Here is a 57,041-nt window from a genome sequence, read left to right on the forward strand (position 1 = left end):
CATTTCTGTCCCATCAAGCTCCGGATTGTAAAGATATGCACACATCTGAACTTCCTTCTGATTGAGCTCCATATCTGGAATTGGTCTGAATTTGCACTTAAAGACCTATGTTGATACAAACAATTTCATGTATTAATAAGTATATTTTTCATAAAAATTTTTAGTTTTACAGGATTGGGATATACCCTTGGAAGTGTGTAGCCATATGGTCTACCACTCTTAACGAATGGTGCAGCCCCACACGTTGTCTTGCGCTTTGTCACAGGTGCCCTGGGTGTGGTGACCTGCTTAGGACCACCACCGGTAGGTGGAGTTACATGACTTTCATGTATACTGGCTGACATGCTCAATACCCTTGGTGCTGGAGGAGAATGAAACAAAGCTTTCCCCGTCAATGGAGATCTGGGGTGGAAAACCTGTTCAGCTATTTGGATTCCCTATTTCCATAAAAATAACATCCAACAAAATTATAAGATTATACAATTTCTTGAGTAAAGACAACAACATTTGAATGTAAAGTGGTCGAAGGTATATATTTACCTTGTTTGTTTGGAATCCACAATAAACATTCTCAGATACCATCTTCCCTTTCCCTTTGTCTAGTTGAGGCATCTGGACTGATGGTTTCTCCACCATCTCAAAGTCGAATGTGCCTTTCAAATCAGTGTCATATCTGCCACCATCACTAAGGTTATAATCTTCATCGTCGTTCTCAGAATCAGACACTGTGAATACAATGTCTTTATACCCAGACAGAGCCATTTTGGATTTAAGTTTTTTGTTTGACCCAGTGATAGTAGATGGTGTTGTGTTCGCACACTGAGTTGCATCCTTGATGATGCTATCTGCGAACTCGGTTGCAGAAATCTTAGCACAGGGTTCCCCCACCTTGGGTTCTAATTTCCGTTGCAACTCGTGGGTCAACCACTTAAGCGTTGTAACCTGGGTCAAAACAGAAGTCGAAACTTTATCCACGTCATTAACTCTGGTAGTCAACGTCTGTAGAAAAGGAATATTCAACATGTAAGCACGTGCATTTATAATGGGTACGAAAAGCGTTGTTCACATGAAATTTTTTGAGAATTAGTTGGGGTGGGTTTAACTTCCAGACCATAGGAATGGAAAATTTTAAAAAAATTTGTTTTTTCCGTTTTTAGCTATTGGATTCCATCTATAGCAGTCAGATCTGGCCTGTTTGACCCAGTGTAACGAGGACAAGTTTCCCAAGTATGAACTAAGTTTGACAAAAACACATTTTTTAATAAATTTTACGGTGTGGGACACATATTTGTTAGAGAAACTACACACATGTTTGCTTCAACAACTCATTCCGTCAATAAAAAATACAAACCATTTAAGTCAATATTTTAACATATAGTGGTTCCAGATCCAAACATGTGGCGGTGTTAAAACATAAAGGTTTAAAAATACCACCACACTTATTTTTTGTTGTATCAAAACAACCTCTCAGTTCGCATGAATTGCATAAAATGTCAAGATGAGTAAACATACAACAAATTACCTGGATCATGTCCATCAGCGTCTTCAGACTAAAACTAACACTGTTCACCAAGCCCTTGACATCGTAGTAGTCACAACATGCTCTCTTTATGAAGAAACAAATTATGTGTTAGAAAACTAGACCTTGTGTAAATCCTTAACACTAGTCGAAACACTGTGTTAATAATCGAATCTCTACCTCAGGTGGTTGCAAGACAACATTGCCAAGTGATCGCGTGTCTTGATTTGGAGGATCGTCGTACAAATCTCTGTTCGAAAAATAAATGCATGTTGTTAGTTAGGTTCAGGCCGTGATAACACAATGTTAGAACGCAGATGAAACCAACTTTTACTGTAAATTACTTAACCGAGAGGCAGATATTGGGTGTGGTGATTGGATCCCGTTCAGGTCTCGCATCCCTTCCATCCCCGGTGTTGATTCCAGAACACAACTGATTCACACTTTGGTAAGATAATGTTAAAGGCACCCTAGGTTTACAATTAGGACTTATATGTTAAACCCACCTCCTTCGTCTATATATAACCAAGTGGGGATTATTGTTAACTACTGTTGATTAACTTTAAACATTACTGGATTGTGTGCTTTTGTCATGGCGGGGAACCCACTTTTTTCAATTATTATATTGCTGCATGCCGTTGTTTACCGCCGGTTACCCAAATCCCCCAAATCTTAATCATTAGATTTTTCCTAGAGCTCCTCAATTGGAAACATTGATTGATTAGTTAAGGTACCTCGAGTACAACACCAACGGGGTAAACGATTTATGGCCGATTTATGAGTTAATATCCAATAGGTGGAATTAGAATGGTACCATAATTAGAAGTATAAGACAATAAAAAAAAAATTTAAAGCCCCCTAAATCACACCATGCTTATGCTATGGGTTGAAGTTAGCATAGGACTGTTATTTAGCATAAGCCCCCTAAATCACACCATGATGTTCACACCTTAATAAATAGGAAATTGTATTATGACATACCTTCATGTTAATATGGGGGCCCATCGTGGGAATACTAAATAATTAGGGTATTGTATTATGACATACCATATATGCTTTAAAGAATTATATAGATAAAAAAATTTGTTGGTGGAACCACTATGTATATATTTATAAGGTTAAACCTAACCGGAATGCACAACATCTGAAATTCCACGTAATACCAAGGTTTTATTTTTTATAGCCACGTATTAAATCTAGTAAAGCGGAAAACCTTTCCTACGAGTCCCACTAGAGATTTGGTCGTAACAGTGTAAATTATTAGTGCATGTGTATTACTCGACATGTCTTCCTCCAGATTAAAATTTCATCTCCAACTACCAATTGTTTGGGACTTCATATGTCATAGTATAAGTTCTAAAAATGATTTTATGCATTATCTATATGCATGGTTAAACACAATTTATGAACGCGTGAGTAGATCATATAACAAATATATAAAATATTAAATGGACACACATTAGAACCGGGAAAGTTTAATACATTGCAGTACTAGGTAGGCATACAACAAAGGGTAAAAAACTAGTAACAAGACTCTAACCCATCACCTGGATAATATAAGGTAGACGATACATGCAAAGACAATGACAACAACAGTCAACAAAAGGAACCCGTCGCTTGATTCAATATTTACACCTACGGGTGCCTGTGTCGGGTTGGAACTTTGATGTTCATGCAGAATAGTGGGTTCAGAGCCTGTAAGGCAAGCTGGTGGTGCGGTGAGTTCAGGGGGGGGGGGGTGGGGCAGTAGAAAAAACAGAACTTGTTGTCTCCATTTCACCCAAACCATTTGATGGACCAGGGAGCTGCGCGGCGGTGTTTTCGACGACGAGACCGCCTCCACCACCCATACGAGCTTCGGTTCCTGCTGAAGTTCGATTCCAGTAGCGATTCCACTCAGCTAAGGCCGCCTCCCTGCTCGGAAACATGTTAAAAGAAGCACCGCTAAAACCATTCACTTGCTCTTGACACTCAAACCAGGTTGAATACAACCCAGGAACTCGTCCTACGAACACAACGTAGGTTTTACCGCAGTTCCCGGTTCCGGTAACACGAGATGAACCACGGCGAGACATTAACGACGACCAAGTACCTTCTATAAAAACCAGCCACAAACGTATTTTTCGTCTGATGCAGATGAGGACATATTTGTTGGATGTTTATATATAAAGACAACCCTCCTTCGAATTTGGGTGGTTCAACAAATTAAATATTTACATTCATTATTGCAACGCTGTGTAAGTCCAAGCCAGTACCCTTAGTAAAGAGCTCACTTAGTCAACAAAGCAATAGATACGTACACCGTAGTCAACAAATCTATGATACCAACCACGTGTTATGTCTTATCTGTATATTTTATCATGCAAGTCATCATTAATGCATTGACCAACACAAGACTATCCCCACATATCAAATTGTTTTTTAAAATTGAATAACAAGTTCGAATTAGAGGAACAGGACTAGAACTGTATATATAATGTCAATATACATTTATTTATATATTTAAAATATATAAATATATATATATAGCTGTAGACCCCACATTTATGTTCCCTAAACCCTTTTCCTAGCGCCCGTTGCATGCAATATGCAATTGCAAGTGACTAACAATGGTCCCACCAAGAACCATCTTTAAGCGTGAATTGATTGATTTGTCAGTATTATACTGAACACTGTCACGGGTTTCATCACGTGCTCCGGTCAGGGACCTCTTTCTGAGTGACTACTCGTTGATGTAGTTATCAGATGGAGTCCAACTTTAGTGCAGCATGGCTGCATTTTTTAGCCAACGTCATGTCACTTCTCAATGACAAACATCAACTCCGCAGTTAGACAGGAGCTCGACTTAGACCATTAACAATTGGTTGTCAACATTCAACACCATTTTATATGCTTCAAACACTCCACATCATCTTCTCTCTCCAATTCATCACTCATTCAACTTTTACCCACCCCAATAGTTTTTCATTAAACACCCTACCCCACCACTCACCCTACCCCACCACTTTTATATTTCATATTTTTATTTAATTTTATATTTTTGTTTTTATGATTATATCAAATTACAATTATCGATTTAAATTAAATTAAAACAATAAACATTTAAAAGGGTAGTTAGAAAAAATATGGGTGTTGAAATGGTAATTGTTGGAATCCATTTCAAAACAAAGGCTAATAAAAATATAATAAGATGTTGAGAAAGATAATAAGATGGTGAAAAACTTGGATTTTTTTTTCTGTCCAAATCTAACAAACAAAGTCTCTATTTATAGAGGAAAAAAATCATGAATTTTGGCAAAAACAAAAATTCCGGATATTTTTTTTTTCAATGAAATAATTTAGTTAAAAAGATTCAAAACATACAAATCCAGCAACCCAATCAAAAATCGTCACGTGTCACCCTCAACTTGTTGGGTTTTCTCAACAACTCTCTCCTCTCTCCTCAATCTCAACACACCACTAAACACCACTACACTACTCTCTCAACACTCAACACACCACTCAACTCACCCATTGCAGTTGGTCTTATAAGACTACAGCTGTATACAACAAGTGGAGACCTTCGTAACCAATTGTTTGTAACCAGCCCAAAGAGAAATCATATTTCATTCCATTCAAATTGAGCAAGGTTTATGAGGCACTAAACAAAGAAATATGACATAAGAAAAATACTATTTCATTAAGTGAGTCAAAAGATCCTTAATACAATGGAGGACCACCCTTTTATAGTGGGTGGATCGGCAGTCACGACCAATACCAGGATGTCCCCCAACAACTAGCCTTCCAAGCTACAGTGCTCTAAGCTAGACTTGGCCCATTAAGCTCGCCAACATGGCGTCATAAACAAATAACCCGCCAAAAAGGGTTAACTAATAGTAGAAAGTGCCAACAACGGCATAATAAACATACAACCCGCCAGAAAAGGCGACTAATAATCAGAAGCGACGTCCCACCGTCCACGTCTGAAGAGGTTGCCCGCCGGATGATGAAATCACGTATGGGGAGTATCTGACCAGCCCAATTAGTATAACAAAATTCAGAAATTATAAATCTAACCCCAAAGATTGTAGATCAGCTCTAGTTATGTACCGACAATGCTCTTTATATAACAGTTTCCATTGTAGCAGCTCTGATAATGCACTATCTTCCATAAGACGCGTAGTTATGAAGCCATATGGAATACATGCAATTTCATCACCCAACATTTCTCTTAGGTAGTCAAAAACTAAAAAAACAACATCTACTTTAAGTCCCTTCATTGTGTGATAGATCACAAATGCATCTCTATCAGTAACTTCAAGTAACCTGATTTGTCGAGGGCAAAATATTCTCACCATAAGGTGTTGAATTACTTGTGCTTCACGAACAAGGTTATAAACAGATAATGAGTGATCAAACGAGATTGGATCTATACCATATAAGGTACGGTTGATGTCATCTACAGGGAAGTTATGACTCCACATAGGGGAATATTTAAGACCTACACTTTCACACCTCATTCAACATCGCAATGGTTGCCATGTTGAATGAAAGTGTATAATTAAATATTTCCCCCATGAAAACTCCTTCTGTCAACCGCCCTTCTTTCCAATACTCATCTATGAACATGGGATAATAGATACATCTGCTTGCGAGACCAATGTAAATCAAATTTGAGAAATACATTTCTTCTCCTTCGGGCACTTGTCCTTCACGGAACTCATTGAAGTCAATCGTGAATGGAAGACAAATACTTATGTTAGACATATCAAAGATTGAAGATGAATCACAACAAACTGACCCTAAACCCTATTAGAGAGGGGGGGTTATTCAAAATAAAAAATTTTCTTAGGATGAGGGGAAGATACATTGTAGCATCTGTGGAATTCCTTTTATAGAACAACAAGATCAACGCATCATCTCTCTTTTTTGGGCAAGCGATAATTATTTCATAACAAAGGCCCAAAGACGGGCCCAAAAGACGACTATGAACAAGATTAGACTGACACGCAACAGATTCACGAAAACGAATCTAGCAAAAGACAAAGTGATTCCAACTGGGCTGCTTCGTGGGGCCTTTTTTACCTATTAACGTAACATCTTTCTGCAAATATCACACACACCTGCCCCTTTACAACCCACTCAATAATTCTCAAAAAAAAAAAATTACCCATTCAATATTTATCGACAACCCATTCATTCTAAGTTTAACCAGTTTTTCCATCATATGATCAACCGCCCAAAATACCTTCTATTGAATTATGCATGTATATATTCACACACCGTTTATATTTTTACGGTCTTTTTCTGTCTTTCTACAAATAATTTGTTCAAAGTCATATATCATACAGCACTTGAACTCAATTAATTACCAACATATTGGCTTTTGCATCTTCTCCTACAAAAACATGTAAGTACTGGAACAAATACAATTACGCCACAAGAGACCTAAACAAAAAAAAATCACACTGTACATAACTCCACTTGCAATTGCAAACTCAAATTTGGTCTCCTTCAATTGAAACACGTGCCCCCATCAGCCAGAACCCCACTAGATCAGTTCCATCTTCATATAATTCAATGCTCCACCTTAGACTCCAAAACATATGAACCATCATGGGAATTGGTTCGAGCAACTCTAGACGTGAGGCTTTTCCAAGAGATTCATGTCGTAAGTTCCACATTATAAGTTATAACAAATCAACTAGCAAGCTACCCACCAGCTCCACGGATGAATATTGATCCACTAATGAAGCGATATAATGCATTCCCTCAGATTCGACAGTCATTCAAAGAAAGATGGAGAAAAAATGCTCTCATAAACGATATCAACCAAAGCCATACCTTGTATTGCATCAGCTCCACAATGTCATCAACTTCCACACTCTCCCCCCTGAAGATTGAGCCATTCCTTTTCTGCCAAATAGAGCTAACAGTTGCAATCCATATGAAATTCGATATCTCTCCAGCCTTTTTGGTCCCCATCAAGAGATACTCAAACTAATTGAAATGAGACTCAGCCTCTTCTGCCATAGCTGTTTGACAGCCCAGCCACCTGCAAACTTTCATCCACACACCCCGTACCCCATGCAACTCTACAATTAAGAACAGGTGCATACTATTTTCTTCATCACTTGCACATATGCTACACAGCACAGAAGCATAAGAGGGAATTGCGTTCCTTTTTGTCAAATCACATCTAGTTTGAACCCTGTTCATAAGGACCCTCCAAGCGAGTGCTTTCTGGCTTGAAGGAGCTTTTGCGATCCTTCAACCAGCAATTTTATAGATGGAATGTAATCGAATGGTTCCGCTTACAACTACATTTTACAAACCTGTCAGCAACGTGTAGTGTGTAAATGAAATATAATAATTTGGATGGGCTTCATAGCAATTTTTTATAAACCTGCCCTCACCGGTTTTCTGTGTACAGTACCATTCTGAATCTCGTGCGTCCAATATTATATGGTTATATCCAATGAATTAGTTTGATGGAGCACGCGTACACCACCTAATCACGTGGTGTACGTTAAACGCAGCCGTCTTTTATCATTGGACTCAACTCCTCTCTAAACACACACAAAATGTGGTAGACATGAAAAAAAAGTTGGAAACCCCTTTTCACTTGATAACCGTGAAAATAGTTTATTTTTTCCTCCTTAGTCCTTACAAACAAGCATTACAAATACTAGCTTCTAAACACATTTTCAACCCATTTCATCTTGTTTATTTATCTTTTTAAAATCACCACAATTATGAATAATGAAAGAAATATATTAACATATAATAAAATAAACCAATCATTTTTTTAATAATTTGAAATGCTAAGCTCAGAACCAATTATATTTTAAAATGGACATGTCTTTCCTATACTTCTCCCTAAATAAAATTATACACAAAAACTTGTCACCCGAATGATAGATCAAATAGTAAGAATTAAGAGACATGAGTTGGGGTGAGGAGGTCATAAGATCAATCCCTGAATAATGCAATTTATATTTTCAATGTACCAAATAACTATACACAATTTTTGAAGATAAGAAAACATGAGAAATATTTAAAATGAGATATACATTCTATAAAATTGATGTCCATCTAGAACTTTTTCACATTTATCATGAGTTGGAAAGTTTTGTCTTTTGGGGCCAACTTGGGGGGACTCAAGATTTCATAATCATGACCCATAAATTTTATATATCCTTCACTTCCTTCACTTGCGGGAATTGAGTTTGGTGCCCCACCCCTTAGGCTTTGCACCCCACTTTATTAAATACGGAATTTAAAGTTCCGTATCAATACGGAAAATAAAATTCCGTATCTGTTTTAGTATATAATGAGTGGTTGAAAATGTGACACGCATGCTTAAATACAGTACGGAATTTTAAGTTCCGTATTCAATAGGGAGCGTATTTGATAAAGTGGGGTGCCAAGCCCCATAGGTGGGGTGCCAAACCCAACTCCCTTCACTTGCGTAGATGAGTAGGAAACTTTTGGACTTAGAAGATTGAATCTCTATCGGTTCATTTGGTGTTGATCGGAAACAAGCTTGATTCTTTCTACTTCATAGTTGATATAGTAGAAAACTGTGTTCCAAAATGGGATCTTTGAACGCTGAGCAAGATTTGAAGGTGTCGAACGAGGCTTTCTTGTATGTCAATGGAGTTCGCAGAGGGTTGCCTGATGGATTGGCTCATCTCACTCTTCTTGAGTATCTCAGAGGTTGATTTGAAATTCAAGTTCAATCTGTTGTTTACATTTGACTTCATTGTTCTTAGTTGTTGTTGTTGATTGACACTTGGAGAAAATAAGGTCTGAGAAAAAATGGAACTTGTTTTGATGTGTTGGTTTTATGACTTTTTGTTCTCATTTTCTATTCATATGCTTAATTTTGGTTAGTTAGTTTTGAAGTTTTCTTTTTTTTGAAGCTAGACTAATTGTAGTTTTCCACCTTTTTTTGGTACAAAAGATACAATAGGTCTTACTGGGACAAAACTAGGCTGTGGTGAAGGTGGTTGTGGAGCTTGTACTGTTATGGTTTCTCATTATGATACCAAGTTCAGGAAATGCTTGTAAGTGTTTCATTCTCATGCCCCATTGATATAATGGTACTACTTGTGAAACGCTAGGCTACGTTCAGGGACGGACCCAGAAAAATTTGTTAGGGATGAAAATTTAACTCGTTAAGAAAAAATCAACAAGAACTAATTAGAGGAGGTAATGTAGAAGTTCATAGGGGAGTGAATATTACATGCAAATGCTATTTTGATAAGGAAAATTTTATATTGGGGGGTGACTGTTCCATTTTCTATCTAACCTGGTTCCGTCCCTGGCTACGTTCTTGTATTTGCCATTAATCTTACCATTTTAGGTTGAAAATATTCTTTCAGACACTATGCTATCAATGCTTGCCTAGCCCCATTGTACTCTGTAGAAGGGATGCATGTGATTACAGTGGAGGGAGTGGGAAGCTACAAGCATGGGTTGCACCCTATCCAGGTGACACATGCTCACACTAGTTGCTTGCTATTATATTTAGTACCCTTTATTTGTTTGGTTCTCATGTTTTGTGAGATTTGGTTTAGCTGTGAGCTTTCTCATTATTTTGAATTTATATTTACGTATCAATACTTTGAACTTATCCTTGTAATCTCTCCAGGAATCTCTGGCTCGTGCTCATGGTTCGCAATGTGGATTTTGTACACCTGGGTTTGTTATGTCCATGTATGCGTTATTGCGGTCAAGTCAAACACCACCTAGTGAAGAACAAATTGAAGAATGCCTTGCAGGCAATTTATGCCGATGCACTGGTTACAGATCAATACTTGATGCATTCCGGGTCTTTGCCAAAACTAGCGATATCTTATATACTGGTGTTTCTTCATTGGGCCTTCAAGAAGGTCAGTCTGTTTGCCCATCAACTGGAAAACCCTGTTTGTGTAATGCCAATGATAAATGTGTAGTCAGTGATGATAGAAATAAACCTGCTTCCTACGATGAAGTAGATGGAAACAGATATACAGAAAAGGAACTTATTTTTCCTCCTGAACTGTTGTTAAGGAAACCAACCTCCTTAACTTTGACTGGATTTGGGGGGCTAACATGGTATCGGCCTTTAACACTTCAGCATGTATTGGATTTGAAGGCCAAATATCCAGATGCAAAGTTGCTGGTCGGTAATACTGAGGTAGGAATTGAGATGAGACTAAAGAGAATGCAGTATCGAGTTCTGATTTCTGTAATGCATGTGCCAGAACTAAATGTTTTGGATGCTAAGGATGGTGGCTTGGAGATAGGTGCTGCAGTGAGACTATCAGATCTCTTGAAACTTTTCAGAAAGGTTGTAACTGAGCAAGCTGCTCATGAAACTTCGTCTTGTAAGGCCTTTATTGAGCAATTGAAATGGTTCGCTGGAACACAGATAAGAAATGTTGCATCTGTTGGTGGAAATATATGTACTGCCAGCCCAATATCGGACTTGAATCCTCTCTGGATGGCAGCTAGAGCGAAGTTTCAAATTATTAACTCGAAAGGAAACATTAGGACAGTACTGGCAGAAAATTTCTTCCTGGGTTATCGTAAGGTAGATTTGGCATGTGATGAAATCTTGCTGTCGGTATTCTTGCCATGGAATAGGACCTTTGAGTTTGTGAGAGAATTTAAACAGTCCCATAGAAGGGATGATGATATTGCAATTGTAAATGCAGGAATTCGTGTTCATCTTCAGGAACTAAGTCAAAACTGGGTGGTTGCTGATGCATCAATTTTTTATGGTGGGGTGGCTCCATATTCACTTTCTGCAACAAAAACTAAAGAATTTCTCATAGGGAAGAATTGGGACCAAGATCTATTGCGAAATGCATTGGAAGTCCTACAAAAGGATATATTACTTAAGGAAGATGCTCCTGGCGGAATGGTAGAGTTCAGGAAATCTCTGACTCTAAGTTTCTTTTTTAAATTTTTTCTGTGGGTGTCTCATCATATGAATGGCATCAAAGAGTCTATACCATTATCCCATCTATCTGCTGTGCACTGTGTCCACCGCCCATCAATTACAGGATCTCAGGACTATGAAATCATGAAACATGGGACATCTGTGGGTTCTCCTGAGATTCATCTATCTTCAAGACTTCAGGTTCGTTGAACCTATATATATTCTTCCCTAAAATTTTAATAAAGTGTTATATTCATTCAAGCTTGCTTACACCTTCTTATTTCCTTCTTCTCTCTGTTTAACTTGCTAAAATATGATATTATGAAGGGAAAAATCCTCTTACTCATGTCTATATTGTAGTAGTTTAAAACTATGGTAGGAATTTGATAATCTATAATTCTGTGAAGAAGTCAGATGTTTAACCGAAGCTGAGATGCATCCTGAAGAAGCCTATATTGTGTACTGTCCCCACAAATCATATGCACACTGCACAGTGCAACTTCTGTGTTGTTTATATCTAGCTTTTCCCATTATTATTCTTGAAAGGCATGTTACTGACATTTATGCCTTCAGGGGCCACTCAGTAATGGACAATGACAAAGTTTCTTATACAAAAATAATAAACTACGATATGAAATTTCGTTCTGTTGGCTACATAATGTATGGGACCCTTATTTTTAGTTTATTGAGAAAATTATGATTGTATCAATTTAGTCACTCTTTCCTAGGGTTGTTACTTTTATCTATGAATTTCTTGTGTCTTCTGTTACTCGCACATTCTCTCTTTATTTAAATCTCACATTTTCAGTTGTTATTCTGTATCTTACTATTATTTTGGTGTGTGTGAGAGCTTGGCTACATGATTAATATAACTTAACATTTAGGTTACAGGAGAAGCAGTATATACAGATGATACACCAATGCCTCCAAATGGTTTGCATGCTGCCTTAGTTTTGAGTAGAAAACCCCATGGCAGAATACTTTCAATTGATGATTCAGGGGCCAGGTCTTCACCTGGATTTGTGGGCTTATTTCTGGCAAAAGATGTACCAGGCGATAATAAAATCGGAGCAGTTGTTCCTGATGAGGACCTTTTTGCTGTAGAATATATCACTTGTGTGGGTCAGGTATTTAACACTGAATAATATCTCACTTGGGATTTATTTTTGCGTCGGTTAACAAATGGAATTGTGGTATGAAATGAAGATGTGCAAAAGAAAAATAAATATTGTTGAAAATCTTCAACTGAATTTCATTGATTGAAAAGGTAAAGATTACAATGAGTGATCTCAGTATTTATAGAGAATACAAGGCTTGCTAAGCAAGCTACCAACTCTAACAGAATCAGTTATGTGACAGCTGTATTGACAGCTCATTCTAACAGAATGTAACTAACTCAAATATTAACTATACTACTAACAGTAACTAACTTCTTAATCAGAGTAATGTGTACTCTACTCTAATAAATATTATGTGACACTTGAGTTGTCAGTGTATGTTGTGCTATACGTGAAATAGACTTGTCCTGCATACTGGAGCTAGTAATGAGACTTCAATTATTTTGGTATATAACACACTGCAACCTACACATTGCAATTTTAATTCAGCATTATCTCAGCCCGCTACTACCACTTCTCATTGAGTTGGTCACAGCTATGTTCTTCAAACTTCAATATTGACACACTTCACTCTTCTTTATGCCCTACGTACCTTGCCTACCCTTCTTTTCTCACAAGATATTGTATACATAGTTATGTCTAAATCTAAGGTTGGTTGCTAAACCAAATTAGATTCTCTATAATAGTCTACATTATTAGCTTATAGTCGAGTCATACCTTAAATTTCATTTCATGATCTCATTTAATACTATGATGAATTGTCCAATTCACTGCACCTACCCATTCCCAATCACTATGAAACACTCACGACCTCCTACTCATTGTTACCTTACTTTCTGAATATAGTTGACCAAACCTCGAAGTTTGTGAATGACCTTTACAGTGTTAGTGATGAATTCTTTTCGAATATCTGCTCTTGCACTAGCCTTTTGTCATTATTAATCAATGGGATATGTATGCATGTTTCCAGGTTATAGGAATAGTTGTGGCCGATACACATGAAAATGCAAAGATAGCGGCAAGAAAAGTTCATGTGGAGTATGAAGAGCTCCCAGCCATCCTATCAATACAGGATGCCATCGATGCTCAAAGTTTTCATCCCAACACAGAAAAGTGGTTGAGTAAAGGTGATGTTGATCACTGTTTTCAGTCAGGTCAGTGTGATAGAATAATTGAAGGAGAAGTTCAGATAGGAGGTCAGGAACACTTTTATCTGGAGCCACATGGCAGTTTGGTATGGACAGTGGATGGTGGAAATGAAGTTCACATGATATCATCTACTCAAGTAAGCTGTACATTTTCATAGTGAATATCTAAAATTTATAATGTACATATCTTTTGTAAACAGAAGTTGTCTGCATTTTCTTGTTTTATCATATCATTTGCTTTATGGAAAGATTCAGCCATGTCTGACTGAACCGCTGAAGTATTCATATACAATTAAGTGTTGATAACTGCAGAGTGCAGATCAGTATAATGGTGATAACAGAGTCAAACAATAGACAAAAAGTAAAAAAGAAGGTGTTTAAGAATAAGAATATGAATTATTCCACTTTGGCAGAGTTATTTCATATGTTGTACAACCCTAATGGATACAGAGTGAAGCATAACTGATATAGGAGTTGAATAAAAGGGGTTGTTTTTACTTCAGTTGTTTTATCTAATTCTTTCGACAGGGAAATCGAAATTTCCTTTGAAAAACTGTCTTAAGAGCTGGTATTCATATGGACATTTTGAGAACTGTATTTTATTAGTGTTACTCTGTTGCAAAATATGAGAAATGTTAGTAACACACTCTTTAACACTATTCTTTCTTATTCGCTGGAATTTATGTGGGGTCCACTAAGTTGTACGGGTCCCATTCCCACTACCAATTTTATGAATCCCACCCTCAATATGGTGGGACTCACATGAATTTCAACCAATATGAGTGTGTTGGAAATAGTGTGTTAGAGAGTGTGTTGCTAGCGCTTCTCGTCAAATGATTGTGGGAGCTGGCATTTTCTTCATTCTTAGTCTATTGTTATTGTTGTTATAATTTTACTATTATGTTGGAAAGAAGCTTCAGCAAGGTCTTGGGATTGTGAGGTGGTGGATGGTGCTGGCTTGTATGAACTGTAATTTGTGGCTTTAAAGAAATAACTGCACTGTGAAAATAATATTGTGTTATTGCAGGCCCCTCAGAAGCACCAGAAAGATGTTTCTCGTGTTCTTGGTCTTCCCATGTCAAAGGTAGTTTGCAAAACAAAGCGAATTGGTGGTGGATTTGGGGGGAAGGAGACAAGATCATCCTTTATTGCTGCTGCAGCTTCAGTTCCATCATATCTGTTAAATCGACCAGTGAAAATCACACTGGACCGAGATGTAGACATGATGATAACTGGGCAAAGACATAGTTTTCTTGGAAAGTATAAGGTATTGCCGAAGTTGTTTACATAGATTTAACTGGTGTTTTTCTGTTATGTTGTTTATAAAACGAAACCCTATAAAATTACCGCTTTCTTTAAAATGTCTTCCAGGTTTGTACCAGAATATGAACTTGAGACTATCTTCTCTTGAAATTTCTTAGTGATGTTTGATATGCCGGAACATAATATATCGTCCAACACCCTATTTTTTGCATATTATGATGTTCATCTAGCCCTTGACTCATTTTCTTACAATAACAACAACCAGCTTGATGGGGGTGAGCTACATGGTTTCTTCAATACAATTGACCTATTTCAAAAACCAAAGTTTCAATAAGCCATTTAAACCGATGTCTTTCTTTAGTGGTTTCTCTCAATGTTTTTTCAAATCTGCTTCATGCCTTTTAAATGGACTATCATCCATTTCATCCATTTTAATGACCAAACCACCTTTTGGCAAATCTTAACTAGTGCTATTCCAAATTTCTTTACCTGTTTTTGTTTATTGACTTGTCTAATCAAATGCTGTAGAAAATCTGATGGAGGAGAGATAATCAACCTAACCTCTCTTTGCTTCTTGCTCACCCTTTATCATACAGCCTAATGTTCTTGCCAATTGTTTTAAGTTGAGTAACGGCATTGTTTTCTTCATTTTTCACGTGGTTGAGTAATTAATGTTGGACATAATTTGATTCAGGTTGGATTTACAAATGAAGGGAGGGTGCTTGCACTGGATCTTGAACTTTATAACAATGCTGGAAATTCATTGGATCTGTCGCTTGCTATTCTTGAACGTGCTATGTTTCATTCAGATAATGTGTATGAAATACCAAATATGAGGGTAATGGGAAGGGTTTGCTCCACTAATTTCCCTAGCAACACTGCTTTCCGTGGATTTGGTGGTCCTCAAGGCATGCTCATTACGGAAAACTGGATCCAGAGGATTGCTGTGGAACTCAAAATGAGCCCAGAAGAGATAAGAGTAAGATATATTTTAGTTCATTCTCTCTTTTGAGTTATTGATTAGATTATTCATGTAGCCAACCCACCTAGTGGGAATAGGATTAGATGATAATGATCACTTCTGAATGAAATTTTACTGTCATCCCACTTGATGTTGGATTTTCTTGTTTATCATCCTAATCCAATTATCTTTCTAGGAAATTAATTTTCAAGGGGAAGGATCCATTTTGCACTATGGCCAGGTAGTTCAGCACAGCACACTAGCCCCGCTATGGAATGAACTTAAATTATCCTGTAACTTTGAGAAGGCACGTGAAGAAGTTGTCCAATTCAATAGTCATAACCGCTGGAGAAAGCGTGGCATTGCTATGGTTCCTACTAAGTTTGGTATATCCTTTACAACAAAAATGATGAACCAGGTAAAATCTGAGTTCTTTCTTGTTATTTTAATTTTAATAAAAAAATAAAAAAAGTGGTTTCAACTGTTCATGGAAATCTACGGAAGAATAAAAGGAAGCTTGTCAAGCTTGTTGTATATGTTCTAGCGGTCACAAAATTTCTAGTGTATGATTGGGTAGCTGCTGTTGGGGATGTGTCCAAAACTTAATTGTAATATATATATATATGTGTGTGTGTGTGTGTGTGTGTGTGTGTGTGTCTGTCTGTCTTCTTATTCGGTTTTGTTGAAATGATAGGATTTACTCTTTTAGTTTATGAAGAGAGAAATTGGAAGTATTCTAAATAACTATTGATACTTGATTGATAATACTTGATTCAGAAGTACAATATTTATAGACTAGATATCTAGAGGTTTCCTAGTAAACTACTAACCCTAAAACAATAAAATCTAAATAATAGTATCTTATCTTATTCTAATCTATCATAACAAAATAAAATTTATTCCTGACAAACCATATCCTAACAAATCTATCTCAACAAGATATATCCTAATAGATATCTCAACACTCCCTCTCAATCTAAAGCTTACTTGGCTTTAAGCTTGTAACAAATGTATCCCTTAGAGAAAAGAAAACTAATGAGGGTCTTGACGAATAATTGAATTGAATAGGTCGACCTTTTGAACTCCTGCTAAATCGACGGGCAGACAAAAGGCAACTTATCATACTTGATCTGGCTGAGATTGATGCAAGTCAAAACTAAGTGTTCTGGAGTGTCTTAGGGTCAGAAGAGTCGGCGAATTAGGGCGAAAAACCAGCAACAATACGCGCAAAAGCAAAACAAGGCTGAAAGAACAGCTAACCAGCAGCAACCACATAGAAAAAAAAAACACTTGAGGTCGATCGATTGTTGGCTTCCGAGATGGACAATTGTGTCAACTTTGACACCGATAACTCTTGAAATCTATAGAGTGAGCCAGCGCTAACAGCAACTGAAGCCCTAATATTGGAAATGTTGAACTGAATTTTATTGATTGTAAAACTTAAGAGTACAATTGATGATCTCTCTATTTATAGAGAGTTACAAGCTTGCATAAGAAGCTAACTAATTCTGTTATGCCAGCTCAGCTTTGACAGCTAAGATAACTAACTACTAGAGTAACTAACTCCATAGCATATACTCTAATATACCCCCTCAAACTCAAGGTGGGTGAGAAACAAGTTTCTCAGCCACATTGAGTTTGGTTCTAAGTGCTTCAAACCGAGTAGGAGAGAGGGCTTTGGTGAATATATCTGCAAGCTGATCAACAGAAGGTACATGATGAACAAAAAGAGACTGATTCAGAACCTTTTCCCTAACAAAGAAAATGTCTAGTTCAATGTGCTTTGTCCTAGTGTGAAGCACTGGATTATGGGTCAAAGCAACTGCCCCCATATTATCACATAAGATTCTTGGAGTCATGAATGGAACATGAAGCTCATGAAGCAGTGATTGAATCCATAGCAACTCAGCAGAAGTATTGGCCAGACTTCTGTACTCAGCTTCAGTACTGGATCTGGCAACCAGTGTTTGCTTTTTAGATGTCCAGGAGACAAGATTTGGGCCAAAGAAAATACAGGAACCTGAGGTTGACCTTCTGTCATCAGGGTCAGAGCCCCAATCTGCATCACAATATGCAGTCAATGGCACTGGAGTATGCAAAGAACAAGGCTTAATTAGCAGGCCATAATGAATAGTTCCCTTTAGATACCTAAGTATCCTTTTGACAGCCTTCCAATGATCTTGTAGAGGTTGGCTAAGAAATTGGCACACTTTATTGACAGCAAAACTAATTTCAGGTCTAGTGAGAGTTGCATATTGCAAAGCCCCCACAATGGACCTGTAGAGTGTAGGATCTTCAAAGTAGTCTCCCCCATGTTTGCTCAATTTTGAATTACTAACCATAGGTGTAGAAATTCCCTTAGCCTCAGCCATATCAGCCCTCTCAAGTAGATCTCCTATGTATTTGGACTGAGTTAAGAGGAGTGATCTGTCTTGCAAGTGGTGTACTTGAACCCCTAGAAAATAGTCCAATTGTCCCAACTGCTTCAAAGCAAACTCGGAATTAAGTTTCTGAACTACCTCTTGAATAAAAGGCAAGAATTTTCCTGTGATGATTATGTCATCAACATAGACAAGAATATAGATCACATTGGACTTGTTGTGAAAGGTAAATAAGGAAGGATCACAGCAACTAGCCTTAAAACCATACTTAACCAAAGCTGCCTTCAATCTATCAAACCAAGCTCGAGGAGCCTGCTTGAGTCCATATAAAGCTTTATTAAGCTTGCACACAAGAGACTTGTCTGAATTCTGAAAACCAGTGGGCTGTTGCATGTACACCTCTTCTTGCAAAGCACCATGAAGAAATGCATTGTTCACATCTAGCTGATGTATATGCCACTGTTTAGAGACAGCCAAACTAAGGATCAACCTAATAGTGATTGGTTTTACCACAGGGGAAAAAGTTTCAGCATAATCAAACCCCTTTACTTGATGATATCCTTTAGCCACAAGGCGAGCTTTGTATCTATTGACTGATCCATCAGGATTTTCCTTAATCCTAAACACCCATTTACACCCTATATGATGTCTCCCTTTTGGAAGAGAAACCAGAGTCCAAGTATTGTTGGCCATGAGTGCTTCATATTCTGACTTCATTGCTGCTAACCACTTAGGATCCTTTAAAGCATTCCTTGTAGTTGTAGGCTCAGTTTGTGCAAGTAATAGAGTTGGAAAAAGTCTTGGCATAACAATACCAGACTTAGACCTAGTCTGCATTGGATGAACATTAATTACTGGAGGCACAGCAGAGGAATCAGATGCTGGAGGAGAAGCATTAGGTGTAACTGCTTCATTGGGAGAATGAGGAACTGAAGATCCTTCATGCTCAAGAGAAGATCCAGTAGCTGCAACTGCTTCTGCAGAAGCCTCTTGTAGAGGGTGAGAAGAACCAGTAGCTGCAGGAGATGCAGGAGCTGCTGCAAAGAGGGGTTGCTGCTCAAGAGGAACTGAAGCAATAACAGGAATAGTAGAAGAGATTCCTGAACAGCTAGACATCACAGCATCAGAACTAAACAAAGTGGAATATGGAAATTTAAACTCATTAAACCTCACATCTTTGGAGATGTAGATTTTTCCATCACTAGATAGACACTTGTAACCTTGATGAGAGGAAGAATAGCCAAGAAAAACACACTCTCTAGACCTGAAGGACAATTTAGATGAATTGTAAGGTCTGAGATGGGGATAGCATGCACTTCCAAACACCCTAAGGATACTATAATCTGCTGGAACTTTGAAGAGTTTGTGATAAGGACTAATGTTATCAAGAACTGGAGTGGGAAGCCTGTTTATGAGAAAAACAGCAGTAAGAAAAGCATGGTCCCAATAAGAATTAGGCATGTTAGCATAGGCCAAGAGAGACAAACCAATTTCAACTATATGGCGATGTTTCCTCTCAACACTACCATTTTGATGGTGTGTGTGAGGACAAGTCAGTCTATGGTCTATACCTAGCTTAGTAAAATAAGGAACTAGAGGTTTGAATTCTGTGCCACCATCAGTTTGAACTGATTTTATTTTAAGTCCAAATTTCAATTCAGCCATTGCTTGAAATTGAAGAAACACAGAACAAGTATCAGATTTTCTTTTAATAGGATAAATCCAGGTGAACCTGGAGAAGGCATCAACACAAGTAAGAAAATAAAAATAACCAGCAGAAGATTCAATGGAGGCAGGACCCCATAAATCTGCAAATATTAATTCTAAAGGAGAAGTATAAACTGTAGTAGAAGAAGAGGAAGGTAATCTATGAGATTTAGCAACACAACAAGCCTGACAAACTGAAAACTTTGATTTATGTGGTATTGGTATCTTACATATGGAAAGAGCAGATTGCCGAGCCTCATGATGAGGATGCCCTAGTCTAGAATGCCACAATTCATATGATGTGTGGCTAGGTACATTAGGTACATTATTTAAAACAGAAACTGTATTATTAACATCAGCAAGAGAGGACTTGGTCACTGAAAAGGTGGAGGGAACAGAAGCAGAAGAAAGTCCCTTGAGGAATGTTGAGGAGTGCATGCCATCAAAGGTGTATAAGCCATCTTGACCAAGAGAGCCACGAAGGAGAGTCCTAGAATTGTCCTGAGATTTAACAGTGCAATGGTAAGGATGAAACTCAAAGAAAACACCATTATCCCTGGCAAATTTACTAACACTGACAAGATTTTTAGTAATATTAGGAACTAACAAAAGATTGTGAAGTTTCAGAGTGGTGTGTGTGTGTAATGGAGAAGAAAAAGAGGCTGAACCAATAGATTTGATAGGCAAACCTTGTCCATTACCCATGAACACTTGATCATTGCCAGTAACTGACATGCTATCTGAAAGAACTGAGGCATCATGAGTAACATGATGTGTAGCTCCTGAGTCAGGGAACCAACTGCCAAGGGTGGAAGGAGCAGAAGCTACCATAGCCTGTGGTGCAGAAGCAATCATAGCCTGAGGTGCACGAGGATGTTGTGCTGGAGCTCGAGGAAATAAACCAAATCCAAAACCAGAAGGTGCAGGAGCAGTGTAACCATAGCCAGGAGACGCAAACATAGCACCTTGTTGAAAAGGAAGGTTAGGACCATAGCCTGATCCAGCAAAAGGCACACCAAATTGTGCAGGAGAACCAAAAGGCTGAAATCCACGAAATGGCGTGTAACCAAACTGTGGAAGCAAGCCAAGAAGAGAAGAAACAGCAGCTTGTGATGGCATAGTAGGTTGACTCTGAGAACCAGAGGAAGAAGAATTTCCTCGATGATAGCAGATGCTAGCATCATGACCAAATTTGTGACAGATTTCGCACTGAACAGAGCCACGACCACCGCGATTCGACCTACCACCGCGTGCACCATAATTGTTGTAGCCACCGCGATCACCAGAGCCGCGAGAATCGCCAGATCTACCACGATCATCAGATGCTGATGAGGAGTCAACGTTGCTCGAGGCATAGTTGACTTCAGTGTGTACCGGTAACGGAGGCGCGACGGTCACCGGAGACGGTGCAGTAGGTGTCGCCGGAGACGGAGAAACCACCGGCGACGGCGGTGGTGCAGTCGCATGAGCGAGAAGTGCCGCCGGTGCAGAAACTTGAAGTTGTCGAGCGCGCGATCGATCCAAACGCGCTTCATGCGCGATGATCATCGCCTCAACATGCGAGATCGAGCACTGCTCACTACGATTGTAAACAATCGTCATCAGAGAACTATAGTCATCAGGAAGACCATCGAAGATCGCTTCCAGATGTTCACGATAAGAGATCGGATCACCAATCATGATGAGTGCATTCACGATCGACTTCACACGCTTGAGAAAATCCGAAGTACTCTTCGATCCTTTGGTGATGGTTCGAAGCTCAGATCGCAATTGTGTAGATTGCGCGAGCGACTGAGCTTGAAAGAAATCAAGAACAGCTTGCCAAACCTCCCACGCGTACTTGCAATTCACGACGGTAGGAAGCACAGAAGGCGATAGAGAAGAAAGAAGCCATGTGAACAAGGCAGAATCCTGTTGCTCCCAGAGTTGATATGCAGGATTCTCAATAGCATTGATACGATCCTGTTCACTGAGAAAACGCAGTGGAATCTCTGGATCTACAAGAAAACTCTGCAAGCGATGAGTCCTGACAATTCCTTCAACATGTTGCTTCCATGAGAGGAAATTGGAATCATCAAGCTTCAGCGTGAGCTTGTGAACCAGTGTAGATGCACTCGATTGTGACAGAGCCACTGAAACTGGTGCTGGAGTAGGTATAGGAGTTGCAGGAGCAGAAGCTTCATCAGCCATGGTGATGAAGAAGAAGAAGAAAAACCTAAGAAAAATCTAAGAGAGAAAGGCCTCAAGGACCGTACCCTGCTCTTGATACCATATTGGAAATGTTGAACTGAATTTTATTGATTGTAAAACTTAAGAGTACAATTGATGATCTCTCTATTTATAGAGAGTTACAAGCTTGCATAAGAAGCTAACTAATTCTGTTATGCCAGCTCAGCTTTGACAGCTAAGCTTGACAGCTAAGATAACTAACTACTAGAGTAACTAACTCCATAGCATATACTCTAATACCTAAAACCAACAACAACAACAACAACAGCAATAAAAGCCTTATCCCACTAAGTGAGGTCGGCTATATGGATTACATTACGCCTTTGAGCTTGATAAAAAAGCTGAAGCCCTAAAAATACATAACCAAAAATCAAGAATGAAACTTACGGAGATGACGTAACAAGGTTTGACAAGGGTGTGTCATCTTCAAAACCTGACAGCATAAAGTTGGCCGAGATCAGTGTAATAAGAGCATCTCGAACCACAAGACGCAAACTGAGAACCCAACCCATGATGAACAGACTGGCGGGAGACGTCAAAACAGGGTAAGAACCCTAAACCAAACAGCCTGAAACGCGGAAGACCCGCTGACCTAAATGGGCTGAAGCAAAACGAGGAGACCTCTTACACAGAAATGGGCCACAGAAATGAAATCCTGGCTGAAAAACAAGCAAAACTGGATAAGGCGTTGGTGGCTGGTGGCGTCAGAGGTAGCTGGTGGGTTTTGGTTGCCTGAAGTAGACGAGGCCAGTGGTGGTGGCAGTTGAGAACTCACTCTCACTGTAGAGTCATATATCTGACAAAGAAGAGAAGAATCACCAAACTTTGTGGTAGTTCGTGGATGCTCAGGTGGCCGTGAGACTGGCGGCACTGGAATGGTGAGCAAGAGGTGAACACGGCTGTGGCAGTGGCAAACTATGACAGCGGCGGTCGGCGGTGTCCGGTGGTGGTTGCTTTTAGTGAGTAAATTAGAAACATAAGGGGTTCCAAATTTTGAGGAACTCAACAGCGGAATAGTGACGGCACAGGTCACAGGGGATGATAATACCAGCCTGGGCGTGAGGGTGTGTTGAGAAGTCCCACATTGACTAGAGATATGATCAAGATAGCCCTTATATATGGGAAGACGATCCTCACCTCTTGAGCTAGCTTTTGGGGTAGAGTTAGGCCTTCCAAATTCTGATAGTGTTTTTCACTGTATACTTTTGGTGATCAAGCTTTCTCAAAAGTAGAGTTCCATAAAAAATCCGCTGCACTCTTGAGCTCTAGTTAATGACACTTGAATTTGATGAAAATATTACTTGTATATTTCATTGATTAATACTTGACTAGACTACAATATATATAGACTAACAAAGCGATAAAAAGAAATTAAATCTATCTAAACCTGAGGGTGTGTTGAGAAGTCCCACATTGACTAGAGATATGATCAAGATAGCCCTTATATATGGGAAGACGATCCTCACCTCTTGAGCTAGCTTTTGGGGTAGAGTTAGGCCTTCCAAATTCTGATAGTGTTTTTCACTGTATACTTTTGGTGATCAAGCTTTCTCAAAAGTAGAGTTCCATAAAAAATCCGCTGCACTCTTGAGCTCTAGTTAATGACACTTGAATTTGATGAAAATATTACTTGTATATTTCATTGATTAATACTTGACTAGACTACAATATATATAGACTAACAAAGAGATAAAAAGAAATTAAATCTATCTAAACCTATCTCTATTTAAATAGATATCATCTCTATTTAAATAGATACTAATCTAAGATATACTAATCTAAGATAGAGAAACAAATCTAAACTATATCTCAATGAGATAAGACTAATAATAAACTAGATCTTAACAGATATTCAACAATGACTATACCTGTATAGGTTAAACTACTACCATTTAATGAAGGATATTCCTTTAAGAACTAGTATACTTTATTACTTCAAACCAAAAGATAAAGAACTTAGTGAACTAAGTGCCACATATTGTAGTATACGGTCTTTTGTTTTGTTTCAGAAGTTCATTTGAGTTCTTGGATATTCATCTGTTAACTTGGTTAGTAATTGTTCTTTATTATTTTTATGGTGCTTTTCATTCAAATTTTTCTCTCTTTGTATTCCTATTTGTACTTTTGAATTAATTGCATTATTACTTATTAGAATAGTACAACAATGTGCTCTCATATTTTCTTGATAACTGTAGGCAGGTGCTCTCGTTCATGTCTATACGGATGGAACTGTTTTAGTTACCCATGGGGGTGTAGAGATGGGGCAAGGTTTACATACAAAAGTTGCACAGGTTGCTGCATCAGCTTTCAATATCCCCCTTAGTTCGGTCTTTATATCAGATACAAGTACTGACAAGGTACTAAGTTACTCTGTTTCGTTAAAACTTTACATGACATTGTCTTGTAAGAACCATGTCTATCAGTCTTTTCATAAACATTCACAAATTGATAGGGTTCTGTCCATTTAATCTTCAAGATAAGAGAAATAGACACAAGAATTTTGCACAGCCATGTCATGCAAAAAAATTGACATCCATTCTGTGTTTGTTATATTTCTTCTTGGAAATTTTTATCTGCTGGATCATGTCAGGTAAATAAGTAATATATTGCTTTATTTCTCTCCTTCCAAATATTTCTCTCTTTCTTTTGGATGAGTTTTTCCTGGACCTCCTTCCAAAAGAAAATTAGCAAAGTCAAATTCATAGTTGAGGAAAGCAAACTCCAGTTGGTAATTTTAAAAAGTTGCATGGGTTTGGCAAAATATGGGGAAAAACAAATAGTGTCATTTTTCAAATATAAAATCCAGATTAATTTCAGAGAAGAACACATAAAGCTCCCAAGCAAAGATAAGAAAGAGAGAGGGTCTTTTGCAACCTTGCTGCTTACCTTTTTAATATAATAATATCCTACAATGCTTTTCTGGTTCATTTGAATTCTCTTTTTCTTTTCATTTTCCCTTTTTACACTTCATTGGATCTGAGCTATTGTTTTTTATGCTAAATTTCTATGATTTGCTTGTGGCAAAATTAGGTTCCTAATTCTTCTCCAACAGCAGCTTCTGCAAGTTCTGATATGTATGGAGCAGCTGTGTTAGACGCATGTGAGAAAATAATGGCACGAATGAAACCTATTGCTTCGCAAAATAACTTCAACACGTTTGCTGAGGTACTCTTGTATTTGATGTTTATACTTCTCAGCCTGAAAATGATGGAATAAATGACTATATAGAACATACTTCTATTGTATTTTATGGAAGTTATATGTTTACATAAAGTCTATATAAATGCTAAGTAGTTGGACAGATGAGATGGAGTTGTGAAAATTTAGACTAGTTAGAATTTCTGATAAAAGGAAAAAATATTTTACTAGATCTATTTCATATGGAATATCTTGGGTTTGAGGATTGTATAAGAAATCACATCCACTGTCTTCAGAATCCTAATTAGGTATTTGCTTTGGCGGAAAAAAATGAAGAATTATTATAGCAATGTACAATTATAATTATAGAAATATTTCAATCTCAGATGTTACAATGTTCTAATTAATGACTATAACCCTTTATTTTTCCATCTGAAGTGATTACTTCACTTATAGAAACCGAATTGCAACTGTAGCAATATGTTGTGCAGGTTTGTCCACAATTCTTCTTAGTACAAGTAGCTTTTATGATTGTCTGCTGTTACAAGGAACCTTTGTGATTGAAACTACTTAACATGTTTTGTTATGCTTTTTATTGTTTTCAGCTAGTTAGTGCATGCTATGCACAACGAATAGACCTTTCTGCCCATGGATTTTATATTACACCTGATATTGGTTTTGATTGGACGACGGGTAAAGGAGCACCTTTTAGGTATTTTACTTATGGGGCTGCATTTGCTGAGGTTGAAATTGACACCTTGACTGGAGATTTCCACACCAGGGTGGCAAACATATTTTTGGATCTAGGTTATTCTCTGAACCCAGCAATAGATGTTGGACAGGTGATTTTCTTCTATAGTGGTTTATTATTATTATTATTATTATTAGTATTAATATCAGATTAGGCAAGAAAGTTCATTGAAGATTGTTAGAACCAGATGTTTTATTGAGGATAAACCCTAATTCCCCAACTGAGAATCATGGCAGAGTACAAGAGAAAGAGTCCACACTCAATCTCAAGAGAGTCCACACCCTCTTCCTAGGCCCCAAAACCCAAAATGAACTAAAAGATACCCCTAACTCTCTAATGTCTGTTATTTATAGGCTACATGCCTCAATAACATTCTAACTAACTAACTAACTAACCCCTAACCTTGAGTTCCTATCAAAACTCCCCCCCTGAAAATTCACCTTGTCCTCAAGGTGAGGAACAAAAAGCAAACTAAAACATTGAACAAGGATGCCTACTATGCAAAAGTGACAATAATCACAGCTTCCACCTGGATCCCACTGCATGTAACATAACATCCAAGTTGTGCATGAACCATTAAGCAGCTCCTCTGTCCTCCAAGTCAGAATATGGAACTCAGCACCTAGGAAGCCCCAATTTTGAAATTCAGCATCTAATTCAACAAAAGCATGAGGTTGAAATGGCGCAGCACTTAGCTGCCAGTGAAGCAAAAATGCTGGAACTGAATACCACTCTATCCTATAGCTTTGGTCCCTTTGGAAAAGTAAAGGCTTGTGTGGTTTGGTGGTCCAAACCCCAGAATCACTGAAATAGATGCTGCCGTTGTCAATTGACCTTTGAAGTAGCAAGCCAGGAAATTCTTCAAAACCTAGCAATTCCAAGCTAATATTCCTCACCCTATGTTCATACGCAGAACTAGCTTCAACCTGAAAAGCATGAAGACACTCAAGGAGTTCAACCACTGTCATTACCATGGCTATGTCATGAATCCAAATAGCGTTATTCACCCCAATTGCATGTCCAGAACCAATTTCATGCCTAATCTTAACCAATTTCCACCTCAGCCAATTGATCTCAGTACCTATGAAATCCCAGATACCGAATCTCAGTGCATGAGGAACAACAACTGAATACTTTGTAAAGTCTGGAACTTGGTACAATTCCAAGCTATTAGCAACAAGCAGTAATTGGGAAAACAATTCCTGGGTTGAATGAGACCCTCCACTAATTTGGGCCCAATCATCAGTATGGCCCAATTTCTCCAATCTGAGATTTGGGCTTGGCCCCTTTGCCTTGCAAGTCCAAACCTTGATCTCTGCCCTCTCCGTCCTTGCACTGTGCCCGCGAGTGCCGATCCCCTCACAGCTTGACAGATACAGCGGCGCCACGTTACAGCCGCCATCACGCCACAACTCCGGCGGTTTCGCCGGTGGTGGAAGTGGTTGCGCCACCCTCCTACAACTCCAAAGGGGACACAACTCTGCCTCTTCCAGTTTTGCAATGTCCAGCGCACAACCAGGTGGATTCGGTGGTTTCGCCGGCGGACGAATCGACCTCTCCGACAACGAGAGATTCAAGACTAATGTCTTGGCCTCCGGAGAACCTCGCTCTTCCTTCAATATCGTTGGTTCACCCTCTGTTTCCGGATCGAATCTCTGAATTGCCACCGCCGCTACTCGCTCTTCCTCCGCCACCATCTCCGATTCATCCTCTGTTTCAAGATTTAGGTTCTGAATCGACTCCGCCACTGCTGAATTTGTCTCCGTCGCGGTTTCCAAATTCGCTGGCGATACCTCCGCCAACACTCGCTCCTCCTCCGCCGCTTCAGGATTCTCCGGCGACGCCTCTGCTTCAAAGGTTCGTTTTTCCTCTGGTGCTGAATCCACCTTCGATCCTGTCCCTTCTTGTGCGACAAGAATGGTTTTCTGAATAATCTCAGAAAGAGAATGAAATTCACAAAGTTGTACCTCTATCCGGATTTCTTCCTTCAATCCCTTCAAGAAAGTGCCTATCACAAATTCTGGATCAATTTCTCTGAGAGCACCCACGTACCTCTCAAAATCTTTCACATAATCCTCCACCGTATCATCTTGCTTTAGAGAAAGAAGCAACTCAAATGGATTCTGAATCTTTGAGGGCTGAAACCTCCTCACCACTGCAATCTTGAACCCTTCCCATGACGGATTCGGATTACAACGTTTCCACCATTGAAACCAAGTAAGAACTCTTCCTTCTAAAGCCTCCATTGAAGCCTGCAACTTCTCTTCTTCTGAAACTCCTCGCAGCACAACCTCCAAACGCTGTATCCATTCCAGAGCTTCATCTCCACCAAAAATTGGAATTTCCTCTGAAATTCTCAGCTTGCTCTTTGTCTCTTCCATGCGCAGATTTGTGGTTCAGGCACCAAGATCGGTGCTCTGATACCAGTGTTAGAACCAGATGTTTTATTGAGGATAAACCCTAATTCCCCAACTGAGAATCATGGCAGAGTACAAGAGAAAGAGTCCACACTCAATCTCAAGAGAGTCCACACCCTCTTCCTAGGCCCCAAAACCCAAAATGAACTAAAAGATACCCCTAACTCTCTAATGTCTGTTATTTATAGGCTACATGCCTCAATAACATTGTTAGGGCCCAGAAAAATGGAAGAAATAGACTGAAATAAACTGGTATTATTTACTGAGATTCTGGTGAAATCACCAAGAATCAGTGTAGCAGTTACAAATAGAAGAATAAATGAAAAGACAGCAGAGGCAAATTAGAGAGTGCCTCTATTCTCTCCCAAGTCCCAAGCCTAAACCCAATTCAAGCCTACCTCTCTCTCACACAATACATGCTTATATAATCTCCAATCTCTCTCTCTCTCTTCCTGCACAGCTCATGCCACCTCAGCAGGCGGTTACTCCTCTCAAGGGAAATGATTTGGTGCATTGCACCTCTTCCTCTTACTTTCATGGACTCTAGTAGTATTGGGCCTATTCCTAATAATTGGGTTCCTATCATCACTCCCCCCCTCAAAACATCCTTGTCCTCAAGGATGGATGTAGAGAATCCTCCTTGAATGTATGTTGCTGCCCCCAAAGAATCCACCACCTGGATCCCATTGTTGAAAAGATGTGGACCAAGTTGTTGCATGAGGTTCATTTGGATCAGCAGCATTTGCATCTCTTAGGTGAGGTATGTTCTGCCTATGTGGGCTAAGAGATGTTTCCACAACCTCTGGCAGGACAGTGTAGTTCCTAACATTATAATGCAGCCAACCTTGAATGTTGCTACTACCCACTTGGAAAGAGAATTGGTTTTGCTGTGGAATTTCCAAAACCTTCTCCAGCTCATACTCCTCCACTCCCATGCTCAATATCTCCTTAAGATTTCCATGAGAATCAACCTTGAATCCCTGATAGGGTTCCACAGCTAGTAATCTTGATTTATGAAGTTGTGACAGAGAATTTAGCCAATTTCTAGTCAGCAAGTCAAGTTGTCTTTGCAGCTTTTTGTCTTGAGCACTGAGTAGATCTTGAGCTTTCAACAAATTACTCAGCAATTCAGGTACTTTCTCACCTTCTAACCATGATGCAAATAGCATGCAATAGTATCCCCTTTGACTATCCATATAATGAGCCCACAAGTCCTTGACTCGACCAACAGTAGAGTCACCACAAACAATCACCCCTCTACTTCCATGTGAACAAAAGTGGCAAGAATTCAAAGTGCTCCCAGAAGGTTGATGCCACGCAGTATGTTCTTGTCTTCCCCTTAATTTGTTGAAGTCAGTAACTTGTGAATCCCTGTTGTGAAATCCAAATTCTAATCCAGCAGAGACAATGAACCAACATGAGGCAACGCTTGCTGACCCGTAGATTAGAAGTCTTGGAATTGGGAAGAACTGCAATCTACAGCTTGACTCCCGATGTGTGTATATGACAAGGAAATGCATCCAATTCAGTTCATATTGCCACCTTGGCCAATTGATCTTGGTATCATTGAAATCCCACCTTCTTAACTCAAATGCATTAGGAACAGCAGGTTGAGACCATAATATAATTCCCAGCTTCACACTTCTAAGTGTGATTAGTAGTTTTCTCAGTAGCAGCACAAGAATTAAGTTCCCATTCTCTTTCTGGGACGACCTGATATCTTCATGAACAACTTTCAGATTCTGGTGGGTTTTCCCAAAGGTGCATGAGAAATTCTTATGAATTACCCACATACATTTATCAACGAATTCAATTTCCCTCACAGAAGAATTTAGTTGTGCATGTCTCCACTTCAGAGTATAGAACTCAAGCTTTTGGTGCCTCAAGTTATGAAATTGAGCATCTAATTCATTGGAAGAACTAAGCCAGTTCGATATACTACCTGTTTGCTCTTGTGCCAGATGTTCCAGAACCTGATAAAGTTTCAAACTCCTACTCGGGTCCCATCGCTTGGAGCTTAGAGTTCCCATTATTTCTGAGGATAAGATATTCGAAGATTGTCTTCTTTTGAACACTGCTGAAAACATTTTACTAGAACCGCGTGCACTCCCTGCACCCAGATCAGGGTGCCTTTGAACTTGGGTCTCTCCTTGTGCAAATCCAGCGTTTACTCCTCCAGTAACATGGGTCCAACTTGGCTGGTTGAAAACTTTGGGTTCCTGAGAAAAGACCCGACCCATGTCTAGATTCTGAACTATTGGGCCCATGAAATTTTTAGTGAGGCCCGTTAGAAGAAAATACTGGTGTGTTTCTTGTAGTTCCACACGTGGCTTGTTTGCTTTCTTCACATGTCCCACTTCAGAAAATAGAGCTTTAAAACTAGTATTATTCCCAAAGACTAACACGTTTCTCCCTTTACTTCCAACCGCAGGTAAAAATTGGGTAAATAATTTTTGGGTTTTAAGCCAGCCACTTACCTCTTGGGCTTGGCCCATTAGGCTGAGAGAAGGACCCAATTCGTTTGGTCTCCATTTTGCCCATACACTTGCCTTCAGACGTCTAGAGACTTCTGCTACCTCCTCTCTCATTCTCGTTGCCGGTGTAGCTTGATTCTCTGACCCCAACGCCGCCGTCGGTGGGGTGAGCGCCGCCGGACAAACACCACTGTCCATGGATTCTAGTGGCTTAGGTGGTGGCCGCCGCTTAACCATCTCGTTTTTCACCAACGCTGTAGTAGCTCCGAACTTTCCGCCGGCTCCGTCTCGGATGTAACAATGACTGCCATAGTACGGCGGTTTTGGAGGTGGTCGCTCAATCACCAGCGCTCTCGTTTGCACATTCGGTGCTTGGTCCACCGTCTTCTCCGCTGCCGTCGGCAAAGTTTGCGTCGCTGTAGCAGCGCCACAATCCGTTTGCGCCGGTAGCATCAGCTCTATCTTCCCTTCTGGATTCGTCTTCCCCAACGTTACCTGCTTTGTTAATACTGCTGCCGCTCTTCTTGATTCCTCAGGAGCGTCACCGATTTGAAGTTGTGCATCCATCGGTTTCTCTTCTGCTGCAGTTTCGCCGTTCTCCGTTGGAACGACTTCGCACTGATCACCCCCGTAGCCATTGGAGTGGATCCATTCTGCACACCAGTTTCTTCTGATTTCCAAGTTTGCTTCCTTGGCATTTCTGGCTTCATCCTTCTGCTCTGTCGCTTCTTGGATTGGTTCTGGTAGGTACGTTTCCGAGTTTGGTTCAAATTCTCTCAGCAAAGCAATCACAAAATCCCACCACGTTGCTCTCGGATTTCGTTTTTTCCAGAGGTACCACCAAAAGAAAGCATCACGCGTCAAAGCCTTCTCAGCCTCTGAGAATTTCTTCTCTTCAGATACTCCTTTGAGCTCACAGTGTTGCTCCACTGTGATGATCCATCCATAAGCCCATCTACCATCGAATTCTGGAAACATCATCTGGAATCAATGGCTACCACAGCACCTAGATCGGTGCTCTGATACCAATGTTAGGGCCCAGAAAAATGGAAGAAATAGACTGAAATAAACTGGTATTATTTACTGAGATTCTGGTGAAATCACCAAGAATTAGTGTAGCAGTTACAAATAGAAGAATAAATGAAAAGACAGCAGAGGCAAATTAGAGAGTGCCTCTATTCTCTCCCAAGTCCCAAGCCTAAACCCAATTCAAGCCTACCTCTCTCTCACACAATACATGCTTATATAATCTCCAATCTCTCTCTCTCTCTTCCTGCACAGCTCATGCCACCTCAGCAGGCGGTTACTCCTCTCAAGGGAAATGATTTGGTGCATTGCACCTCTTCCTCTTACTTTCATGGACTCTAGTAGTATTGGGCCTATTCCTAATAATTGGGTTCCTATCAAACATTCTAATTAACTAACTAACTAACCCCTAACCTTGAGTTCCTATCAAAGATTGAGAAAAAATACTAGAGGACAGGAATTCTTCTGAATGAAAATGAGGAAAATTGACAGAAAAGAACTAGTCAGTTTAGTTATGTTCTATAATGGGGAATAAATTTTCGCTTTCATAAATAATTTGAACATATGTATTCATCTTTTTAAATAAAAAATGCCTGTGTTGACTTTTTGGTTGATCAGAGATACAGCAAAACATTATTTGATCAGGATAACATGATCTTTGTTATTCAGAAAGTCTTTGTTAACCTGTTTGGCTTCACTTTGTGGTTGTATAATTGTCCGGGGGAAAAGATGAAAGTTGTTTTCCTTGTGCGATATAAATTACTTTGAATTACAGCTTCCAAAATTTTCTCTCTATTCTTCAGCATCTTGTTTGATATAGGCTTAAATCCAGTTTGGGTCCCTGATGTTTTAGAAATGGGCGATTTGCACCCTCCATGTCTAAAAGTTGCGGTCAAGGTCCCTTTTGTATCCCAACTGTGCTAACGAAGCCCTTCCGTTAGCTTCCGTCTGTTGACCAAACGGAAATGGCTTACGTGTAATTTTATTTCCTTTAAACATTTTTTTTTTGTCCAAAATCATTCCCCCCCAATTCATCAAACCCGATTCCCCCCAAATTTTTCCCAAATTGAACCCTATATTTCCAATTGAACCCTAATTTGCAATTGCAATTTACAACATCATAGCATAGCATCAGAGAATTTGCAATTGCAAATCAAATTGATTCTAGTTTCTAACACAAAAAGTAGCTGCTAAAGTGGGAAATATATTTCATTTTTATTCTTATCCTTTGATTCTAGTTTCACTTTGTCTGTATCCTTATCTGTTAATTCTTCTATCAATCTTCTTCATTCATAAGAGGTACAAAATCAAATAATTTCATGAGGAGTGGAGTGTAGCACACCAGAAAAAGGGTGGGACAAAGAGAAAAAAAAAAAAAAAAACTGTGCCCAAAAGCAAACTCATGAACCTTCGTGCAATTGCCCCATGTAGTGAAGATCACCATCGCCATATCAATAAGGGCCATAACCTTGATGCCCTTATCCATAAACAGGTGCCAAATCCACCATCTTGTTCTGCTTCTGATGCTCCAGTTTCCCCTTGTCGCCGCCGCCCTCCTCCTCCTCCTTGTCGTCATCACCTCCACCGCCGCCGCCACCACCCTTCTGTTTCTTCTTATTGCCACCACTGCCACCATCTCCTTTTTCCCACCTTCCTTCTCCTTCTTTGGAGGAACCACCTCCACCTTCCTCTTAAGCTTCTGCATCAAGGTCGCCACCACTGCCTTCGCGTCCATGGCTCCCTTCACAGTCACTGTCTCCTTCTCCTTATCAATCGCCACCTCGTAAACCCTGTCCCCACCACCCAAAAATAACGTCAACAAAAAAAACAGAGAGAAACAAAATCAGTGAACAGAAGCTGAAATGACCTTGATGAAATTAGGGTTCAATTTGGGAAAAATTTGGGGGGAATCAGGTTTGATGAATTGAGGGGAAGGATTTTGGACAAAAAAAAAATGTTTAAAGAAAATAAAATTACACGTAAGCCATTTCCGTTTGGTCAACAGACGGAAGCTAACGGAAGGGCTTCGTTGGCACAGTTTGGATACAAAAGGGACCTTGACTGCAACTTTTAGACATGGAGGGTGCAGATCGCCCATTTCTGAAACATCAGGGACCTAAACTAGAATTAAGCCTTTGATATATATCAAATATTCATATTTTTCCTTGTCGCTTCGATTCGTCAAAAAAAAAATATTCATATTTTGTTCTTGTTTTTTATTTTCACAGATCGAAGGAGCTTTTATTCAAGGTTTGGGCTGGGCAGCGTTAGAGGAGCTTAAATGGGGAGATAGAGCACATAAATGGGTCCCACCTGGCCACCTTTACACTAATGGTCCTGGAGCTTATAAAATTCCTTCTGTAAATGATGTTCCCCTGAAATTTAATGTCTCACTTCTGAAGGTTTGTTCCTGAACCCTGAACATTTTTTTCAGTTCTTTTCTTATGGGAGAGTAGATGGTGCAAATTGAAGTAATTTCATTGTGCTACATTTCTTGGTGGCACAGTGGAGTAATGTGTAACCCATGTATAAGAATATTTGGCAGGTGTAAAATGGGAAAATGAATAAAAAAAGATTTTAAATGTAAATAACAAATAACAAATGAGCAAGTACAAGTACTGCCACTCCTGGATTTGGCTCCTCTAAAGTGAGGAGTCACTTTAAAATGTTAAGTAAGCTATCATAACCCTTGATTAAGAAATCAATGGTTGAGAATTGAGATTTAAAGAACATCATAGTTTGTTATATTTGTGTAAGTATGTTATCACAATCATAACTGTTGATATGTTGGATAGCATTTTAATAGTAGTATATGTCACCATCAGCTCACAGATTCCATAAAGATTTGATGCTGTTTTCTAATAACAAAATCATACCTTAGTTACTAACTTTTTGGGTGTTTGGCCATTCCCTATCTATACTACATATTAGTTCATTTAATTGAAGACATCGACATGATAACTGACCTTGTTTCTTGTTGTGTGTGCTAAATGGTAGGGTCATCCAAATGTTAAGGCCATCCATTCATCAAAAGCAGTTGGCGAGCCTCCATTTTTCCTAGCATCATCTGTGTTTTTTGCCATCAAGGATGCAATCAGAGCTGCAAGAGCTGAAATGGGGTGTGATGACTGGTTTCCTCTTGACAGTCCAGCAACTCCTGAGAGAATTCGGATGGCTTGTTTAGATGAATTTACATCTTTTGTTAACTCCAATTTCCATCCCAAACTTAGTGTCTGATACTCTCTTTATTCTCTTGTTAATTTTCTTGTCATGTCAACAAGTAAATACTCACAAAGGATGCATCGCCTGTATATACACTTAATAGAAAATATAATTTAAATAGGGGCTTGAAAGCGCCCAATCATGGTACCTCTTGATATGGTGCAACAATTGCTACTTACTGAAATATACTCATGGTAAAGTTGTCAAAACAATGGCTACTTATTGAAATCCACTCATGCTAGTCAACTTGTCAACACAGCATTTGAAATTCACTATTGAACATAGGGGATAGGAGGGTAGGGATTTTATCAAGAGAAAAAGTTTGATGCACCGACGGTGTAAAGTTTTTTTACACCGTCAACCAATAAGATTTCAAGGATGTGAGAAAATCTCTCTTTTCATTTAATTTCTTTAATTGACATGTCACATCCTTGAAATCTGATTGGTTGACGGTGTAAAAAAACTTTACACCGTCGGTGCATCAAAATTAAACTCTTTTATCAATGAGTTTTAACTAGTCGTAGGAAATTAAAAATGTGTGTCATTCTCACTTGGATAAGTACTTGGTCGTTGATGGCATTTGAATTTGTGTAACAGTGTAACCTTGCAGGAGACATTGAGCAAACTTAAGTGCATCAGATATTAAAAGTACGTAGACATGTTAAATCTAAATAAATCTTCATGTTCATTTGCTCAAGGCCATCTTTACAAGTCTTTCTCCCAGAGTATTTTACAATCCGTTTTCAGTGGATGACTAGAGAGTCAAAGAAATATTACAAGTGAGATATAATTAGTGATGTGATAAGAAAAGAAGAGAGATAGACAGAAAAATGATGATTGAAAATAAGATAAAAGAGTAAAATGATGTGAATGTATAATTACTCGTTTGTGACGGGCACATCCAGGGTAGGTTGCTTTCAACTTCAAACTTTTGATCTTTTTTATCAGCAAGGATTTTCCATGTTGAACCTGTTTTTGCCTTCATATTGGAAAATAGCATAAATAAATGTTTTATTTTTATAACCTCACCATCTTCGTTTAACAGACAAGCAGGGGCAGAGTTAGGACTTTCACACCGGGTGACTATAGATCAAATAAAATATTTATATGTGCATGTTTGGCAATCCTTTAAAAAATTCTAGTGGGAAAAAACAAAGTGAAGTTACTTGTGTCGACTATAATGTTAGCTCCGCGTGATTTCTATTATGTATCCAAGTATTCACTATTATTTAAAAGATTTTTTTTCCCTAAGCTTCAAAGTAATATATTGCAATTTCTGCTATATATACACATAACACACACACATCGACCATAAGAAAATATTTTTCAGTAGTATTTTAGGTGTTGTTATTTTGCTTTCTGAAGCACCTAGAAAAAATACACATCGACCAAACCTTCTAAACTCTATATTTTCTTTCTAAATTGCAAAGTTTATCATACAATCATGACTTATTCAAGAGTAGTGAAGAGAAAAAAAGCCGAGACGTCCTCACATTTATAATAATGGTCGACCCTCCCCCACCACTTCTGTAAAATCTCTTCCAAGAGATTTTTTAGTGAAGGTGGTTGGAAATGTGGCCTCAAATTCTATTATCGATCTACACAACAACTAAGAACGTTGCAATGATTTCCGCAATGCTGCAGAAGATAGCTACATTTGGCGAACCGTTTCTTTGGACACATTTCCGCTCTTCCGATGGTCTCCTGATGGCAAGAAATCGTGGTTCTTGAGCCGCTGTAGAAAATGTGAAAACCCGGATAGCATCTACAAAGAAGGGGTTGCTTGCATATTTTAATTATCCAAATCTAAAGATTGATGGTCTTGAGATGTTGAAGGTGACAACTCAAAAGGGTCACAAGGAAGTAAAGTATATATATATGGTATGATTTTATTGTGCTATAATAAGTTGAAAAAACAAGGACTAGAGTACATGTATTTTTCGAGGAAGTTCAAGTGTGTTGTGAGCTCTAGAAATAAAGTGAAACAATTAGCCCTCTATGCAACTTTAAGAGCACAAAGGGTGGAGAGTGAACAAGGACAAATGGATATTACTAGATGATGATGATGATGGTAGTGACGACATTAGCTTGTGTGAATATTTCTGATGGGACGATGAATTGGATTTTTTCAGCCATGGTTTAATGCTCATTAGTTATATGGTTTCTTTAAAATGTAAGAGTTAGTTTTTACTTTTTATAGTTTGGATGATCAGTTTTATTCTTAGCCAAAAAGAGAATGAATCAAATAAAAAATCATTGTGTTATCTTATTTTGTTTAGCTTCTTATGATTTTTTTTGAAAACAAATGCATACTTTATTTGATAATATAAACTCATGGGATTAGCTTATTATGATTGATATCATATATAACCTTTATTATTTTTGTTATACATACATGAGAATGATGTATTTTGAAACATTCAATGGAATAATACAATATTCTTCTCTTTAAAAAAAAACACACATGAGAATGATCATTGTCCATACGTGCACAACATTTCGTATTTATATTCATCATGTATTTTATACATTTGTACATATATTATTGATAAGATATAATGTTGTTGATATATAAACAATTTGTCCAAGTGAAAATCCTATTCATGAAACTGATACATATTTTAGCTAGTATTTTAGTCAGTGCAATTTACCCCATGAATCCAACGGACCAGGGACTGCTGTTTGGCGGAGTTTGCAGTTGCTCAATTGACCTTACTTGCTTTGTTGTTCCCTCAGATATAGTAGTTCCTTTGCTATCCCGGATGTTTTAGCCTTGTAGCCTGTTTGTTTATTTTTCTCATTCACCAAAAAAATTAAACTAAGTAAATATTTTTTTATGTAGATACTAAATTATAATTAAAGACAATATTTTTTAATTTATAATACAAATATAAAACATTATTAGTTTTGATTAGAGATTTATTGATATGTTATGAATTTGATTTAGTAAATTTTTAAAAATAAACATTGAAACTTAAAATTTAAATAGTATTTAAATTTGAATTTAAATATTTTTTTTACTTAATAGAATCTCAAGCCTATTAGCTCAATTTTTTTTATGCAAAACAGCTTGTAAATAAAATCTTTTATAAGAACATGGTTGTTTTTGTAGCTGATCAAAATCAAACATAATGTCTTGGCCGGCCAAAAACTTATACTTGACATGAAATAAATAATTAAGCAGGAGAAGGAACAAATGACAATACTATGTTGATGAGAAAAACATAGAGTAAAACAAAGAAAAGAAACAGTGTACTTTAAAAAAAGTGATTATTATTTTTCGCATACACCAAAAAAAAAGTGATTATTATGGTTCAATCACAGAAAAGTAAAAGGTGAAAGTTTTGTAAATGATGAGTACTGTTTGTATTGTTTATGATTCATAGTAATATGCTGTCATTGTTTACTTTGAGTGGTTTTTAACCGTTGTCCAATAAAGTAAAAGTAAACACTCATAGGAAAAAAATTTGCCCCTCCCGTAGAAAGAAGTGTCCAGTGTTCATTCCATTCAAATCATATTCTGTACAGGGAGTGTAGTGAGTGTTAAGTACTCAAAATTTTCTCCACTCAGAAAGCATGATCTTCTTTCATGCCATTAAGGATTCAGTATCTAAAGTATCAACCATTCCTTGTTATATCATTACTAAAGTACACTAGATTTAGATCCTCTCAAGCATGCCCAAATCTAGGAACCAAAACAAATTTGAAGTAAATTGACATAGCTCCACAACTATATAAGGCAATCAAAGTCTAAATCACCCCAAGTTATTATGTAAAATCACCATAGCCTTATGTGGTCCAGTAATGCTTTGACACATCATGAGGTTGAATTTCTTAAAACGTAAAGTCAAAATTTTAAAGGGTCATCACCTAAGCTAAAGTGATTTTACTCCATATTTATTTAGAGTGATTTAGACAAACCTCAATCAAAATTACAATAACTAAACTTCAAAAAGGAGCAAAGGCTAAAAGGCAAGATACAGAATGTAAACTGCTATATGCAGATATGGAATAATTGACAGAAACAAATATCTAACTAGAGAATGTAGGACTAATTTTTATCTATTCAATTTTTCATCATTATCTTTGGCTGATAACGCACACTTGAATCTTGAAATTTCATAACCATATTCTTTGGGTATAAAGTCAATGATTAAGCGCCACCAGAACCCTGCTTGTTTCCCAGCATGAGAACCTGAAGTTTGTCATAACCAGATAGCACACCAGCACCTGCAACTGCTCTAAGGATGTTTGCACCAGCACCCTTGAAGAGAGATTTTGGACCTTCTTTCTTCACAATTTGTGAGAACGCGTCGAAAGAGCTCTTGTACTTGACAGCTTCACCTGATGTCATCATCATTCTTCTTCTAACAGTGTCTAAAGGGTAGGAGGAAACACTAGCACCAATAGTAACCATCCATCCCAGAGCAAAACTTGCAAGGAAACTATCCTGAGATTTTGTAAAACACAGAGAGAATGTAAGATTCTTAAAAAGGTGAAACATGTAATGTAACCAACCAAGTTGAGTAAAGATGATCTTAGTGCGTTTCTTTGGATACATTTATGAGAAATGTGATTTCTGAAGAGTATTGTTGTTAAATCCTATGGAATCCCACAATTGATCATGTCCACCGGCCACAGCATAAGCTAGAAATTGTAGTTTTGTTCAATTGATCATGTTGTAAAATTCAATTTTGGTGCAAGAATCAGTTGTGAAAGGAAATATTATAATACCCAAAAGGCAAAAATTTATTCTCACAGTAGAGAATCAATTCTAACACTTGCAAATGTGGAACAAAACATGTTAGAAGTGTTATAATGTAACCAAGTTGAGGAAAAGTTGACCCTTGTGTGATTGTTTGGATATATTTATAAAAAGGTGAATTATGTATGGTAATGTCGTGAAACCCAATTAAGGAAACCAGCAATTGATCTTGACCACCACATAACTAATGATTTGTTGCTTTATTTGATAATTGAGTTTGGAACTAGAATCAGTTGTGAAATGAAACATCAAGACACCCATAAATTGATTTTTAAGAAAAATAAACATGTAATGAATCCAAGTTGAGGAAAGGTAAACTTAGAAGTGTAATAGAGTAACTAAATTGAGGAAAGGTGAACTTAGAAGTGTTATAGTGTAACCAAGTTGAGGAAAGTTGAACTTCAAAGTGTTATAATGTAACCAAGTTGAGGAAATGTGAACTTAGAAGTGTTAGAATGTAACAAAGTTGAAGAAATCTGATGTTAAAAGTCTGTGTATAGCAATAATGCCTCACCTGCAACTTCCCAACTAAGACCACTGGCTTCAGAGAATCATACATTCCAAAGTATAAACCACGGTAGACGATGATTCCGGCCAAAGAAACATTGAATCCACGGTAGAGGCCAGCGATGCCATCAGATTGAAGAGTCTTCTTGTAGACATCGATCAAACCATTGAATTGCCTCTCTCCACCTTTATTTACAGCCTTGGCATCACTGGCAAGGCGGGTTCGAGCGAAATCCAATGAATAAACAAAGACAGATGAGAAAGCTCCTGCTGCAGCACCAGATGCCACATTACCTGCAAGCCATTTCCAGTAGCCATCCCTGTCTTTCTTGAAGTTAAACAGGCTCTTGAAGTAGTCTTTAAATGCAAAGTTCAGGGCCTGCAAAAAGAATTACACATACATAGTGTTAAGAAAATGGATTGTGGAATTCTGAAAGATGGAAAAATATTTCTGCTGATTAATCATATCAATTCATAGAAGACCGACTTCACTCCTTCATGCATGCTCCATCTGGCTTAGGGGATATAGCTCAGTTAGCAGAGCTCCTTTACTAGAGCATTTATGGTAGTAGAGTTTAGCAGAGCATTTAATTAAACTTGAGTCATCTTTTTCAAGAGTTGTATTATTTTAAAGTATACCCATAGTATCAAGATATGTTTAATGCATCTATAAATATCCATGTACTAGTCCATATGCTATTAGAGTAAGAAATCCAAATCAAGAGAGTTTCTTAGATTGTTTGAGTGTTCTTCTTTCTCTTTTTATCTCCCTTACTTAATTCCTTCACATAGGTAGGACTAAAAAAACACACAAATAGGAATCACAGTGCAAAGTAGAAGAGCAATGGAAAACCTGTGTTGGGAAGTAACGGATAACATTGACAGTGTTCCCTCTCCACAGTGAAAGAACTCCCTCATCTTTGATTGTTCTTCCAAAGCAATCTACAATTCCCTTGTAAGGTCCAGAGAGCCTCCCAGACTTGATCATCTCATCTTGATTTTGAATAAGAAGCTTCACGCGCTCGATAGGAGCAGCCGCAGACTTGGACACTGCAGCAGAAACTCCACCCATGAGAAAATCAGTTGCAAATCCTGCAAAGCTCTTCTCAGATGGGGATGAGACAAACACAGCAGCTGAACCTACAGAATGTAAAGATTCTGTTGTAGCAGCATTGGGAGGGAACTTCAACCCTGCATTTGAATAATTTTCAAATGAAAATTGTTGCTGAAACATTGCTGGCCTTTTCAAACCTCCATGAGTAATTGCAGCATGTGGGGAAAGGCTTGATCTCAGATGAAGCTGTGTAGCAAACTTTTGTGCTAGTGTTGGATTCTGGTGCCTATCTGCCATCACTATTTGGTGCTTAATATTATTCTTAGCCGACTATAAACTGCAGCAAAGAAAATAATGTTGAGCTATTCATGGACTTGAAGATATTTGACAAATATGAGAGTGATCGAACACCAAACATTGAATTCCAATTATAGGAGAATCTGGGTATAAGAGAAATTATATTGCTACTCAGATTAGGAAATATATCTGACATGCATTTAGGATACTATATTAAGAGAAATTATTCAGTGTTGATTACTCTGGAATGAAGCAAACACAAGATTGAAGCAAAGATGCAGCTTGGTCCATGTTAAACCAGCTAAACCAAAGAGCAAACCCAGTGGTGTTATAAATCTCCCGCAATACCAAGGTCTAGGGAAGGGGCCGGACCCATTTTGTGGATCTAGGGTTGCCGGTCTTATCTTACATATATTTAAAAGGCTGATTCCATGGCTCTAAAATCACATTGCAACAACTTTACTGTTGTACCGAGGCTCGCCCTCTAGCATAGCATCCAATACTTAATGGCTTAGGAATTCTAGCCATGATGCATAGCATAGTAACATAACTATGCAGTATGCACTGTCAGCAGTAATTACTTTACGATATCTTAACCGCCACGTTATTATAGAAATCCATCCATATAAATATAATTTTATGAAACTTAAATGTCAACATTAATGCAGATAAAGCCACACTTCAAAGGAAAACTCAGCCAAAAACGAATCAGCAACAGGGCCAAGTAGATATATATTGGATCTTGCTTAAACACAAACGTATCCACCTAGACAAACTAGATCATCAAAAGGAAAAAACAAGGCTAAGAAACAAGCATGTAATAATCAACACATGAACGTAGTTATAAAGAGAAACAGAAAAGTAGAAGCCAAACCAGAACCAGTTGTATCTTTGGTCTTAGCTTGAGAGAAGTGTTTGATGAAAATGTCTGATGATTACGAACTCAACAAGGCGTGGAACTATTTATTATTACGAGGCAAGCTTTTTTTTTTGATAAGCACGAAGCAAGCTTATGTTGTTTATATAGCAGGGTGGTGAATTAACATCTTAGAATCGAATCCTAAATGCTGCAAACTGCAAAGTCAGACTGAGTCTCCTTACAAAATGGAAAGGAAAGTTCCATGAAAATTTATGAAATTCCTTGTTCACACTACTTTCTTAATATAAATTAAGCTTAATCCAGTTTTTGGTTCCCAACCTTTGCCATAAATGTGGCTTTAGTCCCTCGCCGGAGTAAAGGTGGGGATTGGTCCCAAATTTTTGGCAAAATGATTGGCTTTGGTCCTTCCGGCCGGTTGGGTCAACGCCGGAGCTCCGGGAGCTGATGTGGCATTGGCATTTCAATTAATGAGTCCAGTTGGCTTCTTTTTTTCTTTTTCATTTAAAAAAATTAAGAAACCCATAACAACATTAATTCTTAATCCCTAATTAACAAAATCTAATCCCTAATTATCAATTCCCTAAATTGCTACTAAATCTAAACCATACAAAATCTCTAATTTAAATCCATATTTAATCACTTTATTAAACCCTTTCATCTTCTTCATCATTCTCACCTTGTTCATATGTGTTTTGTCACAACAAACCTAAGCACTGGCTCATGATAAGTTATTGGCAGGCAAACTGATTCAAAATTCATTTACAGCCTTGATTCAGAATTCTTCAAGTACATACAAGGAGAAAGTAGTTACACCTTGATGCAGATCTGAGGAACTCACCACCACTCCCAAAATCAACAACCCAGAAAACTCACCACCACCCCCAAAATGCAGATATGAGGAAGAAGCCACCAGTAGCCACCACATCACGATTTCCCCATTCATTCCCTTGCTTGCCCCTGTAACCTCGTCGCCACACCAACCCAACAAGACTGCAATGACAGAGAAGGGTCGTGCTAGGATCTTTGCTAAAAAAAACCAACCTTCCTCTCGCTCGAGATGCTACGACGACGAGAAGGAGAGTATGTGTGGAGGTGGAAGGAGGGCAGGGATTGCAGAATACCATTTGATATTAGAGATTAGGGACCAATTAAATTCATTAAGAGTTTTTGTAATATTAATATTTTTAATTAAATTAAATTGTTAATTACACATGTGGAATTTTAAATATAATTAGAAATTAAATTTAAAAAGCCAATTGAACGAATTAAATGACGTGGCCGCGCCACATGGGCATTCCGGAGCTCCCGCGTTGACCCAACCGGTCGGAAGGACCAAAGCCAATCATTTTACAAAATTTGAGGACCAATCCCCACCTTTACTCCGACGAGGGACTAAAACCATATTTATGACAAAGGTTGGGGACAAAAAACTGGATTAAGGCTATAAATTATATCATGGGACTTTGGAACAGAGTCTTGCTTGTGCTGAATTTTCCAACGTTGAATTCATTTACAAAAAGACTTTCGCAATTCAATATGTTTCTTTCTTACTATTCTTCTCTATGATATGGTTGCTTTTGACACGACTCTTACCTTGAAATTTATCAAAAAAAAAAAAAATTAAATAAATTTTTAGTCCCTTATTTTTAAAGAGAAATTGTCCCTATATGATAGCTCAAGTGGTAGGAGCTAAGGATTGGGTAGCGGGAAGTCCAGGTATTAGAAATTGGTAGGCCTATACTCAACCACAAAAGCTAGCTCAAGAGTTGAGGTTTGCACTACCCTTATAAAGCTTATCTTGGCTCTATCTCTAGCCAATGTGGGACTTCTAACACACCCTCTCACGTCCAGGATTGAACAGACTGGAACGTGGGATCAACAACGGGTGACCCAAATATGGGTGATCTCCACAACAAATGGATCTAGGATAGGCTCTGATACCATATTAGAAATTGGTAGGTCTATACTCAACCACAAAAGCTAGCTCAAGAGTTGAGGTTTGCACTACCCTTATAAAGCTTATCTTGCCTCTATCTCTAGCCAATGTGGGACTTCTAACACAGGGTTTAATCCCCGGCAGATGCAATTTTCCAATGTACAAAAATAAAACGAATTAAATTGAGCTCCCGTAAAAAAATCATTTGCAATAAATTCCTAATTTTTTTCAATCAATTTAACTCCAAAAATTACCTAAGTGTCCATTTGTCATCAATTTTGGTACAATCATCTTCCTAACTGTCACTCACTTATCCACGTGTTATTTTTAATACCCTGTGAATCTTATGTGCAAAATTTGATGGAGATAATTTATTGACAACAAAATGAAACTCTAAATTAATGTAATTATGTAACCAAACATAAGTTAATGTAATCTACCCAAATTGAACCCAAAGACTCATTGTTCTGTTGGAAATATTAGGAAGATAGCTGCGCCGTAGACGAACCACTACCTTGAAAGCAAAAATTCCGGCAGATCTCCGGTGCAATCTATTGCCGGGTTTGCTCCCCAAGGTTAACACAACCACATGCAAGGTACTGTGCACTCAGAACCTACACATGTTGGAGTCTCTACAACAATGCTCAGAATTCTCAAAGAGAGGAAGAACTATTCTATTTTCTACCGTCCTTTGTTCTCATCCATTTTCTTCTATATCAGACACAAGTTGTGCTTCCCTTTTAAATAGTCTAACTCCACTATTCTCAAATTAAAAGATAATAAAGTTTGTTATAAAATTGTGCATATTACAAAAGAAACCGAAAGAAACCTTTAAACCTTAATTAATGTGTTGAACTAGAATAGTGTAACGGAAAATGAATCAAAATAATTTTCTTGGTGTCATTATTCTAACAATCCCCCACTAATGACAACCTAGAAATATTTTTTTTTTCCTGAGCAAAGAAAGTTAATTTTGTGCTTAAGTGTTAATGTCCAGAGGATTGAATTAACACGTAGTGAAGTGAGGTGACAACTTTTGTCAAAAGAGTGAACGAATCTTGAACTAGTTTGACTTGGTTGGAACCCCCACTACACACACCATAACTTTAAAATGTAGAGACTCCGCGATAGAATATTAAAGCCATTTCCCGAGCCTTAGGATACATGTGAGCGTTTTAGAAAAATTGCCCAAGTCTTTCATAGATGACGGCTTTTACCATCTCACTCACATATTTATTCACAAATTTTAAATGCGTCTCATAAGCATTTAAGTGCGTCTCACAAAGCACTTTCACACATGTCTACTTTGAATAAATGCGTCTCATAAGCATTTAAGTGCGTCTCACAAAGCACTTTCACACATGTCAATTGTGAATAAACTTTATTTTATAATCTTATTTGAAAGTAAGTCAAGTGCGTCTCAAAAGCACTTTATCATAGATACATCAAGTGCGTCTCAATAGCACCACCACAAATGGTTATGTATCTCTTTCAAAAACAACATTACCTCGCGCCATAGGGATGAGAATGTAATGCATAAGAGTAATCATACGGCTTAGTTTGACCAACAAATGGGTATCCACCATATTTTCCTCTTTCTCAAGACTTAAGGCTCATCCCCCTCGACGTATCCAAGACAACTTTTGTAAGGCCCGAGTTTTTAAGTTCATGCTAAGTGAATAAACTTCTTATTCACGATTAGGGTTGATGTAATGTGAAGGGAAACCTGAACGAAAGTTTATTAAATGAAATATATTTATGAAGGAGAAAGTTCAGGAAAAGTTCAAGGATTTCATTATGATCGATAAAAGTTATAGCACGATCGTTACACGCTTAAACCTAGGTCAGAAACCCTAGTATATAGCTAATTTTCACTTTTAGGCACGATGGCAGTTAATTCCAAAAATCTTCAGAGAAATGTTAGAATTTCTCTTCTTCCATATATAACAATCGTTTCGAGGCGAAACTCTAGGATCTACGAACGTCCGATTCCAATCATCGGAAGTTTGCCGAAACCGAATCCCTGGTATTTCAAAACCCTAGAATCACCCGACTATGGGGACTTTATCTATTCAGAGCTTCAAATGGATATTCTACACGCGTACACCCATTTCTCTTGATGATTTCAATCTTTCTTCAGAAGGAAGTTTTCCATTCCGACATTCGAGGCAAAAAGCAACTTATCGGGTAAAATAGTTTTACACCGACTTTGCACCGACTTTGCATTAGTTGCCAAAAATACAAGGAGACATCTTCTTAGCTTAGGAATTCCTTTGCCAAAACCTATCTTAGAATTCATGGAGAATGTCGCCGGAAAAATCAGATTCGCGAAACTTTCATTTTCCCGCGAATTTCCAACCTTTATATATAGCAAAGAAAGGAAGAAAAACTCAAATTTTCCTCCATTTTCTCTCCTCAAATCCGCGAGCTCATCCAAGGAAGAAGGAAGAAGAGTTTTTGTTCAAACCTTGCTTGATCGTTGATTAATCAGTTGCTGCTTCAAGGTTTCGAGGTATAGTCGCTAATCCTTACCTCTGATCGCTTTTTCCATAGCTTTTCTGTAGAGTTTTCTGAGTGGATAGTTTATGGGTTTTTGCAAAACTATCCTGAATCTTTCATTTCTGATTCTAAACCTCTTCTATATGTGCCCAAGATCACTTCTGCCGGATTAGATTTTCCGTTATGTCGCCGGAATTCCGCCGGAATCAATTCTAGCCTAAAATACCCATTTATGTAGTTTTTGAGTAAAGTTCCAACCTTTAGGCTGTAAACTATCGCCTTAGCTTAGTGTTAGTAGGATTAGTTGTCATAAACATCGTTAGTAACGTCCCTGCAAAATTTTATTTTTGGGATTTCAGTTTTGAAAATCCTAAGTTAAAAATCATGACCAAAATACCCCTGCGACAGTTTTTGATCCGATAATTTTTCCGAGTTCAGAATACCCTTAGTTACGGCTTATGAAAGCATAGGAACCAAGTTTGATCGAAGAAAAATCGAGCCCCATAATTAGCCAAAGTGGCCGAGCCCTATTAAGGGGGAGGAAGAAATTTCCTTTTTCCGAAAACTTGTCTTTCGCGCTAGATTATCGTACCTTAGAGTATAGATTACTTCGAGTAACCTTAGTACGTATCGATAACTTAGTTTTCGATAGATTCTGATAGTATTTCTGTGATTTTGTTTTAAAGGAACTTTTGAGGAATTTCCCGAGGAGCAACACTTTGAGTGCGAGGAAGCACTAGTTGATCATTCTGGAGATCTTTCAGGTGAGGGCTTCTCACTGAATCTCTAGTTAATGCTTAGGGTCGATATTTCGACATTGTTTACTGTTTATGCACTGAGATTGTGTGTGATTGAAAATGTTTTCTGAGGCTTCGGCTGACAATGTAGATGATTCATCTACTGAATGTTTTTGAAGATTGACTTACATGCTATGTGCTATGTGGGTAATCTAGGATGTGTGGTGCATGCTGTATATGCTAAGTGCTAAGTGTTTATGATGCGATTTATTGATATATGACATGTTGTTGATTGTGATGATTTAAATATACTTTACACTGGAAATCTGAGATTCTGAACGGTGAGAATAGCGGGCAGGTCATGCCGATTTTATGTTGAGAGTTTTGAGAAAGTTTGATAGGACGAACGAGGTTCGGGCCTTGTATAGGGTTTATGGATCGAGACATTCTCTGGAGTCATTTGGGGATTCGAAGATCCCGAGAACTTATAGGAATTGCGATCAGACTAAAAAGGATATTATTTTGAAAAGAAAATTCATAAGACATTAAACAACCTCTAAATCTTTAAGTAAGGGTAATAATCTCGAAAGGAGGCTTTGGATGAAAATCATAGTTTTGGAAAACGAGAAGTGTCGTCGGATCCAAGTGTTGAGTCTGTTGTTGTTGTGCTGTTGGAGCAGCGTTGGTTGTTGTGCTGTTGGAGCAGCTATGTTGTGGGGCTATCCTGGGGATAAGTCCGGGGAACCGTTAGTTCCCGAGTATGTGATACTCTTGTGCTGTTGGAGCAGCGATGTGTGTTGTGAAGTGTGTCTTTTGTCGCAGAATCGACTTTGCCTTAGGGTAAGATTTTAGAGACTTTAATTTACCTAGAACACGTGGCGACGTGTCGAGTGAGGACGGAGACGTTGTTTGACTAATCATCCTGCATTCATGCAACATTAATGGGGTATTAACACAGGACGTACTCTGGACCTCGTCGGATTCCAAAATGGTCATAAGACCCGGATTTCCGTGATAGAGCGTCTGTAGACGTCTCTTGTAGCAGACCGAAATGGCAGACCTACGGGTTACGGCTGATCTGACTACCGTTGTTGTTGGTGTAAGAGGCACGCGGGCCGAAATGGCACCACCGTGGCTGGTGAAGGGCTGATCCGTTGATGTCCATCCGTTCCGGATTGCATATTGGTTGACCGGGTTAACCTGCATACATATCACGCAACATGCATACTGACTTAGTTGATGAGTGTGGTTGCTATTTGATAAACTTACTTGGAACATGCTAATTGTTATTATTGTCGTTATGATTTTGTGGAACATGCAACCCTAGGAATGATATCTCTAGTTATAAGCCTAAGTGGCTATCTATTAATTGTACCTATTGGGTTTATTATCTACATAGTTCTTTAGAGTTGACCCTCGCGTCTTCTGTGTGTGTTTTGGCGGACAACGCCTTTGTCAGATGAATATTGCGGACTGGTTCACCATGGTCCACCCTTCGGGGGGGATTATGTACGAGATGATAGATCAGGACGACCCCGGGTCGTGGGTGGTTGACCCCGCGAGCCACCGAGGCGTATCATGGAGGATCACGTGGACAGTGGAGGACTCTTGAGGTCAGGAGTGTTGAGGCGATGCTCTATCAGCTTCAACTTGCCACCGGGCGTTCACTGCGGACCAGGATTCGGAGGAGCACCACCGCCACCGTCATCTTCAGAGGAGGAGGATCCCTCAGAGGAGATTCCAGTGGGAGTGCCTTCGGCAGGGTCTAGTGCACCCTCCGTTGCGATCATTGATGATCAGGGTTCGGGCCCTAAGCCCGTGAGTCCAGCATCGGAGTGCACTGTGGTTGCGAGGGGAGGACGGATAGGGTTAGTAGACTTGGTCGTTCTGGATTCTGATTCAGACGACGATCATGCTAGCACATAGATTTGAGTGTTGGTATGAGCTCCTCGAGTTAGGATTAGTGTAGGAGTAGAGTTTTAGCTCTGACAGTCTTGCTTCATTTGTTACTTAGGGGACAGGGTAGATCCGCCTATAGCTTTTTGTGTGGTTTCCTTACGGGAATCACAGAGAGTTGGTTGGACTTAGGAAGTCTCATTTTCAGGCCATTGGGTCAGCTGATTCTCAGTTTTGAGGGATGGTGTTGCGGGCACTTCACCCTTTTCATTTGGTTTGTATATATTGCCTACGGGCGTTGCACCTTTCTTTCCGTCACTGGAGGTTACTCGTGACGAGGTTGCTACCACAGCGGGGGCTGTTTATATATTGTATATTAATCCTATTGCTTTTCGCTTTTGGGTTTTATTTAATTCAGTCTTGTCTTAGTTATTATTATAAAAAAAAAAATATTCACGTTTTTCCGCATTAAGTTTATTTTGGTTACTAAAGTGACGCCACCGAATTTGGGGTGTTACATTGTGGTATCAGAGCACGGTCGAGTCTTTCGGGAGTTGTTGGGGAATAGATCTTCTGTGCTAGGTTGTGTGACTCTGCAAAGAGTGAAAATTGATTGTCTGCAAGCGATTTTTCGCTTAAAAATTGATTGAAGTTATTGCTTATTCATATTGTATAGTGATGCTAGATGCTATCTTATGATAAGTACTGACTGTTTGCTTCCTTTAACAGAATATGGTGAATACTAACCAGCTAGCTGAGATGATGGCCACTATGGCCCAAGCGGTAACAGTGCAGGCTCAAGCGGTAACAGCACAGGCAAATGATAATGCCATGAGGCGTGCTACTGAAGAAGCACGTGAACAGCATCAGCGCCAGAGGGAAGTCACTCTGGACCAGAACAAAGGCCTCAATGACTTCAGGAGGCAAAACCCACCAAAGTTCTCTGGTGGTACTGACCCAGACGCAGCGGATCTCTGGATCCAGGAAATCGAGAAGATTTTCGGCGTTCTGCAGACTGTAGAGGGTGCCCAGGTGGGCATGGCGACTTATCTTCTGCTGGGAGATGCTGAATACTGGTGGAAGGGCACCAGGGGAATCATGGAAGCCAACCATGAAGAAATTAACTGGAACTCGTTCCGGACCGCATTCTTGGAAAAGTATTTTCCGACAAGTGCCCGGGATGAGAGGGAGGCGCAGTTTTTGACACTCCGTCAGGGAGGTATGTCTGTACCGGAATTTGCTTCGAAGCTGGAGTCTTTGGCAAAGCATTTCCAATTCTTTAATGATCATGTTGACGAGCGCTACATGTGCAAGCGCTTCGTGAATGGACTGAGGCCGGATATTGAGGACTCAGTGAGGCCACTGGGAATCATGCGATTCCAATCATTGGTGGAGAAAGCCACTGAAGTGGAGCTGATGAAGAACCGGAGGTTGAACCGGGCTGGAACTGGAGGGCCGATGAGGTCGGGCTCCCAGAATACTCAGAACAGGGGAAGGTTTCAGAACAGGAGGCCGTATCAGCGCCCTGCTGGTAGAGGGTTTGCATCAGGATCTTACAGGCCCATGGTGGGTGCTGCTGGTGGTTCAGGAGGTCAGACTCAGAACCGGGAACTGATTTGCTTCAAGTGTGGGAAGTCAGGGCATTATGCTCGTGATTGTCCCGACACGAGGCCTCAATGTTACAACTGTAATAAACTGGGGCATACTGCGGCACAGTGTAAGGTACCAAAGGCGGAATCAACCGTCAACACAGCTCGAGGGAAGCGTCCTGCTGCGAAGGCGAGAGTCTACACCATGGATGGTGAGGATGCTGAGGGAGTCGATGGACTGATTAGAGGCGACTGCGGGATTGACGGTAATCTTCTATCCGTACTTTTTGATTCCGGAGCAACGCATTCATTTATCTCTAGAGATTGTGCAATCAGATTAAGACTTCCTATTACTGCTTTGAGCTTCGATCTGATAGTTGCTACTCCTGCCAAGACTCTACTTGCTAATTCAGCATGCATGTATTGTCCGATAACATACAACAATAGGATCTACCATGCTAACCTAGTATGCCTAACTCTTAAGAACCTAGATGTTATCCTAGGAATGGATTGGTTGTCCCGCTATCATTGTCTTTTGGACTGCAACCGAAAGAGAGTGGTATTCCCTGATTCGGATCTTTCCGAGTATCTATCTGCCAATCACATCAGCGTCGCTTTGAACGAGGGATCTCAGGAGTATTCTGTTTTGCTAAGCTTGGAGAGCAAAGGGAACCCAGAAGTTGGCAGTATTCCAGTGGTGAAAGAATTCACGGATGTTTTTCCTGGCGATGTACCTGGATTGCCGCCTGTGCGCGACATTGAGTTTGCAATAGACATCGTACCGGGAACAGGGCCGATTTCGATTGCACCATATCGTATGGCACCTGCGGAGCTAGTGGAATTGAAGTCCCAACTCGAAGATCTTCTGTCGAAGGGATTCATACGACCAAGCGTTTCACCTTGGGGAGCGCCAGTCTTATTGGTGAAGAAGAAGGACGGGAAGTCGAGATTATGTGTCGACTACCGACAATTGAACAAGGTAACCGTCAAGAATAGGTATCCGTTACCTAGGATTGATGATTTGATGGATCAACTGCGAGGAGCTACAATATTCTCGAAGATCGACCTGAAGTCGGGTTATCATCAAATCAGAGTCAAGACCGAGGATATTCAGAAGACGGCATTCAGAACCCGTTATGGACACTATGAGTACTTAGTGATGCCATTTGGGGTGACAAATGCGCCGGCAATATTCATGGCTTACATGAATATGACTTTCCATACATTCCTGGATCGATTCGTCGTGGTGTTTATCGACGACATTCTGATCTACTCAAAGAATGCTGAAGACCATGAGGAGCACTTGCGACAAGTTTTACAAGTGCTGAGGGAGAAGGAGTTGTATGCCAATCCTTCTAAGTGCGAATTTTGGCTCAAAGAGGTAAAATTCTTAGGCCATGTGATCTCTAAGGAGGGGATAGCTGTGGATCCAGCAAAGGTAGAGACCGTATTGTCGTGGGAACGGCCGAAGACAGTGACGGAGATCAGAAGTTTTGTCGGTTTGGCGGGGTACTATCGTCGTTTCATCGAGAACTTCGCGAAGATAGTTGGACCTTTGACTCAACTGACGAGGAAGGACCAACCTTTTGCATGGACTGAAGCGTGCGAAACTAGTTTTCAGACGATGAAGGAACGGTTGACGACGTCACCTGTACTCGTCTTACCGCAACCAGAGGAACCTTATGAGGTATACTGTGATGCTTCGCATCAAGGTTTGGGATGTGTGCTGATGCAACATCGGAAGGTGGTTGCTTATGCTTCAAGACAACTGAAGGTGCATGAGAAGAATTATCCGACTCATGACTTGGAACTAGCTGCAATCGTATTTGCGCTGAAGATTTGGAGACATCACTTATATGGATGCAATTTCACCATATTCAGTGATCATAAGAGCTTGAAGTACTTGTTTGAGCAGAAGGAGCTGAACATGAGGCAGCGCCGGTGGATGGAATTTCTCAAAGATTACGAGTTCACTCTGCAATATCATCCTGGAAAGGCGAATGTTGTTGCTGATGCCTTGAGCAGGAAGATGCACATCTCGTCGATGATGGTGAAGGAGCTGCAACTGCTGGAACAATTTAGAGATTTGAGCTTGGATGTGAGATTATCCGAGGGAGAACTGAAGTTCGGGATGATCAGAATTACCAATGGGTTGATGGAGGAAATCCGAGACCAACAGTTACAAGATGAGTTTCTGCTCGGGAAAAGAAATTTGGTAAGTCAAGGTAAGGACCCAGAATTCAAGGTAGGAAGTGACAATATCCTACGGTGTAAAGATAGGGTTTGTGTACCTAACAACCCTGACTTGAGAAGATTGATTATGGATGAAGGTCACAAGAGCAAGTTAAGCATTCATCCTGGAATGAAGAAGATGTACCAGGACTTGAAGGTGAATTTTTGGTGGCCAGGAATGAAAAGACAAGTGGCTGAGTATGTAGCTGCATGTCTGACATGTCAGAAGGCGAAGGTGGAGCATCAGAAGTCTTCAGGTATGCTACAAAGTTTGGATGTGCCAGAATGGAAATGGGATAACATATCGATGGATTTCGTCGTGGCTTTGCCAAGAACTCAGAAGGGATCCGATTCTATTTGGGTAATCGTGGATCGACTGACTAAGTCGGCTCATTTCGTACCGGTGAGGACTACGTACAACGTGGAGAAACTATCAGAGATATATATAGCGGAGATTGTACGACTTCACGGAGTACCGACAAGTATTGTATCCGATCGAGACCCGAAGTTTACATCACATTTTTGGGGAGCTCTTCAAGAAGCTTTGGGAACGAGGCTGAGACTAAGTTCTGCTTATCATCCGCAGACTGATGGACAGACTGAGAGAACTATTCAGTCGTTGGAGGATTTGCTACGCGCTTGCGTGTTAGACAACAAGGGCAGTTGGGATACCTTATTGCCATTGATTGAGTTCACATACAACAACAGTTTTCATACGAGCATTGGTATGGCACCGTATGAGGCTTTGTATGGCCGCAAGTGTAGAACACCTTTGTGTTGGTACCAAAACGGAGAAAATCTGTTGGTAGGACCAGAACTTCTGCAACAGACCACTGAGAAGATCAAGCAGATCAGAGAGAAGATGAGGACTTCTCAGAGTAGACAGAAGAGTTATGCAGATCAGAGGCGCAGAACTCTGGAGTTCGAAGAAGGAGATCATGTATTTCTGAGAGTTACTCAGACGACGGGAGTTGGTCGAGCAATCAAGTCAAAGAAGCTTACGCCCAAGTTTATTGGACCGTATCAGATCACTCGTCGAATTGGACCAGTCGCATATCAGATTGCACTACCTCCATTTCTATCAAATATTCATGATGTATTCCACGTGTCACAACTGAGGAAATATATTGCGGATCCGACACATGTTATCGAGCTGGATGATATTGAGTTGAAGGATGATCTGTCTTTCGAGACACCGCCAATTAGCATTGGTGACACCAGGATAAAACAGTTGAGAGGGAAAGAGATCGAGTTAGTGAAGGTTATTTGGAATAAAGACACTGGTGATGCGACATGGGAGCTGAAGGAGAAGATTCAAGAACAGTATCCAGAACTTTTTACTAACCCTTAAGTTTCGAGGTCGAAACTTTCTTTTTGGAGGGTAGTAATGTAAGGCCCGAGTTTTATAAGTTCATGCTAAGTGAATAAACTTCTTATTCACGATTAGGGTTGATGTAATGTGAAGGGAAACCTGAACGAAAGTTTATTAAATGAAATATATTTATGAAGGAGAAAGTTCAGGAAAAGTTCAAGATTTCATTATGATCGATAAAAGTTATAGCACGATCGTTACACGCTTAAACCTAGGTCAGAAACCCTAGTATATAGCTAATTTTCACTTTTAGGCACGATGGCAGTTAATTCCAAAAATCTTCAGAGAAATGTTAGAATTTCTCTTCTTCCATATATAACAATCGTTTCGAGGCGAAACTCTAGGATCTACGAACGTCCGATTCCAATCATCGGAAGTTTGCCGAAACCCGAATCCCTGGTATTTCAAAACCCTAGAATCACCCGACTATGGGACTTTATCTATTCAGAGCTTCAAATGGATATTCTACACGCGTACACCCATTTCTCTTGATGATTTCAATCTTTCTTCAGAAGGAAGTTTTCCATTCCGGACATTCCGAGGCAAAAAGCAACTTATCGGGTAAAATAGTTTTACACCGACTTTGCACCGACTTTGCATTAGTTGCCAAAAATACAAGGAGACATCTTCTTAGCTTAGGAATTCCTTTGCCAAAACCTATCTTAGAATTCATGGAGAATGTCGCCCGGAAAAATTCAGATTCGCGAAACTTTCATTTTCCCGCGAATTTCCAACCTTTAATATATAGCAAGAAAGGAAGAAAAACTCAAATTTTCCTCCCATTTTCTCTCCTCAAATCCCGCGAGCTCATCCAAGGAAGAAGGAAGAAGAGTTTTTGTTCAAACCTTGCTTGATCGTTGATTAATCAGTTGCTGCTTCAAGGTTTTCGAGGTATAGTCGCTAATCCTTACCTTCTGATCGCTTTTTCCATAGCTTTTCTGTAGAGTTTTCTGAGTGGATAGTTTATGGGTTTTTGCAAAACTATCCTGAATCTTTCATTTCTGATTCTAAACCTCTTCTATATGTGCCCAAGATCACTTCTGCCGGATTAGATTTTCCGTTATGTCGCCGGAATTCCCGGAATCAATTCTAGCCTAAAATACCCATTTATGTAGTTTTTGAGTAAAAGTTCCAACCTTTAGGCTGTAAACTATCGCCTTAGCTTAGTGTTAGTAGGATTAGTTGTCATAAACGTCGTTAGTAACGTCCCTGCAAAATTTTATTTTTGGGATTTCAGTTTTTGAAAATCCTAAGTTAAAAAATCATGACCAAAATACCCCTGCGACAGTTTTTGATCCCGATAATTTTTCCGAGTTCAGAATACCCTTAGTTACGGCTTATGAAAGCATAGGAACCAAGTTTGATCGAAGAAAAATCGAGCCCCATAATTAGCCAAAGTGGCCGAGCCCTATTAAGGGGGGAGGAAGAAATTTCCTTTTTCCGAAAACTTGTCTTTCGCGCTAGATTATCGTACCTTAGAGTATAGATTACTTCGAGTAACCTTAGTACGTATCGATACTTAGTTTTCGATAGATTCTGATAGTATTTCTGTGATTTTGTTTTAAAGGAACTTTTGAGGAATTTCCCGAGGAGCAACACTTTGAGTGCGAGGAAGCACTAGTTGATCATTCTGGAGATTTTCAGGTGAGGGCTTCTCACTGAATCTCTAGTTAATGCTTAGGGTCGATATTTCGACATTGTTTACTGTTTATGCATTGAGATTGTGTGGTGATTGAAAATGTTTTCTGAGGCTTCGGCTGACAATGTAGATGATTCATCTACTGAATGTTTTTGAAGATTGACTTACATGCTATGTGCTATGTGGGTAATCTAGGATGTGTGGTGCATGCTGTATATGCTAAGTGCTAGTGTTTATGATGCGATTTATTGATATATGACATGTTGTTGATTGTGATGATTTAAATATACTTTACACTGGAAATCTGAGATTCTGAACGGTGAGAATAGCGGGCAGGTCATGCCGATTTTATGTTGAGAGTTTTGAGAAAGTTT

The 57,041-nt window shown here is 39.1% G+C and overlaps 2 protein-coding genes across 5 annotated transcripts; one reads left to right on the plus strand and one right to left on the minus strand.

The window, feature by feature from the left end:
• The first annotated feature begins 8,954 nt into the window (after positions 1–8,954).
• LOC130743466 (xanthine dehydrogenase 1-like) lies at positions 8,955–35,411 on the plus strand. Its single transcript, XM_057595718.1, has 14 exons — positions 8,955–9,217; positions 9,465–9,567; positions 9,886–9,994; positions 10,155–11,630; positions 12,314–12,556; positions 13,518–13,832; positions 14,723–14,962; positions 15,653–15,937; positions 16,116–16,337; positions 24,432–24,593; positions 25,267–25,401; positions 25,980–26,216; positions 34,271–34,444; positions 35,040–35,411. The coding sequence occupies exons 1-14, from the start codon at positions 9,094–9,096 to the stop codon at positions 35,277–35,279; spliced, it is 4,065 nt and encodes a 1,354-aa protein (XP_057451701.1). The 5' UTR covers positions 8,955–9,093; the 3' UTR covers positions 35,280–35,411.
• Positions 35,412–39,117: 3,706 nt separating this feature from the next.
• On the minus strand, positions 39,118–43,894 carry LOC130743475 (ADP,ATP carrier protein, mitochondrial-like). 4 transcript variants are annotated; one of them, XM_057595727.1, is made up of 4 exons: positions 43,641–43,894; positions 41,390–41,927; positions 40,544–40,915; positions 39,118–39,714 (listed from the first exon to the last, which is right to left on the minus strand). In XM_057595727.1, the coding sequence occupies exons 2-4, from the start codon at positions 41,885–41,887 to the stop codon at positions 39,418–39,420; spliced, it is 1,167 nt and encodes a 388-aa protein (XP_057451710.1). In that variant the 5' UTR covers positions 41,888–41,927; positions 43,641–43,894; the 3' UTR covers positions 39,118–39,417. The 4 variants fall into 4 exon arrangements, with proteins under 4 accessions (XP_057451710.1, XP_057451711.1, XP_057451712.1 ...); XM_057595728.1 differs by having other exon boundaries at positions 43,581–43,894; XM_057595729.1 differs by lacking the exon at positions 43,641–43,894 and adding an exon at positions 43,444–43,582.
• Positions 43,895–57,041: the final 13,147 nt, after the last annotated feature.

The sequence above is a fragment of the Lotus japonicus genome, chromosome 3 (genome assembly GCF_012489685.1).
Source record: "Lotus japonicus ecotype B-129 chromosome 3, LjGifu_v1.2".
In the NCBI taxonomy this organism is placed as follows: Eukaryota; Viridiplantae; Streptophyta; class Magnoliopsida; order Fabales; family Fabaceae; genus Lotus; species Lotus japonicus.

Bases quoted from the DNA above. Each gene is read 5' to 3' on its own strand.
- LOC130743466 (XM_057595718.1), top strand. From the start codon at position 9,094: ATGGGATCTTTGAACGCTGAGCAAGATTTGAAGGTGTCGAACGAGGCT. The intron at 9,568-9,885 runs GTAAGTGTTTCA...ATATTCTTTCAG, and splicing joins ACCAAGTTCAGGAAATGCTT to ACACTATGCTATCAATGCTT. The intron at 13,833-14,722 runs GTAAGCTGTACA...GTGTTATTGCAG, and splicing joins ACATGATATCATCTACTCAA to GCCCCTCAGAAGCACCAGAA.
- LOC130743475 (XM_057595727.1), bottom strand. From the start codon at position 41,887: ATGGCAGATAGGCACCAGAATCCAACACTAGCACAAAAGTTTGCTACA. The intron at 40,916-41,389 runs GTTTTCCATTGC...TTCTTTTTGCAG, and splicing joins TCCGTTACTTCCCAACACAG to GCCCTGAACTTTGCATTTAA. The intron at 39,715-40,543 runs GTGAGGCATTAT...ACAAAATCTCAG, and splicing joins TCTTAGTTGGGAAGTTGCAG to GATAGTTTCCTTGCAAGTTT.